General features: G+C 44.8%; 3 protein-coding genes and 2 long non-coding RNA genes across 5 annotated transcripts in view; 3 read left to right on the plus strand and 2 right to left on the minus strand.

The window, feature by feature from the left end:
* Positions 1 to 1,545: 1,545 nt before the first annotated feature.
* On the plus strand, positions 1,546 to 3,796 carry LOC144322581 (zinc finger and SCAN domain-containing protein 4-like). The gene is made up of 3 exons (XM_077912775.1): positions 1,546 to 2,047; positions 2,596 to 2,761; positions 2,851 to 3,796. The coding sequence occupies exons 1-3, from the start codon at positions 1,655 to 1,657 to the stop codon at positions 3,585 to 3,587; spliced, it is 1,296 nt and encodes a 431-aa protein (XP_077768901.1). The 5' UTR covers positions 1,546 to 1,654; the 3' UTR covers positions 3,588 to 3,796.
* Positions 3,797 to 9,010: 5,214 nt separating this feature from the next.
* On the minus strand, positions 9,011 to 14,443 carry LOC144322608 (uncharacterized). The gene is made up of 2 exons (XR_013388265.1): positions 14,004 to 14,443; positions 9,011 to 12,652 (listed from the first exon to the last, which is right to left on the minus strand). It is a non-coding gene; the product is annotated as an uncharacterized LOC144322608 (long non-coding RNA).
* LOC144322577 (zinc finger protein 814-like) lies at positions 14,140 to 20,890 on the plus strand. Its single transcript, XM_077912768.1, has 3 exons — positions 14,140 to 14,413; positions 17,252 to 17,378; positions 18,722 to 20,890. Exons 1-3 carry the CDS (start codon positions 14,381 to 14,383, stop codon positions 20,107 to 20,109), a joined length of 1,548 nt encoding a protein of 515 aa, XP_077768894.1. The 5' UTR covers positions 14,140 to 14,380; the 3' UTR covers positions 20,110 to 20,890.
* Positions 20,891 to 37,457: 16,567 nt separating this feature from the next.
* Positions 37,458 to 68,738, minus strand: LOC144322602 (uncharacterized). The gene is given in 5 exon segments (XM_077912818.1): positions 37,458 to 38,747; positions 38,749 to 40,081; positions 62,744 to 64,147; positions 65,491 to 65,617; positions 68,455 to 68,738. Coding segments are annotated over 5 exon segments (2,970 nt in total). The 5' UTR covers positions 68,488 to 68,738; the 3' UTR covers positions 37,458 to 38,674.
* The window catches only part of LOC144322615 (uncharacterized), a 5,433-nt gene continuing 2,537 nt past the window's right edge, over positions 68,425 to 71,320 (plus strand). The window contains exons 1-2 of the long non-coding RNA XR_013388279.1: positions 68,425 to 68,864; positions 70,216 to 71,320. The exon at positions 70,216 to 71,320 is cut by the window's right edge and continues 2,537 nt beyond it. This is a non-coding gene — a long non-coding RNA (uncharacterized LOC144322615). The remainder of the gene's footprint in view (positions 68,865 to 70,215) is intronic.

Raw genomic sequence — 71,320 nt, forward strand, 5'->3', positions numbered from 1 at the left:
AAAGGGGAACCCTCTTGCACTGTTGGTGGGAATGTGAATTGGTACAGCCATTCTGGAAAACTGTGTGGTGTTCCTCAAAGGGTTAAAAATAGAGTTCCCCTACCACCCAGTAATTGCACTACTGGGGATTTACCCCAAAGATACAGATGCAGTGAAAAGCTGAGACACCTGCATCTCAATGTTTATAGCAGCAATGTCCACAATAGCCAAACTGTGGAAGGAGCCTTGGTGTCCATCAAAAGATGAATGGATAAAGAAGACGTGGTATATGTATACAATGGAATATTAGCCATTAGAAACCACAAATACCCACCATTGGCTTTGACATGGATGGAACCGGAGGTTATTAGGCTGAGTGAAGTAAGTCAATCGGAGAAGGACATTCATTATATGGTTTCAATCATACGGGGAGTATAAAAAATAGTGAAAGGGATTATAGTGGAAAGGAGAGAAAATGAGTGGGAAAAATTAGAGAGGGTGACAAAACATGAAAGACTCCTAACTCTGGGAAACAAACAAAGGATAGTGGAAGGGGAGGTGGGTGGGGGGATGGGATGACTGGGTGATGGGCACTGAGGGTGGCAATTGACGGGATGAGCACTGGGTGTTATACGATATGTTGGAAAATCGAACTTCAATAAAAAGAATATATGTATATATATATAAAGAACATTTGATACTTTATTGGAAACAAAATCAGGACATGTACAAAAAATGATATTTAATATATTTTCTTGCCTTTTTTTAACTGATTAAAAAGTAGTCCAATGTTGCATAGAGTTGGTCATCCATCTCTCAGGGGAAAACACTTAAGGATACGTTTTGCTGTATTTTGTATACTTTATGACATTAAAGAAGTTCTCTTTATTCCTCGTTTACTAAATGTCTTTTGATAATGAGCACTGACTTTCATTAAACATGTTTAATGTACCCAAGGAGATGATCATATTGTTTTTCTAAGCTCTATTCATGTGGTAATTGACTTTGTAATTTTCACCCAATGTTTCATTTAGAAAGTAAACTCCACTTGTTTTGTAATATATTATTCTCTTTATATGTCACTGGATTTGATTTGCAAATATTTTGCTTCCCATTTCTACACCTCTCATTTGTGAGAGATCCTGACCTGTAGTGTACCTTTCTTTTTTTTACATTTTATTTATTTATGTATTATTGAGAGACACATGCAGAGAGAGGCAGAGGCATAGGCAGAGGGAGAAGCAGGCTCCATGCAGGGAGCCAAATGTGGGACTCGACCCTGGGACTCCAGGATCACGCGCTGAGCCGAAGTCAGAGGCTCAACCCCTGAGCCACCCAGGCATCCCTGTAGTGTACCTTTACTTAATGTACTTATAATATTTTTGTTATCAGGGAGCTGCTGAACTCATTAACTAAAAGGGAGTGATCCCACTTTTTTATGCTCTGGGGACAGTTTATGGAAGATTAGCATTCTTTCTTAAATGTCTAGTAGAGTTTATCCACGAACTTACCTGAAACTAGATTTTTGAATTATGCCAGTGCTGTAATTAATTATATATCTCTTCTATTTTTTAGCTTGCAGTCTTCAACCAGCAGTTGAAACAGACCTCCAGAGAAATAAATCAGTAGGAACTGAATATCTAAAGTTGAATCTCTCTGAGAATTCTTGTTAAGAATGGCTTCAGATATCAGAATATCATTTCAGGGAGAACCATCTATGAATGATCCTGGGTCAGAAAACCTAGAGCATAAACTTAGCCAAGGACCAGCCATTCAGGAGGAAGACGAGATCTATGAGTTCCCAAGCACTCAGCTCACTTTATTGCAAAACAGTAACTCAAGTGCAAGGCAGGAACTGCAAAATCTCTATAAGTTATTTCACTCATGGCTGCAACCAGAGAAACACAGCAAGGATGAGATTATTTCTCATCTGGTCTTGGAACAGTTTATGATCAATGGCCACTGCAGTGACAGGTCCATGTTGAAAAAGAAATGGAATGCAAGTGGCAGGAACCTGGAGAAATTCATGGAAGATCTGACTGATGATGGCATGAAGCTACCTGGATTAGTAAGTAGAGGGTTTTAACTCTTGAGGTGAGGGGAAGAGGTGTGTAAGGATTAAATATAGCCCGTTTAAAAAAAATACAACCTGTTAGAGTTGCTTGTAAGTAGATAAAGAATCCATTTATTAGTTCTCACAAAAGAGGCTCTTTACCATGCTAAGTAAGCAAAATTAAAGCATACGTTTTATAGGTAACTATTCAGTAGGACATATAAGAGCTAACATACTAATTGATTTTAGCCAGTGAGATGGTAGGAGGGCTCAGTAAGAAATTGGCAATAGAACAGAAACCTCAAGAATGGGGAGAAACGCCTTAACACAAGCTCATTCTTCCCTCAGAAGTCCTTGGTATTAGTCTTTTTTCATTGAGAATGACACACTAATTAGAAATCACCATGAACTTTAAGGCTGGCAGGCATAAGGGCAGAATAGTGGGTGTGGCAGCATGCAGTAGAAGGATCCTGGGAAAGCCTGATGAGAGCAGAGCTTCCACAAAGGCTTCTGTCACTCAACAGATCCATAAACGACAGTGATCAGGCTTTGTTTCTCTACAGGTCCACGTCCACATGAAGGGCCAGGACGCCCTCTTTTCTGAGAATATGCCCTTAAGAGAAGTCATCGTTCATTTCATGAAACAATTGTCAGCAGGAACCCCAACAGAAGAGAACATGGGGACACCCTCCTGGACTTCCCAAGATACTTCCCTGGAAACAGGACAAGGTGAGTGGGGTAAGCCAAGGTACCAGAGGGATGTTGTGTGTGGACTCCTTCTTGGGTACAACTTCACTGAGTTGTTTTATCCCCCACAGGAGATAAAGCAAATGGCTACAACATTTATCACAATGACGGTACTACTAGTCAAGGCAATGCAGTACCTTCCCTGTTCATTGTCCATGAGGAGGACTGTCCTCACCTTGAAGAGGACAGTGTTTCTTTGAAGGATCTGCTCAGCCCTGGAAGACCGGGTCTAGGTACGTCCAAGTCCCAGGAAGGGTGCCTGCAAGGACGCCCATATCAAGATGTCCTGATGGAGGGGGCACCAGGGTTTCACTCTCGGTCAACCGCAGTCACCCCTGACCCTGTTTCTACCCACCAAAAAACCGAGGGGAATTCCACATGTGGGGGACACCAAGAAAGATTCCGTGACGCCCAAAACTCCTACAGATGTGAAAAATGTCCCAGGATCTTTAGGTATTTCTCTCAGCTAAAAGCCCATCAGAGAAGACACAACAATGAGAGGACATTCATTTGTGCTGAGTGTAACAAAGGCTTCTTCCAAGCGTCAGACCTACACGTGCATCAGAAGATTCACACAGAAGAGAAGCCTTTCAGGTGCAGCACATGTGAAAAATCCTTCAGCCACAAAACCAACCTTCTGGCCCATGAGAGAATCCACACGGGTGAGAAGCCCTATGTATGTGCGCTTTGCCAGAGAAGCTACCGCCAGTCATCCACCTACCACCGCCACCTGAGGACTCACCAGAAAATTGCCGTCAAAGGTACTCCTTCCACATCAGAAGCTTCCTCAGCTGTAGCCTCAGTGTAATGCTATGTGAATATGTATGCAAATACGTATATTTCCATAGCACCTCCCTATTTAGAACATATAATTTCCTGATTATATTTTCCATTTATTTTCTTCACTAAAATGTAAGTTTAAGGAGGAATTTCTGTTCGTTCACTGGAGTGTATCTCAGGTGCCCAGAAAAGTGGCTGACAAAAAATTCAAATAACCAATAAATAACCTGCTGAATAAATGGATGAATGTGTAATGTTGGTGTTTATTCCTTAAAATCCATGAAAGTTCAACTCCAGGACACAAACACCAGCTTCCAGTGGTCAAGTGATGCTTTCCCTCCTGCTCCCCTGCCTCTGTCCACACACTTTATCTTTACTGGGTCACATGCACTTAAAAAGGTGCAGAGCAGGGGCACAAACCCAGAAATAGGCCTTAGTCTATAAAAGGGAACTTCTATATTCAAATGTTATATTTCTTTAATTCACTTGATATATTAATGGCTAAACTCCATCTGATATGATTGGTGATTGAAAGTTTGAGAATGCTATTTTATTGACAAATACCAAAAAAGGTCAAATGCTTTCTGTTCATTTCTTCCAGAGATGGCAGGTATGGGGTGGTGGTGGTGGGGGGGAGGATGAGGAGCTCATTTGCAGAACTAGTTTGAAAGGGCACTTTGGAGGAAATGAAAAGATGCTGTGCACAGCTGAGGCAAGAGCATTTATGTTGGTTACTTGGAATACATTTGTGAGCTGGTTTCCACTAGGAAACTGGGACTCAATCACATTGAGAAACTAGAAGGTACCATGTGAAAATGGCTTCAATCATGGAAGGGGGTATTCTGTGAGGTATATTGTGACATTTCTCTCACTACATTCATAGTGCAGAGGACTATGGGGCTGCAGACAATGCTCCACTGTGTGGAGAAGCCCACTGATCCATCCTCTTTCCTGGGCTGTCTCCAGGTGTTTCCTATTGTGAATATTCTTGCACATACCTCTTGGTACAAGGGAAACCTTTTGTTTGGAAAGACCTCTGTGAGGCAGGTTGTGAAATAACAGAAAATATATATGTGGGTCTCTGTCCCTAGTTCCAGGCACAGAGCCCCTAAAACCCTTGTAACTTCTTAAGTGATGAGAGCACTAGAAGCATCTTTTGTTCTAATATTTGGTCTTTGACCTTGGTTCCTGATACAGAACCCCAAAATCACTTGGAATTTCCTGGGTGATAGGACTGTCTTTTGTTTCAGTGAGGCAACTCCCGGGTAGCTTCAGGATGGGGGCTGGTCTCCAGAAAGACTAATCCATGAGTAGACGTTTAGGACGTTCATCCCTATCCACAGTGGAGAGGAGCTAGAGATTGAGTTAATGATCAATCATACCACAGAGTTTGGAGAACTTGGTGAACACCCACGTGCCAGGAGGGAGGCACACCCCCAACTCCATGGGACAGAAGCTCCTGTGCTGGGGACCCTTCCAGACCTCACCAAGCCTGGCAACATAAATGCACAAATACTCAGAGACTCATGAGACAGGCATGTCATGGGGACACCCAAACAACACAGAATTGTGTAGTCCCCACAGACCAAGTGTGATGAGGGGGATGGGTGTAGAGATAGTCTAGCTTAGAGAAAACAACCTATCCCATCTCTGCATATTTGATGACGCGCTGGTGGGAGTCAGAACAGAAAGTTGGGTGCACACCTTGGTACAGCCCGGAGGCTCACACAGGTTTGAAGACTTACAGGTGGTGGGGGAAAAACCAGCTGGGGCCCAGAATTCATTACAGGTTAATGCTTGCCCCCAGGGCTAAGAAGCCTCAGTCTAGTTGGGAGAGGAAGGTGGGAGGTTTACAGGCTTTACAGGAGGGATGGGAACTTTCTAGCAGGTTGGCAGTCACTGTTTGGACAATTTGCAATTTACCAACAATGGTGAGGGAGAACTGTAAGCGCTAAGGTCTCCTGCAAGAGCTGCGGGCAGGGATATGTGAAGGCCTCAGTGGCTGCTCTCAGTTCTTCAGGGCCACACAGCACCCATAATAGTGACAGTGATAACTGGGTGACAGCTCAGTATGGGGGCACAAGGTGGAGCGGCCACCTAGAAGCCATATTTAGGCTTCCTCCCTCCGCGGGGAGGAATTATTGCCAATGGTGGTGAGGGGACAGGATGGTCTACAGTGACACTTATGACCCGGAGAGTCTCAGGTGGAGATGTCAGGGTAGGGTTACTTGGTGGGTCAGGCTCCATGGACAGTCTGGCAGGTGAGGTGTCTGAGTGTCTTGGCCCGAGTCCTGGGCAATTTCCAAAGGAGAACAGAGGCGAACAGGGTGAGAGGGTCCAGCATGGTGTAGGCTGACCGTCCCCAGCTCAGGGATGTAGCAGCTGTGCTGCCCTGTGGAAGTCCCTTGCCCTCTCTGAGAGCTAGATCCCTCCTTTGAAAAGTGGAATAGTCTCTGCACACTGTATGGTTTGCAGGCTGTTAAAATGAAATGATCCTCAAGAGAGCCCATCAGCATTAGGTCCCCATGAAAAGATGAGTGGAGGCCCTCAGCAAAGGGGAAGGGAGGGTGTGTCTGCAGAGTGCCGCAGAGGGCCTGTGGGCCAGAAGCAACGCCAGTGAGGGGCCTTCTGTGAACCTCTGAGACCCTGGCCTAGCGGGAGTTCTGGAGGACATCTCCTGCCAGCTGTTATCGTTGCTCCTGCAGAGCAAAGCAACAGCCAAAGAGCAATCCCAGACCTGTTCAAACTAGTATGAGATGTGATGGCTGCCAAATTTGACCTTTCACGAACTTTCCCCCTCATTACAATGCTAAACGTCATTGCCAGAGGTGGAGACTTGACACACAAAAGAAACATACGTGTATAAAGAAGCATGTTCTGGGATGCCTGGGTGACTCAGCGGTTGAGCGTCAGCCTTTGGCTCAGGGTGCCATCCTGGGTCCGAGGATCAAGTCCCACATTTGGCTCCCTGCGAGGAGCCCGCTTCTCCCTCTATGTCTCTGCCTCTCTCTCTGTGTATCTCATGAATAAATAAAATCTTAAAAAAAAAAAAAATAAAAGGAAGCACGTTCTGTCAACTGTGCTTGCACTCGCTCCCAATTCCCTGTATTTCCCCACCCCACATGCTTAGCCGTCACTCCTTTCTCACCTCGGGTCCTTTAAAACTCGGGTCCTGCCTATTTTTCCAGGAGCCAATGTGACACATTTTCGTGACTGTGTCTCCCTTCAACTGCAGCTGGTGCCCCAATAAAGCCTTGACTCTGCTTTTAAATTGTGGACACAGTCTCATTTCTACCATCTCTGGGTACAAGGACCCAAATCTGATAACATCATTATGTGCTCTCTGAATCAAATAAACCATTAATTTCCACATTACATTTACTGACTGTCATTACTTCAATTCATTCTATGATTTCATGTTCAACTTAGGCCTACACTTTTCCCTTTCCCTTTCCTTTGCTTCACAGTTCTAGTCTATTATGTATTTCATCCCACTCATAATTTCTTAAATGTCTGATTTCAATTACAAATGGATTTATAAAATGTTAAATTCATCTGTGTGTACATTTAAGGTTTTGCTCTGTTAAATAACAAAATTCAACTGAGTAAGTTTTAAAGATCTAATTGGCTTTACTCAGCAATTCATGAATCTGACAGCGTCCCATCCAGCGTCCCATCCTTAAATAGAAAGGAGCCCCAAGGAGCTATACAAAATGGAAAACTTTTATAGGCAGAAGGGGTGGGACAAGGAAGTTACTAGCAAAGAGTAGATTGTTTCAGGCAAGATCATTTTCCTTTGGGGAGCACAAGTCTGTTGGGCCTCACTGGTGCTGATGAGGTAATTCCAGATTGTCTGCTTTAAGGTTCCACAAGTGTGAGAAGTTGAAATCATGATTAAGTTAGGTATTAAGTCCTAGTTTGATGACATGGGCTTAGGGCATGTGACTCCCTTTGGGGCCTCTTGTTTCTTTTTTTAACAGTTCCGTCTGACACACTTAGCCACTCCTCCCTCCAACCTCCTAACCCAAGGGAATGAACGTTTAAATTCGTGAGAATCTACAAGACACATTTTCTCCCTCATTTACAAACATTCAGTAAAATATCCATTGACTTGCCTTTACCTGACCTGTTTGTTAAATTCATTCATTGGCTCCATTTGTTTCAAAAAGCTTACTAGTCAATACAAGTGCAAGAAACCCACCAGTGCTTTGTTTCAACTGTTTCTAAATTTATTTTATTTTATTTTTTTTAATTTTTTAAAATTTATTTATGATAGTCACACAGAGAGAGAGAGAGAGAGGCAGAGACACAGGCAGAGGGAGAAACAGGCTCCATGCACCGGGAGCCCGACGTGGGATTCGATCCCGGGTCTCCAGGATCGCGCCCTGGGCCAAAGGCAGGCGCCAAACCGTTGCGCCACCCAGGGATCCCTGTTTCTAAATTTAATATCCTGGAAAAACAGTACTTTAAAATGTTACTGAGTTTTAAAAAGAACATTAACACAAAATTAGGTAATTGTATCATATGTCTATTTATGTATTCCACTCTCTGAATGGTTTTCAAAGATCTTTAACTTTTCTGGCCACTTTTAGTACTGCAAATTGTACAGTACAAATGGTGAATTATTGTTTCTTTTTTTAAAGATTTTATTTACTCGTGAGAGAGAGAGAGAGAGAGAGAGAGGGCCCCCACGCGCGTGTGTACAAGCAGGGGGTGGGGCAGAGGGAGAGGGGGAAGCAGGTTCTCCACTGAGCAAGGAGCCCAATGAGGGGCCTTTGGGACCATGACCTAAGCTGAGTGCAGACACTTAACCAACTAAGCCACTAAGCCACCCAGGCAGCCCATTGTTTTTTTGTTTTGTTTTGTTTTGTTTTTAAGAAAAGAATGTTTATGCACAATTTCTTTTATTTATTTATTTATTTTTTTTAAATAAGATTTTATTTATTTATTCATGAGAGACACACAGAGAGAGAAGTAGAGACACAGGCAGAGGGAGAAGCAGGCCCCATGCAGGGAGCCTGATGTGGGACTTGATCCCAGATCCTGGGATCACGCCCTGAGCCAAAGGCAGATGCTCAACCACTGAGCTACCCAGGCGTCCCCACAATTTCTTTTAGAGGAAATTAAGCCATAATAGAATTTCAGCAAATGAACATGTTATATTTGAATTTCAAATATACATGATTTTCAATCTAGTTAATATTTTGATCATTTCTTAGAAATTTTTCATGTGTTTATCATTATTCTTCAAGGATTACTCTTCAAGGATTACCATTCATATATATTGCCTGTTTTTGTTTTAAAGATTTTGTTTATTTATTCATGAGAGAAACAGAGAGAGAGAGGCAGAGACATAGGCAGAGGGAGAAGCAGGTTCCCTGCGGGGAGCCCCACGCAGGACTCGATCTCAGGATCACACCCTGAGCTGAAGGCAGACGCTCAACCGCTGAGCCATCTCTACATTGCCTGTTTTATTTGCTCTTTAACCAATGTGATTAGTTACAGCATTGAAATTAGCACAGTCCATTACATACTGTCACATATAAATTTTTTTACATTTTTATTTTTAGTTTGTTTTTGTTATATTTTGTTACAGTCTACTTTCTTTTTTTTTTTAAAGATTTTATTTATTTATTCATGAGAGACACAGAGCGAGAGAGAGAGAGAGAGAGAGAGAGGCAGAGACACAGGCAGAGGGAGAAGCAGGCTCCATGCAGGGAGCCTGACGTGGGACTCGATCCCAGGTTTCCAGGATAAGGCCCTGGGATGAAGGCAGTGCTAAACCACTGAGCCACCCGGGCTGCCCTATAGTACACCTTTAACTGAATTTTTACTTTTATGGATTTGAGTATGCCAGTAAAACTTAAGGCTTCCTATTAACACTTAATGATGAGCTGTCCAGTTCAAGACTGTAAAAATCTATTCTAATACATTTATATAGGAAAATCGTCTGTCTTCATGTTTGAACCCTTATTTACTACCTCTAAGATGAAAGCTAAAATATTTTTTAAAGATTTATTTATTTTCTTTTGAGAGAGAGCGAGAGAGAGCGAGCATGAGTGAGAGGGGCAGAGGGAGTGGGAGAATCGCAAACCGACTCCGCCCTGAGTTCAGAGCCTGACAAGGGATTTGATCTCATGATCCTGAGCTGAAACCAAGAGTCAAGACACTCAACCAACTGTGCCACCCAGGCGCCCCTAAAAATGTTTTTACTTTAAGTTCTAAGATGGGAGCTGAAAATATCCCCTTAATGCTGTCAGTGAAATTTCCATATATTTTAATAGCCTTATTTAAAAAAATCAATTCCCAACTAACTAGTAACTGACTTTTATCAGATATCAATTTCTAGAAATTACCTGACATCTACTCCTAAACATGGTTTGTTTTGGGGCTCCCTAGTAACCTGTGGTTAATAGAGTTTACAAACGGGAGGACAAGTTTTCTTCATTGCACTTTCCATTCAGCCCTGAAGTTTGTTTCTGCTATTATTGAAAATAGACCTAGTCTATGGTCATATTGCCCTGAAAGTGTCCCATTTCGTCTAACCACGGCCCATCCTGCTTTAGTACCACCTTGGTTAGTATCTGGATGGGAGATCACCTGGTAAAACTGGGTGCGGTAGGCTTTTGGGATAAAAAATGGGGAAAAGAGGGAAGAGGAGTAGGGAAGAATAAAAGAAAAAGAAATTGAAAGACAAAAGAAAAAAAGAGAAAAGCTAAAACAGAGTATATCTAATCTAAATAGAGTTTTGAAATTTATTTCAAGATCTTCTCCCTATTTCTTATGTATTGAAATTCTACCTCATGGTCTAATAGATATCTAAAATGGAATATATTTTTTAAAAAGCCCTGATGGCTCCTCCAAATCTCCTCCACACACAGCCTCAAAATCTCAGCCCATAGCATATCTGTCCTTCTGGATGCTTGGGACAACATTTTTTGAGTCATCCCATCTCGTTGTATTGTGTTTCAACAAGGCTGCTCTTTGAGAGTGAGCAGGGAAGAGGAGTAAGGAGAAAGAAACCAATCTCTATTCTTTTGTAGGACCTGGGTTGGATCCTGCTGACGCTGTGCCACCTGTTCTGGTTGCCACCTCTCATGATCCCCTCTGGCTACAAGCTCCTATGCCAATAGTAGTAGCACTGATAGCGAAGCACAGGTGGGATGAGTGGAGGGTTTCCCAGGCCCTTTTCCGCTAGACCTCCACCCCCACCCATATGTATTTTGTGCCCCAATACAGGGGAAGGTTTTTCCTGGACACTTCATCTTTCTCTCTCCTTGATGTTGAGTCTGGGGACCGTGGAGGGTCACTTCCAAACTAATGTACTAAATCCAGGCCAGAGGTGATATGGGGAGGTTCCTACTTCAGGAATCCAATGAGATACAGTGTGGAAGTATAAAGTGTAATTTCTCAGAATCCCACTGACCCTGTGTCATTTGCATGGAGGGAGCCACAGAGAAGAGCAGAGCTGCAGAGACCAGAGACCTCAAAGTGCATTCTACTTGGGCCCTTCTCCAGGGCTGTGACCTGAAGTAAATCTCCTCACTGCCCTTGCTATATATTTTCTTGAGTATAGAATGGGAATACTAACAATCTCCCTCCTTACTGGAAACTAGGGGAGTTCTTGGGCCCTGAGACCTCAACCACCAGCTAGTGCCAGGCTCTTGACTTCCCCCACTAGAAAGCATTCAAGGATGAGTCACAGTAAAGTATGACAGAAAAAGCTTTATTGCAAGGTGAAAGTACACACTCCAAGGGACACTGAGTATGCGCCCACTCGGGAAGATCTGAGCCATGCCAGGTACATACAGGGCTCTGATTCTTAAGGGTGGTTATTATTTGGGTGTGGACTATTCAAGTGGGGTTCTGGGAATAGGCATGGATTTCTAAGAACTGTACATATCACTATGCATGCTATTCTAGCTACCATGCACAGGCGCAGTCTGATTTCAGGCTAACTGGGCGTTTGTGCACAGCGTGTCACAACAACTGTCTGGAGCAACAACTTGACTTAGTCATAAATGGTTGGATTTGAAATACACCAACAAATCCATAACAATCCATTTTCCTGTTTAAGGCAATTACTTGATTTTGGAAAGTGAGTCCACTAAACTGTTGGGCTACAATAATTGCAGAAATGAGGTGTCTCTTTGGATGTAAATGGCCGAGAGGCCCTGTGTTCTCTTATTGTAATGCCAATCACCATCAAGACTTAAATATTTTATTCATCTGTTGTCCATATGGGTTCCCTCCTTCACTTCATTCCAGACTACTCCCATATCCTCTTCTCTTAGAGCCCTTCCTGGGTTGCCCAGTGTAAAGTTGCCCCAAATTCTAGGGTCTTCCCTCTGCTTTGCTTTTGTTTTTTCAGGATCCCTAGGGCTCTTTGACATTCTCTTCATCATTTATTTAGTTCCTGTGTGAAGATCTGACTCCATCAGTGGAACTACAGGTCCTCTTCATGTAACTCCACATTATCACTCATCACAGAATTATTTTGAACTAAAGGCAATAAGCAGCAGCAAAAACCAGAAAAACACTATGCTCTCCTCCTATTTGCCTAAAAGCTGGAAAGAAATTTACTAGGACTAAATTTAATCACCAAAGACAACTTTAGACCCTTATCAGCCTGGCGACAGCACCATAGGAATTTACAAAACACACCTTACTAACTATCCTTTATCTATCTGTGCTTGCCTTCCCACAATATGCCACCCCTAGAGACTCAGGTACTTTTCCCTTGTCTTGCTACTTCTCTAATATTGTACTGTTCGTTAAAGATGTTCTGTAAGACTGAAAACAAATCCATGTCTTTGAGTTATTCAACCCAGACTCTCTCTCATGTACATATGAGATATACATACTAATAAACTTATGGTTTTCTTTTGTTAATGTCTTTTGTTATAAAAGTCTGAGGAGAGGGGCAGCCCGGGTAGCTCAGCAGCTTAGCGCTGCTTTCAGCCCAGGGCCTGATCCTGGAGATCCGGGATCGAGTCCCACGTCGGGCTCCCTGCATGGAGCCTGCTTCTCCCTCTGCCTGTGTCTCTGCCTCTCTGCCTCTCTCTGTGTCTCTCATGAATAAGTGAATAGAATCTTAAAAAAAAAAAAAAATTCTGAGAACTTGGGACGGGTAGCAGAAAACATTTGCATCCCCTTTATCTCTACATATATGTGATGAATTGCAGACATGACTCCCCTGCATTATGCTTGTGGCCCTTCTAAGAAAACACAAAGTCCCCAGCCCTCTGCCTTGAAATCCCTGCAATTTCCAGTGCCCCTTATGGTACCCAAGACCTCTTCTTTTCCCGCACATGACACTAAGGACATCCTTCTCAACAGGCCGCTGGAGTAATGGGACCTATATTAACCAGAAAACACTGGTCCAAGGACAGGTGAGTTGCTCCAATGTAAGCCCAGCAGAGGGGCAATTCCCTGCCTAGGAATGATGTTAGGGCAGGACCGCCCCCATTCTCCTCCTGGTTTTCTCCATAGTGCCAGGTAAGGATCAAGGTGATTGACTCCAGGACAGGATAGGGATCGCCCCACCCCCAGAATCCCCCTCCTCTCTGCCCTGCTCTAACCAAGGACTCCGAAGGTTGGTGAGGGGATATCAAGTGCAGGACAACCGCAGGAGAGCCATCGGGATCTGAATCTGATTTGATTCTTGGTTAACGACATTGAAGCAAGGAACAGGGAGGGAGGCCTCCTTGATAGGACTCATGGCTGCCTCTGCCAATGGGGAAATCATAGTCTGGGATAGTACTTGATCCTGTCTGAATCTGCCAAGCGTATTCTGGGCAATGTATGCTGAGCAATAATTAGAGAGGTGGAGGAGATAAGTATGATGTAGGGCAAGGAGGAGCTGTGGCTGTGGGAATGCAGTTGCGAGAGGTGTGGCAGCAAGAGTAATGTGCCCACGGAAAGGGTCTGCGCACTCATGACCCAGGACCCCCATACTGGCATAACAGTAAAGGTGAGCCCACGTAATGGAGGTGTCTGGGAAAGGCGACCTGATGAACCCCAGGAGCACTGCCTGGAAAGAGGGGGTGTTGTGGCAGTGAATGGCAGGGCCAGAGCTTAGGTGCCATCTGTCGGCCCACCTGCCTATATTGTTGAGGCGTGACACAGTCACCAATGGGACCATGAGATACTAACTGAAATAAGGTAATGTTTATTAACTTCCACTAAGCGAGGACATCTTGTGACGTAAAGACGCTATGGAATGATGTATTTCTTTGGTTTGTAGCCTTTAGGATCATCAGAAATATTCTCGGCCTCCAAGAGACCGCGAATTTCGCTGGATCTGAAATAAGTATCCAAACATTTGGGTGATCAGTGGCAGAGACCACTGCGCAAGACTATGATAACATTCTCTCAAAGAGGAAGCGAAGAACAACAGAATCGGCCTTTTCAGACGCACTAACCTGCAGGACTCGGGCCTTACCTGCCAGATGTCCCTGACCCCGGCCTTCGTAAAAGCGGAGACTACTTTACCCAAAATGCCCGGAGTCGAGTGGCAGCGTCGCTCTCCAATGAGAACTTAAAGAGAGGCTCTTCCGCGTGTGGCCCCATCGCGAGGGCGGGACTTCCTGCTGTCTCCTCAGGGCGGCCATGACAGCTGCTCTTGTTGAGGGCTCACCTGGTGAGAGTCTCTGGCGTTCTGCGTTCAGATTGATCTGACGCAACAGAAGGGGCCCGAGGAGCCGCTGACCCTGCTGCACGGTTGCGAGTCCGCGGCTCGGAAACGCCGCCCGGGCTGCCCCGCGCCGGGGACAGAACAGGGACCCCCGGGCCGGCTGTCCGCTCCCCACCCCGAGTCCGATGACGGCGGCGGCGTCCAGGGCCCCGACGCAGGTAAACGCTCGTCCCCTGGGCCCTCCTCGCCCTCCCCGCGCTGCCCGCCCTACCCCCGCCCCCCCCCCCCCCCCGCCGCAAATCCTCGAGGCCGGAGCGCCGGGCGTCTGCTCGCGTCCCTGCGGCCCAGGCTCCCGTGTCCCGCAGAGGCAGGCGCGGGTGGGCGGGGGCCCAGTGTGTGAGCGCCGGCACGCGCGCTGGCGGGCTGGAGCGGGCTGCAGGGGAGGGGCACACCTAAGGGGCGGTAGTGAGCGCTGAGGCACACAGCTTGCCTGCCAGCGCAGGCCTGGTCTTCCGGGCCGGGCAAGGGTACAGGGAGCTTTGAGTCCGTGGAACCCGCCGTGGACTCGGTCAAAGGCTGGACTCTCCCCAATTCCCACGGCTGCAGAAGCGCTTATGGAGCCGACACGAACAAGTGGGAGGTGGCCCACGCCTTCACTGGCCCTGACCTGACCCCCACCCGCTTGTCTTCTGCATTGTTGTGTCCCGGGACTCTGAAGTGCCATTCTGACAACCGGTGTGTGCACGGTTATCCCAGGAGCATCAAACACGGTGTGCACATGCTTGAATTAATACTCAGCTGGAACTGTCTAGGAAACCACCGTTCTTTTTTCTTAAGGGTGGGAGCAAAGAGCAGGAAGGCGGACAGGAATCAGGACTGGAATAACTGCCTGGGAAGTTGGGTGTGTCCTCTGGTGGTAATGGGAGGCTTGGATATGAGCAGCCATGTGGTATTACCAAGGTCCTGATAGGCTCCATCCCGCCATAGCATGAAGTATAGACTATGGGCTGAGGGAGGAGGCAGGACGATCAGGGTGGAGGCTCCTGTCATAGGCTAGGTGAGGGTTTTTGGACCAGAGTGCTGGGTTCGATGTCATTGTATTCTGGATATGTGTTTTAAAAAGTGACAACTGTATTTTCTATGTGGACAGAGACAGGGTGAAATGGAGGATTCAGGGGTTATCTCTAGGGGTTTTTTTCTTAGCAGCTGTAGGAATGGAAGCTCCATCAACTGAGATGAGTGATGTTGGTGGGAGATGTTTTGGAGAGCACTGAGTGGATGCATTAAGTGAGCAGTCAAACACACAGGTCTGGAAATCTGGGGAGGGGTTCAGAAGAGAGACATCTAAAACCATCATGGCTCCTGTGTGGCCCCGGGTGAGTGAGCCATGAGACACATTTGTGAAGAGCAGTCTTCTGGTTATGGTGATAAAGCTCTTCTGGTGCCAGGAAGTTGAGGGGGGAAAGGGAACCAGGACTGGATACTTAGCTGATTGTATGACTTCAGCGATGAGAGATGTGAGTGGCCATGAAGGAAGAGTGCGTCCAAGACTGGATACCTGGGCAGGTGGCCAAGGTTTCCAGCAGAAGAGTAGACAGAAGAGGGATCCGGAGCTGAGGAGGAATTAAGACAAGATGATGACACTCAGCACTGCGCTAGTGCTTCTCCACTCTGAACTCCACCAGGGTTTTGTGAGGACTTTAGTAGGGCCTGGGGTATTTCATCCTGGAGGAATAAGGTCATGTGTAATGTGCTGATGTGATCACCTGTGAGAGTCACTAAGCCTGGGGTAGGCCACCCAGCAACCTTGGCTTTGGATGAGGGTCAGGACAGAGGGAGATTGTGATTGCTGAGGGGACAACAAGTGCAGTACAGGTGGAGGAGGACTTTGAGAGGAGGTATCTTGAGATCTACATACGGTTCCTAAAACATAACAGGTTCCCTGTTATGACTTTATGTCTGGTGAAAGGTGGAGGAACTCATGGTGTGAGTATAAGTTCTCCCCGCTCTTCTGCCACTGGCAAGGTCTCCTAAAGAAACAGCCTTTCATCAAAGGTGTGTTTCCTGCTTATCCCACCCACCCACCCACCCACCCACCCTTTTTCTTTTTTGGAAAGATTTTATTTATTTATTCATGAGAGACACTGACAGAGAGGCAGGGACATAGGCAGAGGGAGAAGCAGGCTCCCTGTGGGCAGCCTGATCCCAGTTCCTATGGACTCGATCCCAGGACCCCAGGATCACGACCTAAGCCAAAGGCAGACGCTCAACCACTGAGCCACCCAGGCATCCCCCTGCTTATCCTTTGTATGGGTTTCAGTTCCCTACCAGCCCATGGAGTTATTCAGAAAAGCCAATCACATCCTCTTACAGGAACCAGGAGGTACCTCACCCTCTTGATCCCACAAAGCTCAGATCCTACAGCTCCCGGCTGTTCACTCTTTCTGAGAGTGCCACCCCCATGTGGGCCTGTGTGGGGTGTGGTGTCCTCCTCTCCCAGGCTGTGAATATACATGATTAATAAAGTGCTATCCGTCTCCTCTGTACAGGGTCAGGTGTCGTGTGTTTGGCCATCCCCATAACCCTAAGATGAGACTCCTGCACTCACCAGTGGGTTGAAGAGGAGGTGATTAAAATACAAGTAACATGGGGGGAGGCCAGGGAGATTCCTGTGGTGTGGGACAGTGAGGCAGTGATGACCATAGGCATGTGGCCTTGGGCTCCAGTCTCAAGAGTGTTGTGTACTTGGAGAGGGAGTATGCCTGGTGATGCCAGGGCCCTGGTATTCAGCGGAATAGCCTGGGTGGCCGGGAGGATCCTTCTGTGCCAGGTCTGCAACTTAGTGTCCACCTGCCTCTTGTTGTGTCGGCGGGCCCTGTGATCAGTGGGCCCATGAGGAGACAGTGGTGCCATGGCACCCAGGCACTGGGGCCTGGTTTCTCCTGTCAGATGGGGAGATCGGGGGGGATGGGCATAGGGTAGATGTGGGTGGGAAAAGGGAAATGGGTTCTTGGGAGAGGGGCTTTTTGTGGTTTCATCTGTCCCCATCATGCCAGGGCAGGGTGACCTTTGAAGACGTGGCCGTGTACTTCTCCTGGGAGGAATGGGGTCTCCTTGATGAGGCTCAGAGATGTCTGTACCAGGATGTGATGCTGGAGAACTTGGCACTTATAACCTCCTTGGGTAAGACCCTCAACCCCACCCCTGTGCCCTGAGCTAGTCTCTGCCCTTCCCTTTGTCCCCAGGAGCAGTCTGTCTTTGCACAGGGGCCATGAGCATTGCTTCCTTCCCCCGTTCTATGGGTAGGTGCTGTAGTTGCTAAGGCTGAGGTCAGTGAACTGCCTTCCTTCCTTGAGCAGCCGCCCCAACACTAGCTTTCCTGCTGCCTTTCAGGGAAGGAATCGGGGTCAGGAGTCTTGCAGTGAACCTAATGGATATCAGCTTTCTTGCCCTCTCCCTGACTGGGTGACTTTGTCTAGATGCAGGATATCTGCATGCTCCAGGTCTGCTGCTTTTCTCTAGCTGAGGCTTCCTCGTGCCTGCCTATGTCAGGACTTGCTGTCTCTGACAAAGTTACTACTTCTATGGAGCATGGGCTGTTCTCGTGAGAGAAACCCTGTCCAGACTTCTCTGGGGACTATTTAGTTCTCTTTGCCATGGGCTGTCGTGTGCTGCGTTGTTCTGGGATACTGATGGCTGCTCATCTGTCCTGTCTTTTCCTTAGCACTTGTATCATAAAGTTGCCATGTACTTACTGATTATGGGCGTGGGGTTGGATTGGAGAGCCTGTGGTGGTTCACAGTGGGTACATTGACCCACGTACAACATGATGGCTCAGAGGAAGCCAGGCCTGCAGTGGTACCTGGGGGAGATGCTGTGTGTTCAGGTCATACCAGAAGCCCATTCTGTTTGACTAGTATTTTGATGCCAGAGTCCACATTTCATTTCTATCTTTTCTTTCCCTTTCTTGGCACTTTGCCGACTTGTCAAGTCTGTTACTTGTCACTCTTGCTTCTGGCCTGAGGTGAACCTCACATTTCTGGGATCCACATCTCACTTGTTTTTCCTGCCACTCCACCAACAGTACTTTGCACATTGGCTGCTGTATGTCAAGAGGTATGCCTGTGTTCTTAAGCAGTCCTTGAACACCGCCTGCCAGGTTCCAGTTCTATTTCCTTGGGTCTTGACACACCCTTCTGCATGGAATAGGTGTGTCAGTAGGAGATACGTTTCTTTGGAAAGTTATTTGCAGAGGAATGAATTGCAGACCATCTCTCTCCTCTGTGTCACACCACATGCTTGCATCCTTCACCTCATGAGGCCTCTCCCATTCTGTGCTCTTTGTGCTCATTTTGTGCCTGCCACTGCTAAGCAGCCCCATCCTCAACCTGAACCATCTCCCCAGTCCTGCAAACAATCCCATTCACTGGTTCCTGGGTTTGTTAGACACACATTTGTAGCTCGTATAGGAGCTGCCCCCTCCCACCAAAGGCAGCATGCACTTCACCAGCATTTCTTGCTTTCAGGTTGTAGGCTTGGAGCAGAAGATGAGGAGGTCCCTGAGCAGAGAGTGTCTGTGCAAGGAGTGTCACAGGTCAGGATTTTGAAGGCAGTTGTGTCTCCCCAAGAGGCCCATCCTCGTGAGGTGTGTGGCCAGGACCTGAGAGACATTTTGCTCTCCACTGAGCACCAGGCAACACTTTGTGGACAGAATCACTACCAGATTGGGGCCTGTGAGAAACAGTGGTATTTTGGTGCAAACCTTCAGCACCAGAAGCAGCACACTGGAGAGAAATGCTTCAGAAGCAGCATGGGCAGAGCCTCTTTTGTGAAGGACAATGAATTCTGTGTATCAGGGAAACCTTTTTCCTGTGGGGAGGTTGTGAGGGACAGCTTGGCCACCTCAAGACTGCTCCAGCATCAGGCCACACACGCCAGGGAGAAGTCATGCAGGAGAACCGAGTACGGGGCATCCTCTCGTGGAAGGAAAGCACAACACAACTGGGGAAAAGGCACGCAGGACTTCACTTGCACACATGCACTTGTTCATCCCCAGAGAGACCTCTCTAGAGAAAGATGCTTTATGTGCAGTGAATGTGGTAAATCTTTTAGCAAAAGCTACAGCCTCAGTGACCACTGGAGAGTGCACACTGGGGAAAAGCCTTACGAGTGTGGGGAATGTGGGAAGTCCTTCAGGCAGAGCTCTAGCCTCATTCAGCACCGGAGAGTTCACACTGGAGCAAGGCCTCACGAGTGTGCTGAATGTGGGAAATTATTTAGCAACAAGTCCAACCTCATTAAACATCGGAGAATTCACACTGGGGAACGGCCCTATGAGTGTAGTGAATGTGGGAAATCCTTCAGTGAAAGCTCTGCACTCCTTCAACACCGCAGTGTTCACACTGGAGAAAGGCCTTATGAGTGCAGTGAATGTGGGAAATTCTTTACCTACCACTCCAGTCTCATTAAACACCAGAGGGTTCACTCGGGATCAAGGCCCTATGAGTGCAGCGAATGTGGAAAATCCTTCACTCAAAACTCCAGCCTCATTGAACACCGTAGAGTTCACAGTGGAGAAAGGCCTTATAAGTGCAGCGAATGTGAGAAATCTTTTAGCCAAAGCTCTGCGCTGCTTCAACATCGGAGAGTTCACACGGGAGAAAGGCCTTATGAGTGCAGCGAGTGTGGGAAATTCTTTACTTACAGTTCCAGTCTTCTCAAACACCAGAGAGTACACACTGGATCGAGACCTTATGAGTGCAGTGAATGTGGAAAATCCTTCACTCAAAACTCCAGCCTCATTAAACACAGGAGAATTCACACTGGAGAAAGACCTTACAGGTGCCACGAATGTGGCAAATCCTTTAGTCATAGTTCTAGCCTCATTAAGCACGGAAAAGTGCACACTGGATAAAGGCTTTAGGAGTACAGTGACTTTGGGAAACGTTTGACGTGTCTTCCATTTCAGTGACCATTCAAATTTTCACATTGAAAAAGGCTTTGTGAGTATTTGAACGTAGGCTAATATTTACCTAGAAGTCCAAGCTCTTACAACACCACGTTATCTCCTTAAATGAAAGCCTGTGAATGTGGTGGCAATTGTGGGAAGTGGCCAACCAGAGGCTAGCCTCATTGCACTCCAGAGAACTCGTGGTAGTGAAAGGCCTTCTGAATGCAGTGACTCTGGGAGAGCCTTCACCCGAAGGACTCACCTCAGAGGATATCACAAATTGCAGATGGGAGAACTACCTTAAATGTGCAGGTATTTATAAGTGGAATGTAACAACACTGGAAGAGATCCCTTGTGAGGGTGCCATTTGCCTGTGTTGAAGCTCACGCATTCAAACATCTGTATAAATCCCAGGTGTGCGGCAGCTGCATCGTACTTTTCCAACCTGCCCAGGGCCATCCCCCAGTGTCAGGGCAATTGCTGGATGACTAATGAGTTGCCTGAGCGCTGACTCCTTTCCTATTTTTCCTCCCTGAAGAGAAGGCATGGATCTCACCCAGTTTTGTCCTAGAGGATTACTGGTGATTTGAAAAGGTGGACTACATTATTCGGGGACATTGTGGTCCTTGTGAAACTCTATGATGATGCAATCCCCCAGTCTCCAAGTCACCAACCCAGGAACAGTCTGCCTCCCATCGCTCGTGCTCTGTGACAGTAAAGATCGTATTGTTTAAGCCACCATTAATCTTTGTTTGTTTTTTTTGTGTGTGTGTCTTTACTTTTTTTTTCTTTAAGATTTTATTTATTTATTCATGAGAGACAGAGAGAGAGAGAAAGAGAGAGAGAGAGAGGCAGAGACACAGGCAGAGAGAGCAGCAGGCTCCATGCAGGGAGCCTGACGTGGGACTCAATCCCGGGTCTCCAGGATCACACCCTGGGCTGAAGGCGGTGCTAAACTGCTGAGCCACCCGGGCCGCCCTAAGCCACCATTAATCTTGGGGAGTCTGTTCACTGTGTGTGTGTGTTGAAAGCAACTATTTGCTAGCATGAAGGGGTGAACAGAGTTGTGTACCTCAGAAGGGACTGTATGATGGCAGAAGATAGCTGTTCAAAGCCTTTGGCTGCTCAGAGCCTTTAAGGAAAGACTACAGGGCTCTGTGGTCCTAACTTCTAGTTGGATGCCAGGATGTTTTGTGGGGTTGGCATTTCAACTCAAAGAGGAGGCAGTTGTTGGTTATTTGACAACCTTCAGTGCTTCTGAGCAACGTGATCCTGTTCTCTTGTTCACGGGGGGTATGGATGGCATGGTGCTCAGCGCTGGTGAAGGAAATCTATTCCCCAGGCCCAGCAGCAGAGCCACGGGTCTTGGTATCCTGAATTCTGAAGGGTAACATCACTAGTTTTGAGAGTGTAATGCCAGGGGAATGATCATGGTCCCAGAAACACTGGATTAATAGTGCAGGAGACCAAGAAAGTGGTTGGAATGTGCCTCTTTGAGAAGAGCATGCACAATGTTTAGGCACCAGGACTATGAAGGATGGGCAGGTTCAGAAATTCTCAGGACCTCCAGAAGGATCTATCCTGTGTAGCTGAGGACCTGTCAGAAAAAATACTCTAAAGGTTTTGTGGATTCCTTGGTGCCTCTGGGCTGTCCAAAGGCCATTACTGTGCGTGGCAGCAAAACAAGACAGAGACAGGAGAGATCTCTTAGTGCAGCAATGAGGTCTTTGTGACTCAGCCAGTATCCCTGTTTAATGAACTGGAAACACCTTCACTGCTCACCTATTTTTGCTACCACTGAGGCAAGTTCCTTCTGATGAGGAGACAGACGGTGGAGTCACTATGGTGGCAAACTTGTTCTAAAGCGTATGGAATCCAGACAACTTGAATCATATACTTTTCTTAAGTTATAATAAGGTGTAAATGGCGTTCAGTGTCCATCATTAAATTGTTGCAATTTGACATTTTGACATTCACATAAACCCATGAAGCCATCAATCATGATTAATCAGCCTTTTCATCACACCCACATTTACTTTGTGACCTTTAATAATCTCTCCTGGAGGCAGGCATTGAGTTGCTTTTCATTATACTAGATAAGTTTGTATTTTCTAGAATTTATATGAAGTCTTAAAGCGTTTCGTCGTCCTTTTCCTTGGGTCCCCTCATGTGACATACTCCTTTTAAAGTTCACCTATGATGCTTATATGAGCAGTCCATTCTTTGTATCTTTGAGAAGTATGTTTTATCGACAATGCACTATTTATGTATGCATGTGTTTATGGATATTTTAATTGCTTCCAGTTTGGATGGCTGTAGGTAAAACTGCGGCAGAAGGGGCGCCTGGGTGCCTCGTTGGTTAAGCATTCCGACTTTTGATTTGGGCTCAGGTCACGATCTCAGGGTTGTGAGCTCAAGCCCAGTGAACCCTGTGTTGAGCTCTGCTGTGGGTGTGGAGCCTGCTTAAGATTCTCTCTCTCCCTTTCCCTCTGCCCCACCCTCCCTCCCTGGCGACTGCCCACCTCTGCCCTGCTGGGGCTTTCTGAGTAAATAAATAAAATTGCAACCATCCCCCAAATCCCTAAAAACCCTTCTAAAAAAAAGAAAAGAGAGAAAAAAAAAAAAAAAACTGCTATTGGATTTGGATAGCACTGTTCCTATTGGTATTGTTCCTTTCTCTTGTCCATACTGGAATCTGAGTGTAGGTGAATGAATGTATGACCTCTTAAAGAATACCAAATTGTCATGGAAAATGATTATTCCTTTTGTATTCCCACTTGCAGTGTATGAGAGTTCCAGTTCTCTGGTATCTTTGCTAATATTGGGTAAGGTTAATCTTTTTAAGTTTAAACTCTTTAAGTAAATGTGAAGCATTATCTCACTGTGGTCCTGGTTGCATTTCTCTGATGTTTCATGATGTTGAACAAGGCTAATGTACAAGAAATGTGGGGGGAGCCTGAGCATGAAAGAATCAACAAGCCACGTTTACACTGTAGCAAATTTTTAAAAAAAGATTTTATTTATTTATTCATGAGAGACACAGAGAGAGAGATAACAGAGGGAGAAACAGACTCCTCACATGGAGGAGCCAGATGTGGGACTCAATCTCTGGACCCGGGATTACTCCCTGAGCCGAAGGCAGACACTCAACCACTGAGCCACCCAGGCGTCCCTGTAGCAAATTCTTCTTCTTCTTTTTTTTTTTTTTTTTCCAGTACCAATAAGTTTTTATTCATTGTATTTTCCCAAGGTAAAGAGAGAAGGGAAAAGGGTCAGCATGTGTGTTACAAGACAATATCAAGTGGGAAAGGAAGTACCCGGCACAGCGACATCAACCATCAAATAAACATTCCCCAGAGATGGAGTCACTAAAGCCCAAGAGGGCTCAGTCTCCTGCAGTTCAGAAATGAGGGGAAGGGATCAGGTTAAGAACAGATAGGTACAGCTTTCCTACTACCACCCCCCTCCTCGCCCCAATAAAATCAAGATTTCACAAAGCTTTCGTTTCTAGCAGTAAACATGGAGTTACATTTGTCCATCTCCTATTAAACAATCTTGTGGCCACTTTGACAGAAGTTTCTTGCACCTGCATAAAAGTTCCTGAGTGACTTGGATATACATTCATCTTCCTTTCTTGGTCTCCTGACCCTACTTTCTACATTCAAGGCCCCCCTCGTTGCTTCTGCTTCCCTCTACCCTCAGCCTGGAGAGATTAAAGTAGGTTTGTTCATCCAAATACAAGTATATTAGTATGAATCACATCAAGGAATGGTCTTGACACAGGAGTTTGGGAACAAGGGAGGAAGTGTTCTTCGCTTCTTTAGAATGTGAAATGTGTATGTGTGGGGCCTTTTCTTGGGAGGGGGGGGATAGAAGGGTAGGGTAGGAGTTAAGTTTTTAGGACAGAAGATCTGGCCCAAAAAAGGAAATACGGGAAGGGAATACAAAAGGATAGTCCAAGGCCGCCACACTTTAAGAGGGGTCACCAAGCTACGTTCCAGTTTCTTTTCCTGGTGCAGAACCTTTTGTCAAAGATGCTTTGGCTATTTTTCTCAATACAGAAAAGTTTGTAAACAATAAAACCCCAAAAGGACATGGAGAAGACCAACACATTATATTTACACAAAGCAGGCCACCTAGCAATCACCCAATCAGCTATTCATGAAAACCTACAAAACCCAGACAAATACAATCACTAGAGGGGGCAGCAAGCAGGGGAGACGAGAACCCAGGATCAGACACACATCACCCAATGTGTTCTATTGCATCTGCCCCATTTCAACAATTCCTGCTGTGCAGACCTGGAGCTGCTGCCGACTTATCCCTGAGATTGTTCATGTACCTGAGAACACAGTGCAGGAACGAGGGCCTTAAGATTAAAATACACACAAAAATACAAAAACCAGAATATTTGTATTACGAAAAAAAAAGTTAAAATGCACAGGACACGTCATTTGCACACAGCTAGTGCAGCTGGCATCCTGGAGAAAGTGGGGCCCAAGGTGCGGTTGTCCAAGGGAGCAAATAAATAAAATCCTATCAGCCCAGAATGGGGTGGGATTAGGCTTAGGAGCAGGAGGTCTGTAGCTATTCCCCCAACAATCCCTGTGGCTACTGTCACAACCCATTGCTTGGGACAGTCCTCAGCACCCTATCCCAAGAGTGGGTTATGGGACAAGATGTAGAAAAACCCTGCCTTACCCCTTAGAGATTCCCTCCCCACAGAATATAGTGGTTTGTGGGTTGGGCCCATCAATCTGGTCTCATGCATCATCTCTACACTCTGACATGGGAAAAATTATTATTACATGTCCTTCTTTGAAAGGAAAACAACTTCCCTATCCATGCTACTTTCAAAAGCTGGAGATCTGAGGGTGGAGACTCAGGTAAAGCACACGGGGAGGGATTTTCTCCAGAACCCCCCACAAGCATTTGGATAGAGCACAGTTGTAATTCATTTGCCTCAACCCTTCCCCCCCTACCCTGCCAAGAGGGAAGAGGGGGTGATGCACAGCAGGAATACTTTTTTGTTTTATCACCAGGGAGAACAACTATTTGGAGTGCATAGCCTATTGAACTACCTGTAGCAAATTCTAATAGACAAAAGGCCTAGCAACCTCACCAAGTGAACAATAAAAACTAAAAGTGGTAAGTGGTACATATAGGTTAAAAGACTCACAAGAAGGACACCTGGCTGGCTCAGTCTGTACTGCCTGGGTCTCTTAATCTCAAGGTCATGAGATCAAGACCCATGTTGGGCATAGAGCCTACTTTATTAAAAAGAAAAAAAAAAATTTGAAAGGTTCACCAAATATTTGGCTGAGGCTGAATTTCCCATCCTGATTGAAATCAATCTGCATTAAATAACCAACACAGCTGACAAAACCCAGCACTTAAAATGACTTCATAATTTCAAGTGTTTTGGTGTTATGTAACAAAGGTTTTAGGGTCTTACAGGAGTGTTTGTTTCCATTTTAGAAACATATTTGAAGGTGTTAGGCGTGAACGACATCATGTCTGGGATCGCAAGGAAACCACTAAGTTCATGGGGGTATATGAAAGAAGGAACTTAGAATGATAAATAATGACAGAATGACAACCTCCTAATAGTGTTTTCTATTTGGGAGTGTATCTGAAGATACCATTACAAACTGTAGAATATGTCTTCAGTAATTTCATGTGGTGAGAATGATAAATTACAAAGAGTAGAAGGTAACCTTTAATACCATAAGCATGTAAATGACAGAATGTACGTTTTAAATATGAGCAATTTAAGTCAAGGGTGCCTGTATTAAGCTGTGTAAAAATATTCAAAACTTGCTATTTTCTGATATTTTAAATAGATGTTATTTTATGTGTCTATATTATTCCTTTTTATTTGATCTAATACATCCAACAAAGATTGAGATATCCCTTTATTTTTTTTTTAAAGATTTTATTTATTTATTCATGAGAGACACAGAGAGAGAGGCAGAGACACACACAGAAAGAAAGAGAAGCAGGCTCCATGCAGGGAGCCCAAAGCCGGGCTCAATCCCAGGTCTTCAGAATCACGCCCTGGGCCGAAGGCAGGCACCAAACCACTGAGCCACCCAGTGTCCCCCTTTATGGCTTTAAAGAAAGAATTTTTAGAAAGAATTAGGGATCCCTGGGTGGCGCAGCGGTTTGGCGCCTGCCTTTGGCCCAGGGCGCGATCCTGGAGACCCGGGATCGAGTCCCACATCGGGCTTCCGGTGCATGGAGCCTGCTTCTTCCTCTGCCTGTGTCTCTGCCTCTCTCTCTCTGTGTGACTATCGTTAAAAAAAAAAAAAAAAAAAAAAAAAAAAATTAAAAAAAAAAAAGTAGAATGAATTAACCTTAGAAAGGTGGAACAAGAAAAAGTCTTAGAGATATGTTTATTAATTTAGCGGTTGGACAAAAGGAGAGAAATACAAACTCAAGCAGACTTTTCAGTGACCACAGAGCCCAACTGGGATCTCCATCTCAAGACCGTGAGATTACCTGAGCTGAATATAACAGTCGGATGGTTAAACAACTGTGCCACCCATGTGTCCCAGGATAAGAGCCTAGAAATCCAAAGGCCCATTTTCTCCCTTTGTAGAAAATAAAATAGGGCCCAGAAAGGGGAAGGGACTTGCAGGGCTAGTTAGTAGTAGTTTTGTTTCATGGATATATATCCGGGATGTCAAATAGTTGAAATCATACAGTATGAAATCTCCTTAGATTGGCTATTTTCACTTGGTAATATGCACTTAAGGTTCCCTCATGGCTTTTCATGGCTTAGTTCACTTGTTTTTAGTAGTGAACTGTGTTCATTGTATGATCACTGTTTATCCATTCACCCACTAAGGAGATATTTTGGTTGCTTCCAAGTTTTGGCAATTATGAATAAAACTGCTAGAAACAATTGTGTGCAGATTTTTGCATGGCCCCAAGTTTTCAACTCCTTTGGGTAAATATAAAGGAGCACAACTGCCAAATTATATACTAACCGTATGTTTAGTTTTGTAGGAAACTGCCAGTGCCCTCCAAAGGTGCTGTACTATTCTCACCAGCAAGGAATGAGAGTTGGTGTTGTCCCACATCCTCACCAGCCTGTGCTGTTTTCAGTGTTCCAGTTTGGCCAATCCTTTTTTTTTTTTTTTTAATTTTTATTTATTTATTTATGATAGTCACAGAGAGAGAGAGAGAGAGAGAGAGAGAGGCAGAGACACAGGCAGAGGGAGAAGCAGGCTCCATGCGCCGGGAACCCGACATGGGATTCGATCCCGGGTCTCCAGGATCGCGCCCTGGGCCAAAGGCAGGCGCCAAACCGCTGCGCCACCCAGGGATCCCCAGTTTGGCCATTCTAATCGGTGAGTGGCGGCATCTTGGTGAGGATTTTTGCATCTATGTTCATGAGAGAGAAGGTCTTAAGTTTTCTTGTCATTGAGTTGTTTGGTTTGCCTGTTAGGGTCATCCTAGCCTCTTAGAAGGAGTTGGGACTTATTTCCTCAGTCTCTACCCTCTGAAAGAGAATATAGAGTATTGGTACAATTTCTTTCGTAAATGTTGAGAAGAGCGCACCAGTGAACCCACCTGAGTGTGCCACGTTCTGTTTTGGAGGGTTTTTAGTCAATATCCTTTGTTTTATTTATTCTTTTATTCCTAGAACTCATGATTGACAGTTTTTGTGGTTGTCCCACAGTTGTATAGTCCACTTTCTTTTTCAGGCCTTTCCATTTGTTTTTATTCCAGTTTCCTAGGTTTTTCTGAGAGAACTTCAAGCCAGATTCTTAACTGATAAGCCTACCAAAGCACTCTTCATTTCTCCTAGTTTTTGATCTTTAGCATTTCTGTTATTTAGAATTTCTATCTCAGTTTACAATGCCTGTTTTTGCACACTACTTTATCCAGTACAGCCTTTAGTGTCTTAATCACATTTGTTTTAAATTCCTGGTCTTTTTTTAAAGATCTTATTTATTTATTCATGAGACACACAGATTGAGAGAGAGAGGCAGAGACACAGGCAGAGGGAGAAGCAGGCTCCATGCAGGGAGCCCAACGTGGGACTCGATCCGGGGTCCCCAGGATCACATCCCAGGCTTCAGGCGGTGCAAAACCGCTGCGCCACCGGGGCTGCCTTAAATTCCTGGTCTTATAATTCCACATCTCTGCCTTGTCTGAGCCTAGTTTGAAGGCTTGCTTGGTCTCTGCAAACTTTTTCATTATGCCTTGTGATGTTGTCTTGAGGTCTATGGATGAGGTACTCATTGAAGAACTAGTGTAGACAGGTGTGGTACCAAGTGTGGGGAGAAGGGGATTGTTATACATTCATGATTAGGTGTCAGTTTGTGTGGTTTGGTTTTATGCCCAGAGCAGTACTGATTTATTTTGCATTCTAATTTCCTCTTCAATTTTTTTATTTTTTATTTTTTTTTAGGATTTTATTTATTAATTCATGAGGGACACACAGAGAGAGGCAGAGACAGGCAGAGGGAGAAGCAGGCTCCACGCAGGGAGCCTGACGTGGGACTTGATCCCGGGACTCCAGGGTCAGGCCCTGGGCCAAAGGCAGGTGCTAAACTGCTAAGCCATCCAGGGATCCCCACCTTCAAGTTCTTTAGGAGTGAACTTTTTTTAAAGATGTTTATTTATTTATTCATGAGAGACAGCGAGAGAGAGAGAGAGGCAGAGACATAGGCTGAGGATGAAGTAGGCTCCCTGCAAGGAGGCTGATGCAGGAGTTGATCCCAAATTCTGGGATCATGCCCTGGGCCAAAGGCAGATGCTCAACTGCTGAGCCACCAAGGCATCCTAGGAGTGAATTTTTAAAGTTTGTAATCTTAAGTTTTATTTGTTGTTTAAAGGGTTTTTTTTTGTTGTTGTTGTTGTTTTTATAAATGTATTGACATATCCCACGGGTCTCAGTCTTCCAGTGAGTTTGTGCTTCTGGACTGTGAACTTCACACAAGCCCTGTCACTGTCCCCTCCACCTTGTTTAGGACAGGGCAGAGTGGCCCAGAGTTGTGTATTTCCCTTCCTTCTGTTCACCTAGCCTCTGGAAACCTGAGCAAGTTAGGCTCTGCTTCAATAGTGTGCATACTGATTTGATATGATTTGGATCCATCTGTTGATGACAAAAATGAATGTTTTTAAAAGTAAAGTGTTTTGATATCATCTGTCCTGTTCTCACCAGTAAGAACTCCACTCAGCTGCTGGGGGGTCCTTTGGGGACTTATCAGTAAAAACATATGAAGAAGCAAGTATGGCAAAGGGGTATTTAGGACCAAACCTACGAAGAGCTGGTGAGGACCATTTGAGAGTGTTGGGTCTGGCCAAGCCAAGCCTTGGCACATCTAAATAGCTCTCCAAGTACCTTAGGCCATTAACTTCTGCTGTGGTAAAGGCAACTCTTCTACCAGCAGTGGGGGAAACATCCAGTGGCCCAGACAGAGATCCTGTTCCCCACTGACACTGGCATCATTGTTCCCTAGGAACTTGTTCTGGCAACAGGGGACTTTTACTTTTGTGCTGACAGCTGGACATCAGGTAAGGGTTGGCTGAACTGTCTCTCCAGAATACCAACTCAAAAATTTTGTCTCAACTAAGTTTAAACTTTATTCATCTTCTTACGCCTGCTACAATAGTATGTTTAATGTATCATTGATTTGGATACTATTTTCCTTATTGGCTTATTAAGAGATTATCATGAATGCTATTAGCTTGTGAAATTCCCACTATGAACCTATGTTAAATAAACTGCTGGCAAAGACCAACTCAGTCTGTGAGCGTTAATTAGTCTTACATCAAAACTGGTAGTGTTTTCCGCAGGGAGACTTTGTAGAGAACAGTGCTATAGGGTATTTGAAAATGGTTTCTTTGGGGGAGTTTGGATGGTTCAGTCTGTAGAGCATGTGGCTCCTAATCTCAGGATTCTGGCTTCAAGCCCCAGGTTGGGAGTAGACCTTATTTAGATAAAAAATAAATAAAAAACAGGTAAGATTGGGGATCCCTGGGTGGCGCAGCGGTTCAGCGCCTGCCTTTGGCCCAGGGCGCGATCCTGGAGACCCGGGATCGAATCCCACGTCGGGCTCCCGGTGCATGGAGCCTGCTTCTCCCTCTGCCTGTGTCTCTGCCTCTCTCTCTCTCTCTCTGTGTAACTATCATAAATAAATTTAAAAAACAAAACAAAACAAAACAAAAACAGGTAAGATTAAAAAGAAATGGTTTCTTTTCCTTTCTCCACCTGGAAGCAGGCCTGGATTTTTCTGTCACAGATCACAGAATTTCATGGGATATTCACTGTGAGAACCACTGAGACATTTAAGAGGTAAAACTCTATAAATGTGTGGGAGCTGTCCACAGAAGTGGGTTCCCCTGGAGTTTTTTGTGTCTCAGATTTGTCCCCATGAAGATTTCAGCAATTTGTGACATATAGTTCTGTTTCCCTACCCTGGCACTGGCTCCCACTTGTTTTCACATGTGTGTTTCTGCTTCAGTAAGTTGTGATTCTCTGTATTTGCTGGTGTCAATTTGGGGACAGTGGCTTTCCCTTGTGACCACACTTCTTTTTAGAATCCAAGAATTCTCTTTTCAACTTGTTCAGCTTTTTCTTTGTTGTTAGAATGGAGTGGCCACTTCCAGTTTCTTTCTTTTTTTTTTTTTTTTTTTAGATTTTTATTTATTTAAAAGAGAGAGCAAGCACAAGCAGGGGGAGCAGCAAGCAGAGGGAGAAGCAGGCTCCCAGGGAGCCTGATGTGGGGTTTATTTATTTTTTTTTTAATTTTTTATTTATTTATGATAGTCACACAGAGAGAGAGAGAGAGAGGCAGAGACACAGGCAGAGGGAGAAGCAGGCTCCATGCACCGGGAGCCTGACGTGGGATTCGATCCCGGGTCTCCAGGATCGCGCCCTGGGCCAAAGGCAGGCGCCAAACCGCTGCGCCACCCAGGGATCCCTGATGTGGGGTTTAATCCCAGGACACTGGAATCATGACCTGAGCCAAAGGCAGACACTCAAGTGACTGAGCCAACCAGGAACCCCGTCACTCCAGTTTCTTATATGCCGAACTGACACCAGAAGTACCTACTTATCCTATTCCGACCTTCTCAAAAAATAAAATTACTGGGGTGCCTGTCTGGCTCGGCCAGTGGAGTGTGTGACTCCTCATCTTGAGGCCAGGAGTTTGAGCCCCATGTTGGATGAAGAGATTAAAGATAAAATAATAAATTAAAAAAAGTTATTGACACAATGACACTGCTGTGGGTCTGAATCTTTGAGTTCCCCCCAAATTCATGTTGAAATCCTAACCCACAAAAGTATGGTATTAGGAGGTGAGGCCCTTGGGATGTGCTTAGTCATGAGGGTGGAGCCCTCATGAATGGTATTAGTGTCCTCATCATAAAAGAGGCTGCAGAGAGATCCACAACCCCTTCCATTTGCTGAAGATGCAACAAGAAGTTAGGACCCCAAAGAGGGCCCTCACCTGAGCACATTAGCATCGTGATCTCCAACACGCAGTCTCCAGTAATGTGAGAAAGAAATTTTGGTTATGTATAAGCTACCCAGTCTGTGGTACTTTGGTATATAGCTGCCTGAAGAGACCAAGCCACATTATATCATTTCTTCTGGCTATTTTCAAACATACAAAAAAGGAAAACACCATGTAATGAAGCAAGATGAAGCTTTCCCCAGTTTTCCACTACTATTTATCATTTCATTTCGCCATTTTTGCTTGATCTATTGTCATATATACTAGTAGGTTATTTAGTCAGACATTACACTTAATGTACAAGATACATAAGAATCTACTGAGGATTCATCTTTAAAATGCAAGGGCTACTTCATAACTCCAATAGCCATCAAACAACCTTTTTTTAAAGATTTTACTTATTCTTGAGAGACACAGGCAGAGGGAGCCCGATGTGGGACTCGATCTAAAGACCCTGGGATCACGACCTGAGCCAAAGGGAGATGCTCAATCACTGAGCCACCCAGGTGCCTATGAGGTGGCTAAAATTCTTAAGTGTCTCTTGAGCTTATACTTTTATCTGTGCAGGAGACACATTTCTGAAAAATGGACACTCAACTTGGTTTTGTTAAAACCTGTGGCTTTGTCAAAGACTTTTCAAATCCCACACTGGAGAAGAAAAATTTAGGGATGTCTAGGTGGCCCAGTGGTTGGGCATCTGCCTTTGGCTCAGGTTGTGATACTGGGGTCCTAGAATCAAGTCCCACATCAGGCTGCCCACAGGGAGCCTGCTTTTCCCTCTGCCTAGGTCTCTGCTTCTGTGGGTCTCTCATGAATAAATAAAATAAAAATTAAAAAAGAAAAATTCATTAAATCCTCCATTCTTGTCCTCTGCACACGTACAGGAATCAATCTCTCCATCTTTGATTGAACCAAGAGATGCAAATATATGATCAGAATAAGTCTAATGACCTGATCCCAGAAGAATTTGAAAGTTAATGAAAATTTAAGGCTTAACAAGAAATGAACAAAAAAAAAATCATTTCAAATGCCTGCTTATTGATAATGTAAGATAAAAAGAATGGGGTGTCTTAACATAGCACAAAACGTAATTACTGGGCAGCCCGGGTCGCTCAGCGGCTTAGTGCCACCTTCAGTCCAGGGTGTGATCCTGGGGACCCTGCAGGAAGCCTGCTTCTCTGTGTCTCATGAATAAATAAAATCTTAAAAAAAAAAAAAAAAAAAAAGGTAAGTACGAATTTTCTAATGCTTTATAAAGGATGAGCTCTTTATACTGCCACAGAAAATCAGTCTCAGTTGTTTTACAAGAAAAAATTGTTGAACTGTGATTCTGAATCATCATCTGACTTCTAGATCAGATAAAGCAGCACCCCTTCTCAGGCATTTTTCTCTTTGGAATGCTCTTCCCAATGCTCTACACTTAGTAAATTACTGCACAATAAATACTCATTCTAGACATAAAAGTATATTCTCAAGGAATGTTTCCCTTCACCCTCACACTAGGTCTCCCAGTGGTTTAACATATTCAACTAGTTGATCTTCCAGCATTTACAGTAATTTTAAATTTTGTAGTAGTTTGTATAGATACAGGCTTATAGACTGTGTACTTGATAAATTAGCTTTAAAAAAATCATGCCAAAATAATGAGGCATGCAGGAAAGATTTTTAAAGGGTGAACATATTAAACAGATCACTGAGATTTGATAAGCCAAAAAGAGGATGTGGCAAATACTAATGGGTAAAATGTTTGTTCATAAACTTTAACAAGTAAATAAGAAGAGACTAAGTGGCTTCCTTATTGCCCGTAAAAGCCATGGTGCCCATGAATTTATTGCAGCGGGCTTCAGGTGTTTTTCACTTGTGGCTTTGTGAAGACTGTAGCTCCTATGTGATAGAGACTATGGGAATAGGCTATTTATTATCACACTTTCTGGAGTCTATGACCTATGTTCTTTGAATGTACTGAAATTCTGCATTTTGTGAGGGGATTCCAGTAGCAGCTGGCTTAATATTAGTAAATGTATTCACTAGTGAAGCGGAATTAGCAGGAAATCCAGAAGGCTATATTAGAACACTGGCAATATTTCAATCCATCAAGGTGGACTGCCCACCTTCTCTGATGGTCCTGAAAATAATTATGAAAAGACAACGGCTGGATGATACTTTTTTTTTTTTTTTTGGATACTTAAATGAGCTGGTAAGATTAATGTGTGACGGATGGTCCCTGGTAGGGGACCCTTGACCAGACACTTATTAATCAATCTTCCCAAGCAACTCACAACAATTAACTTTTTATTTCTCCGAACACAAAGTGTACTGTCTTCAGAGGAAAAGAAACTAGTAATTATACTCTGTATTTTTGCTCTGTGTGATGATTAAAAGATCCTCTTCCATTGCTCTGTTTCTCAATGTTAGATCAGATTAAGGCTTTTGCATGATTTCAGTCTTTTATTTTTCTTTTATGTGTATTAAAGTATAACTGGCAAATGTAACTAATATATTTAAAATGATTGATTTGCTATATGTGTACACTGACAAGGGAAGATTTTGATTTGGGGATTTCAGCTTTGCATTAAGAAAGTTTAAAAATTTTAAAAATGCAGAGAAACTGGGATTTGTAAACTTCTGAAATAACTTTGAAACATGAATGTTTTGACAAATGGAAGGTAGAGAAGTCTAAGTATCAATCAGGAGGTATAGTTGATACACGTTTGTACTGTACAGAGACATCTGCATTACTCAAGGGCAACTCAGGATTTTAAATTACAGAAGAAATATTAAACTAAAAATATTAACACAACTAATTTTTTAGTGAACAAAATAAAAGGGGTAAGGTGAATACTTAAAGGATACATGTAATAAAAGCCATATAACTGTTGTTGTGATTGCACTTAATTTGCCATCAGTAGCTAACTCAATAAAATTTAGCATTTATATTTAAAAATATTTTGTGTATACAAGTTATCAGTTATGAGATTCCTTACATTTTCGAAATTCTTAAGAGGTTATGCATTGACATATCCAGGATGGCATGTAAAATAACCCACCAGCGGCACCTGTGTGGCTCAGTGGTTAAGTGTCATCTGCTTTTGGCTCAGGTCATGATCTGGAGGTCCTGGGATTGAGTCCTGCATCAGGCTCCCCTGGCTTCTCCCTCTGCCTATATCTGTGCCTCTCTTTCTGTATCTCTAAGGAATAAAATCTTTAAAAATAACAATAAAATAAAACCCACCAGTATGAATGGGGATACCAGAACCACCATGAAAATGATTAATCATGAAAGATTGTGATACAGCTAATGGGACTTCATTACAGTCCATTACAAAAGCCTGAATATCTCCTTATATCAATGATTTTATACGTTGAAAAAGATGAATTGGAAAGGGCAGGAGGAACTTAGCTTGAGGGATGTACACATGTATGAAAACATCAAAATAGGGGCTGCCTGGGTGGCTCAGGGGTTGAGCATCTGCCTTTGGCTCGGAGTGTGGTCCAAGAGTCCCAGGATCAAGTCCCACATTGGGCTCCTAGTGGGAAGCCTGCTTCTCCCTCTGCCTCTGTGTCTCATGAATAAATAAATTAAAAATCTTAAAAAAAAAAAAAAACATCAAAATATATATTTAAAACATGTAGTTTAATTCAATCATACTTAAATCAAACTCTTCTTATAAAACAAATATTTAGGGATGCCTGGGTGGCTCAGTCAGGTTAAGCATCCAATCCTTGACCTCAGCTCAGGTCTTGATCCCAGGGTCATAGAGCTCAAGCCCTGTGCTGGGCTCCACAATGGGCATGGAGCTTACTTAAATAAAAAACAAAAATAAAGCAGGGGTGCCTGGGTGGCTCAGTCGGTTAAGCATCCATCAGATTCTGGTTTTCTTAGGTTGTGATCTCAGGGTCCTGAGATAGAGCCCATCAGGCTCCACACCTAGCAAAAAGTCTGCTCACCACGCCCACCCTCGCTCCTCCCCTTCCTCTGTGTACTCTCTCAAATCTTTAAAAAATAAAACAAAACAAGAACAAAAATAAAAACAAAACAAACAAAAACACCCACAAATATTTAAAACTTGCCACTTACTGGTCATTTTACTATTTTATTTCCTATGTTCTTAGTTATTTGTGGCTATTATATCAGTACTTTGAGAATAGAATATAGTAAGGTACTACTGGAGTATCTTACCAATTCCATGTTCAGTGACATCACTCTGGCAACTTGACATTTACCACAAGAGAAGTATTTACATGGACTGCCAACGACTAAAACCTGGGCTTGATTTAATGTGTTACTAAGTTAAGAAAGCAGAAGAATTTATTAATGCAGGTTAAATTTATACATCTGGTGCATGTGGGCTTTCAATTGTGAGAATAACAAAAAGTTGAGAAAAATCTTCTAGTATTCAGAAACAATTGTTCCATATAGTAAATACTTTAGTACATAAAAAGAAAGTAGGCAAAAGATTACAAGCACACATTTTACCAAAGATACACACAGAGCAAATAAATGGCAAATGCTGGGGCATCTGGATGGCTCAGGGGTTGAGCGTCTGCCTTTGGCTCATGTCATGATCCTGGGTTCCTGGGATCAAGTCCCACATCAGACTCCCTGTGCGGGAGCCCGCTTCTCCCTCTGCCTATGTTTCTGCCTCTCTCTCTCTGTCCCTCGTGAATAAATAAAATCTTTTAAAACAAATCTCTTAATAAAATCTTTTAATAAAAATCTTTTAATAAAATCTTTTAATAAAAATAAAATAAAATTTTTTAAAAAAATAAAATCTTTTAATAAAAATCTTTTAAAAACAAATAAAAAATGAAAAATACTCAATATCACGAACACTTTGGGAAATGGAATTTAAGTCAAAGTGACTCACCATACACTTATTTCAAAGATGTCATGGAACTTGAATTTTCAAGTGCTACTAGTGGGAAAAAGAATAACCATGATAGATCAGTTTCCCATTTCTTAAAAATGTGAACATTCACCTACATTCTAACAGTTTCAGTTACTACAACAAGAGAAATAAAACATCCACATAAAGAACTGAATATAAATATGCATAGCAGCTTTATTTGTAAATACTGCAAACCTAGAAATAACCTGTATATCCAGAAGCATGGGTAGTCATTATTCATAGATTAGAATGCTACTCAGCAATAAAAATAAGCTCATTGTTGAATCTCAATAAGCACGCAGAATGAAGCAAAACAGTACAGAAAAAAAAAAAAAACCAACAACCATATACTTAATAATGCCTTATAGAAAATACAAAACTAACCTAATGTAAAGAAAGAAAATTGAGGATTGCCTGGAAGGCTGGAGAAGACAGAGTTATATGAGCACAAAGTAAACGTGGGTGACAGATAAATTGATTTTCACAATGTAGTTTCATGACTTTATACATGTCAAAACTTAGCAAATTGTTAACATTAGATAAGTACACTTTGTTGCATGTCAATTACACAAATTATACCTTAAACAGAGCTTTAAAAAGTATTCCAAAATACAAGCCCAGATGTCCCTCTTTCAAAAGCTTAGGAAATTAGGTTGGCAACCCTATATGGACACTACCGTCTCTTTTCTCATGCCCTGGGAGGAGCATTCTTGCCTCAGTGGCAGCAAACACTGGCAACCATGAAGACTGCTGCCACCTAAATCTACAGGGATACTGGTGGGGTCACAACAGGGTCAGCCCTCTTTCTATGCTTTTCCTGCCTCTAGAGAAATGACCTAGAGGTAAACAGCCCAAAGAGGCTATGAGAATCCACAAAAGCTTTAGAATATTTACTTTGTCAATAACCCCAGCTGTGGGAATACAGAGGTATTCCTTTCTATGCTTTTCCTGCCTCTAGAGAAATGACCTAGAGGTAAACAGCCCAAAGAGGCTATGAGAATCCACAAAAGCTTTAGAATATTTACTTTGTCAATAACCCCAGCTGTGGGAATACAGAGGTCCTGAGAATTTCTGTACACATTGGTCTTACGAGTCATAGTACTGAAACCAACTTTCAGGTAAGGCATATTTCATCTAATTTACTGTAGTCTCCTCTATGCCATATTAACCCATGTTTCTATCCCACCTGACCCTTAACCTTACAGCAAATGACACTAGCCTCTGAAATTTTCTACGTCATGACACATGGTTACTTTGCAGGATCTACGAGAATTAGTCCTCTCAGTAGTGGTGGGAATGATGTGATATATATTATGATCAAGAGAATAAAATGTATGTTGTTCACAGAAGCATGGTATGGGTGGGAGGGGCTGTCACAACAAAGGCCTTCTTATCCAGGTGATCTCCAACCTTTCCTCAAATCATGCCACCAGATTGCCAATTAGGAACATGAAGTCCTGTAGTCTTTCTTTCCAAGCATTGGGCACCAATGTAAATTAGACCAATATTGGACAACTACTATTTTCTGCCATCATACCATCTCTACTAAAGCAGAGAAAGTATAAGAAGCCCCATAAAAATCTGTTCATGCCTACATGCTGACAGATCACAATTCTGCTTCCAGATCACCTCACACAGTGAACACAACCACCAAAATTAAAGGGGCAGAAACAAAGACCTTTACTTAATGAACATAAACCAAACCAATGTGCAGCAAGTAGATCCCATGCTGGTGAATTAGAACCTGGAATTTCTTCGTAAGCATAATGTGAAAAGAGTGTCCCTGAAGAAAAGTCCTTCTTAGCAGGTGAGGATGAGTCCTGTGGACCATAACTGGGTTAGGTCTATTCCCTAGAGTCAGAGAGAAAGGAAACGAGGATCTCTCTAAAGGCTCAGGCTATTCATAATTTCCTCAAGCAGATGGGAGAATCTAAGAGATTAGAGTACTCTGGCATGGTGACTGATCTACACTGCACAGATCTGTCAGGTAGTAGAGCTGAATGGCTTTAGTCACAGAAGCTGGCAGTGACATAAATCTGGGAATAGTGCTGGGCAGGTTACACAGTAAAGGGCATCCCCCTAAGTCTTGCATTTTCCCAAAACTTACAAGGAATCTCACAAAGTGTTCATTCAGATAAAAGAAGTTTAAATTCTGGCATATGTCTTTCAAAAAGTCTCCTCTAGTGTTGTCACACTGAGCAGAGAAGTAAAACATTCCTCACATTTAATGGTTTTCTCCAGCATGCACTCTCCTGTGTCTAAGAAGGTTAGACTTTCGACTAAAAGATTTCCCACATTCACTGCATCCATAAGGTCTTTCTCCAGTGTGGACTCTCTGGTGTTGAATGAGGTCAGATTTGTGGGTAAAGGGCTTCCTACATTCATTGCACTCAAAAGGCCTTTCACCAGTGTGACCTCTCTGGTGTTGAAGGAGGCTAGAACTTTGGCTAAAGGTTTTCCCACATTCACTACACCCATAAGGCCTTTCACCAGTGTGAACTCTGTGGTGTTGAATAAGGCTAGCACTTTGGCTAAAGGATTTCCCACATTCCCCACACTCATATGGCTTTTCCCCAGAATGAACTCTCAGGTGTTGAATAAGACCAGAGCGTTGCCTAAAAGATTTCTCACATTCACTGCACTCATAAGGTCTTGTGCCAGTATGAATCCTCTGGTGTTGAATGAGGTCAGATTTTCGGGTAAACGATTTTCCACATTCACTGCACTCATAAGGTCTTTCTCCAGTGTGAACTCTCTGATGTTGAATAAGGATAAATTTTCGGCTAAAGAATTTCCCACAAACACTGCATCCATAAGGCCTTTCTCCAGTATGAACACTCCGGTGTCGAATGAGGTTAGAGAACTGTCTGAAGGACTTCCCACATTCACTGCACTCATAAGGCTTTTCTCCACTGTGAATTCTCTGATGTTGAATGAGTTCAGATTTGCAACTAAAAGATTTCCCACAATCACTACACTTATAAGGCATTTCTCCAGTGTGAACTCTCCCATGTCGAATTAGGTTAAAAATTTGTCTAAAGGATTTCCCACATTCACTGCAATTATATGGCCTTTCTCCAGTGTGAACTCTTTGGTGTCGGAAAAGACTAGAACTTTGTCTAAAGGATTTTCCACATTCACACTCATAAGGCCTTTCTCTAGTGTGAACTCTGCAGTGTTCGATGAGGTTGGATTTGTAGCTAAAAGATGTCCCACATTCACCACGCCCATAATGCATTCCTCTAATGTGTAGTCTCTGATGGTGAATCAGTTTAGATTTGTGGATAAAGACTTTTCCACATTCACTGCATTCATAAGTTCTTTCTCCAGTGTGAATTCTCCAGTGTTTTATGAAACTGAAGTTATGGGTAAGTAATTGTCCACATTCTCTGCATCCATAAGGCTTTGTACCACTGTGAATTCTCCAGTCTTTAAGAAGGCCAGAGATTTGGCTAAAGAATTTCTCACATTCGCCACACTCATATGGCCTTTGTCCACTGTGAATTTGTTGGTGCTGCACAAGTCTGTAGTTGCAGCTGAAGGCTTTCCCACATTTGCCACACTCATAAAGCCCTTCTCCAGAACAGACACTCTGGTGTCGATCAAGTGCATCGCTGTGGCCGGCAGCTTTTTCATATTCACCCCCATTGTACTGACTTTTTCCACTGTGAAAGGCCCGCCCACTCTGGTTGCCACTGTGTGGCTCCTTGCTGTGGGGACTGGTCTGGAGCTGAACATGTCCTGAGGTAGCTGGGAAGTCCTCACCAATCTTCCTACATGTGAAAGACTGCCCTGATACATCGAAGTTGCAGCTTGTCACCCATGAGGCCCGGTGCACATCCCTTTCCCAGGGCTTCTCCCCACTGTCATGCCTCTGTTGCTGGTGAAGGTCTGCATGGAAAGAGAAGCATCTCACACATATGCCACTCCAACTATAGTTTTCTGCCAAGGGTAAATTGTTTGGTGCTCAGCATGGTGTAAAATATCTTTCAAGCTGGCATACACATCTCACAGGGGTGGATCTTCTGCATGGACAGACCTGCTGGAGAAGCCCTGACCTGGGACTCTCCTACAGATAAAGTCTGCTCAGAAGGGGCCTCCCCATCTTCCATCTCATGCCAACAGCCTGAAAGCAGAGACATGCTGAAGAAATGCATACTGGCTTCGGTAGGAAGGGGAAGCTCATTACAAAGGTGTGTCTGACATAACAAGTTGTGTCCATCTGATTGTTCTGAGAACAAGGGAGCTGGGGGCAGGTTGAAGTAGGTGTTGCTTGGTGGTATTGGGCCTCTCAAGAGACCATAATAGAAAAGACCTCAACAGACAAGACACAAGCTAAGGGTGTACCACATAGAAGGCAGGCTCCTGCCTCCTTACTCCTCCTTCAGTAGGCCCTTATCTGCTGGTGACATGGGCATGCTATGTGAAAGGTTGGTTGTGGCCTGTCCCAATAAAATTCAAATGGACCTGTGTAGCTGGTTCAAGGACTACATTTAAGGGTATGTGCACACTTTATGAAACCATATGCAGGTCAATATTGGAGAATATCATAAATGGAGCAGTGCAGAACTGATGGCATGTGAAGGCCACAAAGGTGGAAAGAGCCAGAAGTTAGAGATGAAATGACAAATCAGCAAAGAGTTAAGTTGTAGAAGAAAAAGTAGAAACAATATATGGCTAGTGGTACTTGTACCAGAACACTATTGAACATATGGGAAATTCCTGGTATGATTTGAACACAGGCCTGATATCACTGCCTCCCCCAGCTGCCACTCACCAGGGCCAGACCTCCTCTGAGACATTCTTGCCACATCCATCCCGTAAAACAATGTGCACAGTGTTTTCTGTGCACTCACCACTGTGTAACTCCTCAGAACCTGAATGATGTCAGTCTTAAAGAAAGACGCACAGTAAGTGGACACCACTGGCCCCTTGCAACTTGTCATGCAATAATATTCAGGAAAAAAAATATAAAATACAATAGAAGGAGGGTCTTACAAGAACAGCCTGTGGCTCGTGTGAGTAATGACCAGGCAGGAAGGAGGTGAAACTGGAAGCCATGGATTTGGACACAGCCTGCCAGGGAGAGAGCAAGCAAGGTGGGATCCATCAAGTTAACTTTAAGACTCCTGACTCCCAGAGCCTCCCCTGCACTTTTTGAGGTAACGTGTCACGGATGCTTGGGGAGTCCATTGCTCAGGGTACTATACGCAGCTTAGCACTGATCCTGCAGCATATATAACAAGAAAGTAGTAGAAATTAGCAGAGCTCATGATCCAGCTGTGGGCAAGAAAGAGCAGATTTTGGGGAACAAAGGAAAGGCAGGACATGAGGAGCAATGTGACAATCTTACCCAGCGATGCTACAAGTGCAAAGTTCTCCAGCATCACATCACAGTACAGGAGTCTCTGAGTTTCATCAAGGAGCCCCCATTCTTCCTGCGAGAAGTCAATGGCCACGTCCTCAAAGTTCATACCCTGCCATAATGTGGACAGTTCATTCCATGATCAACATCTCTCCTAGAAGTCCAAGTTAATTATACACCCCCACCCTCCACATCCATCCTCAGCTCAGTCTACTCCACACCTCAGAGGAAATATCAGGCCTGGGTGTCCTTGAAGCCACTCTCTCCTCATATTCCTACTGATACTGTGTCTTCCCCCAACAATCGGCAAATGGGCAGATAGAGGATCCCTGAACTGTGGGCCTGACATGGTAGCCACACTGCCTCTTGTCAGCGTCACAAACACAGGTTAGGGAGAAAAACTAGCTATAAGGAGGGTGTGCATGACTTGACTCATCGCCAAGGTCCCAGGATCATCCCTCCAAGAAACAAAAAATATGACATGATCCTTCATCCTTATGACTTCAATTCCAAGGCCCTGTGGTCACGTGTTTACACTCTCTCTCTCTGCCATGCCTCTCACAACTGCACTCCCACAGCTACAGTCCCCTCCTACACTACATCAGAGTCATCTCCTTGGTCTCTCTACGGGTTACTCATCATACACGGCCCAGAAAATGCCTGGCAGTTTCAAACAAGATCAAATACTAATCCAGACTGATGGTTCCCACCAACAGACATAGCCTTGAGTGCTACTATGAAGGCCTCCCTCCCTGTGCCTTGCTTCAACCTCACTACCAAGAATGAAATCAGATTTCAGGTACCCACGGCTCTCCTCCACCTGTGTGCCTCCAGTCATAGCTGTCTTCTCTCCATGTAACCCTCATTCAACACTCAAGGTACAAAGTAGGGCCTTGTACCCTACCCCCAATTAGTCCCATAAATGACCACTTGTGCTCCTAAGCCAACCCACCAGCCTAACCTGAACACTTAGGCCCAACCGTGGGACACAATGAAATCCTGGTGAATCTGTTGAACAGTTAATAAGCACCAGCCCTCCATCTCAGCATTATCTTGTCTGAATTACTCCTATGCCACCACATCCATCTGATGTCCACTCATCCCCTGGAGCCCCTGGCCACATACCAAAACATACACTTTCCCTTCTGCCCTCTATGATCACTTCTCTTCCTGATCCATGTTGTGATATCCACATCCCATAACCAGGGAGCCAAACAGGAAACCTAGTCCTCAGGCCCACCCTCTTCTTCCTGGGCTACTTTTACCATATCCTGACCAGGATTCCCCATATTAAGTGACCTACAGCTCCTCCCCGGTCCACACACTCTCCACTACCTTTTGGAGAAGTCTACATTATGAACTCCTCCTCCTCAGAGTTCCAGAGACCCACAAACTGTTCTCTGAAACATCTCCTTAATGGACTAAAAAGAAATCTTGTATCTCCAATGAAAATTATGCTGTGAACTTCCCCGTCTTAATTGATGGGAGCTTCCATCCTTCCAACTACTAAAGCCAAACTTCAAGTCATCTCTGACTCCCACCTCTTTTTCTCTCCCTAAAAGTTAGAAAACCCAGGAAGCCACACCTAAAACACTACTGCAGAATCCAGCCACTTCTCCATGGCCACCACTCTGCTGCAGCTACCATCACACTCACCCAGACTTGCAATAGCCTCTTCCCTTCTCTTCCCACCACCAACTTTACACCAATATACTCTTCAGCGTGCTGCAGCCCCAGGGAGCCTGATGAGACCTCAGTCAGATCACCTGCCTTTACTCCTCCAAATCTCTCATAATACCAATCACCAGGGTGTCCAGACCTGACTCCTGCCGCACTTCTCCCAGTTCCCATGAAAAAGAAAAGACACCTGCTGGTCCCTGAACCCTCCAAGCCTTTGCACATTCTGGTACGTATGCCTGGGACCACCTTCCACATCTCATGAGCTAAGTACCTAGCCCAGCTCAGATCTGGTAACCTCAAGAGGACTGTTTTACTTCTAGGCTTCAGCACTTCTCAGCACTCTGGACAGTGAGATGATCTTTACAGGGCTCAAGTTTCCTGTGCCTATTATTATTGTGTCCAAGATTGTCTATCCGAGAAACCACCAAGGAGCTGACACCTATGCAAGTGCACAAGGATTTATTTGCAAGCTGGAGCTTGGGTCCAAGTATACCCGACATAGCGGAACAGGGACTTGGACCCCTAGGTTAAGAGGCGTAGCAGTTTTATAGGAGCCAGTGGCCAATGAAATTGTAATACACACAGAAAGTTGCACGGATATGTCTGTCCACATGCAGGTGGCCAACTGATTTACAACTTACCCTATAGTGACCGTTTGAACTAGCCTATCATTTGGTCAGAATTGGCGCGCAGGTTTGGCGGGCAAAAGGCGGGGTTTACATTCTTTGGCGGCTAGGGATTCCGCATTCCTAAATGAGCTGGTTTCCGTAGGGGTGTGCTCACTGGCTTGACTAGGGTGGGGTAGTGCCTTAAGCAATAAGGTCATGTGGGGGTTACACATGAGATGGCGGTTGTAGCACAAAATGGAATTAGTCCTGCTCTGCTTGTCCAGGGGAAGGGAATTTTTGTTAAATTTCTTGGGTCCCACAATTATCACCGCCCTTCCCGTCTGTTCCTTCTGTGAAAAGCTTCAGGAAACGTGTTAGAACCCGATTTCAAGACACTTTACCTCTTTTGTTCCCAACTCTCCTTGGCCCCCAGCGTCCTCAGAAAGATGGTAAAACTTCTAAGGCACAACTTGGCCTCACACACTCTGTTGCCTGTAAACACAACTGTCTGGGTTTCCCCAGTGCTCCCGGCTCGGTCGATCTCCAAGTCTTCTGCACGAACCTCACACCTCCCTGCGGCCTGCTCCCGCACGCCAGCGCACCGGCGCTCACATACAGGGCCTCCGCCAACGGCGCCTCCCTGTCCCGGACCCCGGGGCCTGGGCCACAGGGACGCGAGCCGACCTCCCGCGCTCGGGCCTTGAGGATCTGGGTGGGGGGAGGGCTGGGAGGGCCCGGCGGACGAGCGTTTATCGCGCCGGGGCCCTGGGTACTGCCGCCGCCATCAGAATCGGGGGGCTGAGTGGGGTTTTGCGGCAAGGAAATCTCGATCCCAGCCTGCTGCGAGTTACCCTGGGCTGCGCGGGCTCCAAGCAGCCTCTTTGTAGTGAGGAGAACGCTTTTAGTGTCTTACCGGCCGCCAACCTGGGGCTCCGAAGTCTCAGAGGGAACGGATTCCAGAGAAGCCAAAATGACCGCCACGAGGAGGACGCCGGAAGTCCCACCCTGACCTGGTGCGTCTGTACGGAAATGCCCGTACTGGGCTTTCATTGGGTCAACTCCGCCACCATTAGGCAAATTGACGTCTGGGTAATGTAGTTTCCTTAGCCGCACAGGTGGTTAGAGTGTCCTAGGCCTTGACCTCTGCGAATCAAGGTTTCGTGGTATCTCGAGTGTCTGAGAAATAAGAGGCCATCTAGCCTTCCGGGAAAGAAGCTGTTTACCTATTTTTTAAAGGGCAGTTCGCGGATATTTGGAGTGTTGTCGGCAACTGATCACTTGTTAGAGACATTTCAGACTCCTTGAAGCTCAGAATTCTCCCAGGCTAAAACTATTTAAATTATTCTCAAACGCTACAAATTTAAATGCACACAGTCTCTTTCAGATTCAAAATGCATCCACTCTTAGCTAGAATGTAATAGACATTTTCTTGCTATTGGAATTCATGTAGACGAGGAGTTAGTCGATTTTGTAACTCTTGTCTTTGCTCATGGCCATGACTTGGAAGAAACAGTGATGTTCAGCCGCTCTGAAGGAGGAGAAGGAATTCTCTCTGCATCTGGTTCCCAAAGAGAACATCTTTCCTGCCTGTATATTCAGTGATTGCGTCCAAATCACAAAGCAATGCTATTTATTCATTTAATATTTCTTCATATCTTAAGATATATCCAAGTCCTTTAGATATCTGACATCTATCTCAAATGTAGGGCAACTTGTTAAATTCTGTTGTTATGTGATAGCAGCTACAGCATTCTCATGCAGACTGTGTGTGCAAAAGAGGCATCTAAACACCACTGTCTTGTCTCCTTGCTGAGGAGGGCTTATCATTGGTTCAAGTGTTTGCTGGGACTGTTGTGCATGAGGAATTGATGATATAGCAGGGAAAAAAGTGAAATGCAAATTGAAGAGGGCTATTAACGATTATGGAGTTATTCAAAGATAGTGGCAGAAATATTCTGGGGAAATATCAGTGGAGGGTGAAAAAACTAAGACCGCCGATAATTTTTATGAGGACACATTTAAGTCTGAGAAGAAATAAGAATTAAGCTGGAGCACCTGGATAACTCAGTTAGTAGAACATGTGGCTCTTGGTTTCAGGTTGTGAGTTTGGGCCCCATGTTAGACCTAGAGTTTACTTAAAAAAAAAAAAAAAAAAAAAAAAGCTAAGCTGAGTCCAATCTTGGCATTGTCTTTTTAAATCAGTTAATCAGTTTTATCCTAGGGGATTTGTAGTCTTTCTCATCATAGTTTTAACATCTAGATTCATAATAACTAGTGTTACATAACTTTTCTAGGCCTAATGACCATTAAAAGTGTTCTTTAATGAAGATTTTGCTCAAATATGTTGCATATTTTATTTTTTGTCTTTTTTCATTGATATCTTTGATACACAGTCCTTCAGTTAAATATTTACAAATTTATTTCAACCATTCTGTGTTGCAATTCTTAATAAGCATTTTTTAGTTATTCAGTGTTTTTAGGGTTGTCTTTTCTTTTACTAGCAATTCTTCAATACTCCAATGTCTTAGTTAATAATCCTTTTATTAAATTTTCCCAATCCAATTTAATGTGGAGGTTCTTCCTCCTGATTGAATCCTCCTAACTAATAACGGATTAGTTCTGGCAGTAGTCCTAGTGGATAAACCCATATGGATGGGATTTGGGGATTCGTTTGGCCAAACCCTTGGGCTTGAATGAAGTGCTGAAGTGCTGAACCCATGCATGACCCATGGTATGCAGTGACATCATAATGAATCCATTACCTAGAGTCAATTATGATGAAATGGCAACTGCAGCACATGCTTTGAGAGCAAGGGGATGCTGAGTATTAAGGCAGCAATGGTGACTATAAGGAGTTTGGTCTGGGAAGGATTTGAATTCACATTATTGATAACAAAGTGAAAATCGTAAGTGCACTGAGGTCCCCATGTGAGAAAGAGAGTTTCTATGATAGTCCTAATAGAAACTGATTTCTGTAGCTGCAGGATTCCAATTGCTGAAAATCAAAACATTAAATTTATAACTTGCTGGATTACAATGACTGTAGAATATAGTCTTACAATGTTTCTCCTGTGAAAGTTAGGGCATTGGTCGATAAAGTGGGATTCTGAATGTTGGAATGGGGACATCTGGTTGGATGCAAAGAAACTGACAATCTGGAATCCAAGTTAACCTGAGTCTCCCCTGATGTGGATAAAGGGGAACCCTCTTACATTGTTGGTGGGAATGCAAGCTGGTGCAGCCACTCTGGAAAACAGTATGGAGTTTGCTCAAAAAGTTGAAAATAGGGACACCTGGGTGACTCGATGGTTAAGTGCCTGCCTTTGGCTCAGAGTGTGATCCTGGGGTTCTGGGATCGAGTCCCACATTGGGCTCCCCACAGGGAGCCTGCTTCTCCCTCTGCCTGTGTCTCTACCTCTCTGTGTCTCTCATGAATAAATACATAAAATCTTTTTAAAAAATTGAAAATAGAGCTACCCTATAACCTAGCAATTGCACTACTAGGGATTTACCCCAAAGATACAAATTTAGTGATCTTAAGGGACCCCTGCACCTCCAATGTTTATAGCAGGAATGTCCACAACAGCCAAACTATGGAAAGAGGAAAGAGCCCAGATGTCCATTGATAGATGAATGAATAAAGAAGATGTGGTGGTATGTATATGGAGTACTACTTAGCCATCAAAAAAAAAAAAAAAAAAGAGGGGATCCCTGGGTGGCTCAGCAGTTTAGTGCCTGCCTTCAGCCCAGGGCATGATCCTGGAGTCCCAGGATTGAGTCCCGCATTGGGCTCCCTGCATGGAGCCTGATTCCCCCTCTGCCTGTGTCTGCCTCTCTCTCTCTCTCTCTCTCTCTCTCTCTCTCTCGGTGTCTCTCATGAATAAATAAAATCTTAAATTTTATTTGCAAATTGCCATTTGCAATGACATGGATGGATCTAGAGGGTATTATGCTAAGGGAAGTAAGTCAATCAGAGAAAGGCAATTATATGATTTCACTCATGTGGAATTTAAGAAACAAAATAGGATCATAGGGGAAGAGAAGGAAAATTAAAACGATGAAATCAGAGAGGGAACCAAACCAAAAGAAATTTTAAAAAACATTTTATTTATTGGGACACCTAGGTAGCTCAGCGATTGGGCACCTGCCTTCAGCTCAGGTCATGATCCCAGGATCCGGGATTGAGTCCTGCATCGGGCTTCCTGTGAGGAGCCTGCTTCTCCCTCTGCCTGTGTCTTTACCCCTCTCTCTCAGTCTATGTCTCTCAAATAAATAAATATTAAAAAAAAAATAAAATAAAACATTTTATTTATTTGAGGGAGAGAATGAGAGAGAGCACAAGAAGGGGGAGCAGGAGGCAGAGGGAGAGAAAGAAGCAGGCTCCCCACAGAGCAGGGAGCCCGATGTGGGGCTCAATCTCAGGACCCTCAGGTCATGACCTGAGCCAAAGGTAGATGCTTAACTAGCTGAGCCACCCAGGCACCCCCATAAGGCTCTTAATCATAGGAAACAAACTGAGGATTGCTGAAGGGGAGGAGGTTGGGGGGATGGGGCAACTGGGTGATGGACATTAAGGAGGGCATGTGATGTAATGAGCACTGGGTTTTATGTAAGACTGATGAATCACTGACCTCTACCTCTGAAACTAATAATACATTATATATTAGTTGAATTAAGGGGTGCCTGGTTAGCTCAGTGGTTGAGCATCTGCCTTTGGCTCAGGTCATAATCCCAGGGTCCTGGGATTGAGTCCCACATTGGGCTCCCCATAGGAAGCCTGCTTCTCCCTCTCCCTATGTCTCTGCCTCTCTCTCTGTTCTCTTATGAATAAATAAGATTTTTAAAAAAAAGAAAGGAGGGAAGGAACAAAGAAACCTGGAGAGCAAGTGTGGGTATGGGTCCCAAGACTGTTTGACCAAGGAGGGTGGACTATATGAATAGAGAGGACCAAATTCATTGACATGGTGCAGTTACTAGAGATTCTGGATTTAGAGTGCTACCTCTTGCAGCTGGAGGTGACTTTTAACAGCCTACTAGTTCAGTTGATGGGCCTTGGATTCAATGGTGGCCTATGGTTAATGAGGCTGAGATGCTGAAGTTAATCTGGTGTGATATACAAGACAGAATTGAAAGGCTTGAGAATAGGAATGTTGGCTGTATTTATCATGTGGAAAGATGTACATCTACATCTGTATTAACCGTGTTCTTTTTATTTTCTGTGTTTTAGAATGTTGACATCTTGAGGGCTCTACACACTTGGAAGAGACTGCCCTCCTATGCTAGCTAATTCCTAGAGATATTAAACAATTTGTCTAAGATCATGCCTTTCATATGCAAACCACCCAATTCAAACTTTAGCCCCAACCACTTCCTCAAACATCACGCCACTGTTTTCCTTGCCCTAAATCAATGCAGGGCCAGGCAACAGTTAGGGACCACTCCTGTGCCCCAAAGCCTGCCAGAATTTTTCAAATTAGCCAACCCTAAGTGATTTACCCTATCCTGCCTTGCCTTTCTCTTGGAAACCGTAGGAAAGTCTGGTGCCCATGTTCTGTCCTCACTCCTTTGTGCCTTCTGACTAACGCTGTTGCTTTCCTATGTGGCCATGTGTGGCATGGCATATTCCTGCTCTTGGGAATTATAATAACTTCTTATAGAGGCAAACCTGTCCATGTCACTATCCCGTCACCTCTGTAAATTAAAACCCTGTGGGTATAATTAAAACAACTGGTGTAGGGAGAGTGGTGACTGACTGTTCCACAGAGGGGCATGCCATTTGATTGGTCTTGACTTACTAATTTGATTCATTTAACAGCTTACCTACAATGCCTTGGAAGGCATGGCTGGCTGGCTAATAACTCACTTGCACTTTGGCTCCCATTTCTTTTTTTCATCTTATCACTCCTAAATTTTATTAATGCTTTTGTTTGTGCATCATTTAGAACAAAATATATGCTTTAAAAAGTCTTTTTTTAAAAGAAAAATCTTGAGATTTTTCAAAAGATTTTGAGAGTGAGAGAGCATGAGCAGGGCGAGGGGCAAAGGGAGAGGGAGAAGCAGACTCCCCACTGAGCAGGGAGCCCCATGTGGAGCTTGATCCATGACTTGAGCCTATAGCAGATGTTTGACTGAGCCACCCAGGTGCCCCTTTAGCTTTTAAAATATTTTTAAAAATTTATGTATTTGAGAGTGTGAGTGGGGGGAGGAGGAGAGGGAAAGGGACAAGTAGGCTCTGCATTGCCTGACATGAGGCTCTATCTCATGACCCTGAGATCCTGACCTAAGCCAAAATCAAGAGTTAGATGCTTAACTGACTGAGCAACCCAGATGTCCCTACTGGCATTATTGATAAATAAATGCAGCTAAATCTAGGGGAGCAAATGTCATCCTTTCAGATACACACCAGAAGCATATACTAACATGCCAGAGTTTGGCAGCCATTTCTTTATGCTGTGCCTGTGTACACTGCCATGGTATTCCAACATAAATTGTAAGAGGCATGTATCTTTCTGGCTATCTTCATTTAGTCTTGGGTGCTGTAATCTTCTGGGAAATATAATTGGAGCCGATGGGTGCTATTTGATATGCTACTCCAGCATGCTAGGAAGGAGTGACTAAGATAATTGGTTATCATACAAGGTAAAGGCTGAGGAGTGAGGCCAGATTTCCCTCAAGACTGTGTTGGAAGTAAGTAGACCTAACAACACTGAAGTTAGTGTGGTCCATCGAGTTTTCTCCTGACTCTTGTAAGCAAGATCATACATTGATCTGTCTTTATAGAGGATGTCCCTGGTTTATTGGACCAGAGGTTTATCAGAGAGCTAAAGGAGCCCAGTGGCAACATTTCTCTTCACAGAAATCACAGTACCCAAAAAGCTTAAATGTTGCTTCCAAGGCAGATCTCTTCGTTGTTGCTTGCCCTGTTGCTGTCATACTTCATGTAATGTATAAAGGATCATTCATCCTTGAAGACTGATGGCTCAATGCTTAATGAAAAAGAGAGGAAGAAACATTTTGTTACTGTTCTAAGATACCTGAGGTTTCTCAATTTATATGAGATTACAAATCTCTGGGCCAATGTGCTGGGACACTCCTATGTGCCACCATGTATCAACATACTAGGAGTCTTTTCCTCAAAAAACCAAGATCCCACCTCCATTGTTCTCCTGTCTCCAGTCCCTCTGAGGTTGATGGAGACATCATAGAAAGGGAGGCCACTGCTCACAATAAAAGCCACTCATGGTGATCAGGAGTTTCACAGGTAAACATTCAAAGAAAGGACAAAGAAGGAAAAAAAAACCAACTGGATACATACCAGAGACCAAAAGAAAGAAAAGAAAAAAGGAAAATTTTACCTTCTTAGAGACATAAGTCTTTCTAAGAAATTTAGGAAAGGGATGCCTGGGTGGCTCAGTCTTTTAAATGTCTGAGTCTTGATTTCAGTTCAGGTCATAATCTCAGGGTTATGAGATTGAGCCCCCCATGAGTTGAGCTCTACACTAGGCATGGAGCCTGTTTAAGAGTATCTCTGTCCCTTGCCCTACCTCATGCATGCTCATGCTCTCTCTCAAAAAAAAAAAAAAATTAAATTTTATTTATTTATTCATTAGAGACACACAGAGAGAGGCAGAGACATAGGCAGAGGGAGAAGCAGGCTGCCTGCGGGGAGCCCGATGCAGGACTCGATCCCAGGACCCCAGGTTCACAAACTGAGCCAAAGGCCGATGCTCAACCACTAAGCCACCCAGGCATCCGAAAAATAAAAGATTTAAGATAAAAGAAGGGTAAGGGGAAGAGAGAACTGACTGCATGTCCCAGGGAAAGTTTGCTGCCTAGAGGCACAGGCCCCTCCCCCTTATCTCTTATCAGCTACAGACAGAAAAGTACTAACCACAGCTACAGGTGGCTAAAAGTCTCAAACCGGGCACCTGGGTGGTTCAGCTGGTGAAGCGTCTGGCTTTGGCTCAGGTCATGATCCTGGGTTCCTGGGGTCAAGCCAGAAGTCAGTTCCCTGCTCAATGGGAGCCTGCTTCTTCTTCTGCTACTCCCCCTGCTTGTGCTCACTCTCTCTCTCAAATAAATAAATAAAATCTTTGGGCAGCCCGGGTGGCTCAGCAGTTTAGCGCCACCTTCAGCCCAGGGCCTGATCCTGGAGACCCAGGATAGAGGACTCAGGATCGAGTCCCACATCGGGCTCCCTGCATGGAGCCTGCTTCTGCCTCTGCCTGTGTCTCTGCTGCGTGCTCCTTCTCTCTTTCATTAATAAATAAATAAAATATTTAAAAAAAAAAGAAGTCTCAAACAGGAAAAAAATCTAGATATAGGAGGAGAAAATGAAAGGTACTTAAATATGTATATACTTTTTTAAAAAAGATTTTATTTATTTATTCATGAGAGACAGAGAGAGGCAGAGACATAGGCAGAGGGAGAAGCAGGCTCCATGCAGGGAACCCGATGTGGGACTTGATCCCAGGATCCCGGGATCACGACCTGAGCCAAAGGCAGACGCTCAACCGCTGAGCCACCAGGCATCCCAAATATGTATATACCTATATGTATATTTATATATAAAATATATATACCTATATATGCTTATATATACAATTTTAACATAGATATAGTTAGTTGTATATATGTATATATAATATATACTAAAAACAAAAGTACATAATTTGAAATGTACAATTTATATACTAGAACTTTATATAATAAATCATGTATATTATATGCATTGCAAATATGTAACATTTATATACTAAAAATATTATATAACAAAATGATGAGGGCACTGCTTAAGTTATCTTAGAACTGGTGTTGTATAGACACAAACGCCAAAGATAACTTAAGCATTTGCAAAAATACACTGACAAAACATCATGGATTTAATACTAGGGCCCAAATTGAAGTTAATTTAATATTAACTGGAGATCTCACTAAATTTAAATATTGTATGCCTTATCTATAATCTTAAAAAAGGTAATATAAAAGAGAATAATAGGTATGTCTCACTTTATATAGCCTTCTCTAAATTCCACCCCCCTGCCAAAATATCCCATATTGGGCACAGATACCTTCACACAATGAGTAATAAAGTCTTCAGCAATTATAAATTGGCTTGATAAGATAGGACCCCATGAAACCACTTCAAGGATTAAATTTTATGATATAAAACAATTTTTCCCATTCTTAATCTTGGAAAACATAATGGGCACATATTGATGGACTACTACAACTTCAATGCTATGATTCCACTAAGGGCCACACTCAATGTCCAACAGTATTAAAATTACTGACTCTATTACAGAAATAACAAGTAAGTATTCTATTCTTAAAGCTCTGGTTGATATTGGTCTGTTCAGTGCCTAATTCAGCAGCCTCTCAAATTGCTATCTGTCTTCACTTCCAAAGGGACAAAATATGCTTTTTCCAGACTACCTATAGAGTACCTTGAAAGCTTCACCATAACACATACTCTTTGCAGACAATGTCTAAACTGCATTTACTTCTTCCAGCAGTATTGATTATATTGATGACAACCTTCTTCAAGGAGTTTTACCTGACACACTATGGACATTCAGGTCCAACGTCTTTGAGTCCTTTTTGGGTTCTGGTGGCAACATACTCATCACCTATAATTAGTCCTTAATTTCATTGATAATGCTACTTACAGATCAGCTCCCCTTAAAGGGGGGGTCCCTTCAACAAAAACCTCTAAAATCTGACTAAATTAAAATCAATATGCACTCCCAGTAGTTCCCTCAGAGAGTCCATCACTATAGAGGCACTGGTAATCCCTTTTCATGCCTCCTTGAGTCTCTGGAACACTCAGAGCGGACAGTTGTCCAAAGGCTTCTGATACAAAAAACTGCCCCTCTGCATCACGTACCATGAACCTTTGTTTTATTTTATTTTAATTTTTTTATTAATTTTTTAAAGATTTTATTTATTCATTAGTGACACAGAGAGAGAGAGAGAGAGAGAAGCAGAGACACAGGCAGAGGGAGAAGCAGGCTCTATGCAGGGAGCCCGATGTGGGCCTCGATCCGGGGTCTCGAGGATCATGCCCCAGGCTGAAGGCAGCGCTAAACCGCTGAGCCACCTGGGCTGCCCTTATTTTTATTTTTTAAAAGATTTTATTTATTTATTCATGAGAGACACAGAACAAGAGACATAGGCAGAGGGAGGAGCAGGCTCCCTGCGGGGAGCCCAATAATGCAGGACTTGATCCTAGGCCCCAGGATCACGACCTGAGTCAAATGCAGATGCTCAACCACTGGCTGCCCAGGCGTCTCTACCACGCACCTTTAAAGGATAAATGACTGGCTACTACTGGGCTCTCCTGGATGTAAAGAGACCCCACATAGAACCCAAACCTGCAACTCTCCCAACCTAGCTACCCATAATGCTTTGGATCATGAAAATAGCACCCCCACAAGCTTGGAAGAGCTACCAAGTTCTCCTTAAGATGGGATGAAACTAAACCTAAGCCTTCAGGTGTCCACCTGCAGAGGGGGAGATGTTCTATGTTCTCAGTCCCATGCCAGATGCCATGTTACTGGAGAAGGCTACCTCTTTCCCAAACACATCAGCTATCTGGGGAGCCCCTTTGGATTAAATGAGCCAAGAGTAATGAGAGTTTGTATGAAAAGCATTGCCAGCCATCATATGCGATGGAGCTCAGTGAAATGTTGCTGCTTTCCACTCCTAAGCTAGGATGTTCCAGACTAAGAATGGGATGGACAAGAAAACAAACTTTTTTTTTTCTCACCCCCCACCCCCAAGAAAACAAACTTGGCCAAACTTCAGGCAGTCATCTAATTGGACCACATACCTTGGTAACAAATGATCCTACCTTACATCTATCATAAACTATTGGGACATTACCGAAAAATTGCCCATATCAGGTTAAAGAACTTTGGGACCTTCTTGCCTCACAGACACTCACAATATAAATAAAAACCACATCACAAGGCCTTTCAAGGACACTCCTTATTCCCTTCGGAATTACTGATATGATGGTTAGTAACTAATGCAAGAGATTTTTTATTTATTTTTTATTTTTTTAAGAGATTTTTTAAAAACCGGGTTGAATGGCCATCTTCCAGGAATATGTCTCCCCCACAAAAAAGTTACAAACTCAATGGATACTTCAGCAGTTTCAGCCAAGTCAGAATAACATAAGGGTAAGGAAAAGAAAGGAGGTCTACAAAGAGGATAAAGAGGGACAGCTTTGAAAAGGAAACATCAAGGATGAAGTTTTAAGCTTTTCATAAAGTACCTAATGCCAGGGTTCCTAAGTGGCCTCTGCAATACTGTTTATACACAGGACAAAAAGGAATTACAATTCTGGTTAGCCAATAGCCCTCTTTCTATTTTGCATGAATAGGCTACCTCGTGCAATGTAGACTCTAAGTTGCCTACCTGAAAGATTATTTAGGTAAGGTATCTTCCTAGGTAGATCCATCAGTTCTTAGAATGTCAGCTTTGTGTTTTCAGCTATGTGAAATACAGATTAGAAATGAGAGGCCTAATTCTCCCTGTTGATTCTCCCCTCTCTTCTGTCACAGCATTTTGCTTAGAGAATTTATGAGCAACCCCCCCATCCCTTTGAAGACTACACCTTTTACCACTAGGACTCCCTTACTCCTCCATTCATGACCCATTGTTTAATTCCAAAAAGTACTGTCATACAAATAAATTTACTTTTCCTCTATAAAAAAATGAATAAAAACACATATGGCTACTCCGGTTACAAACATAAAGTTAGAATAAACTGTGTGTGACAAACATGCTGTCAAGTGACCTTACTTGAGGACAGGTTCTATTTATCTTAAAAATACATATGTAATGGGTTCTCTCTGTTTGTTTGTATAACAGGGTGAGATTTTTTCTGTCTTTGCAATGTCTTTGCTGATTTCTTGTGCACATCACATTCCACCTTAATACTTATTCAATAATGTGATACAAGAAGAAATATATTTGGTCTTGGTCCCATGTGTCCTGTTCCTGGCACATAACTCCTACAACCCTTGTTAACTCCTGGATGATAGGAGTATCTTGTGTATTTCATAAGGAGCCCCCTTTAGAGCACCTGAATTTATGCTAATGAGGTATATTTGGGTGGGGACCCTAATCAGGATGGGGAATGGTCATCAGACACACCAGGATTAGACGGCTGGAACTTGAATCCCCTCCGCTGATCCCCTTGGGAAAGTGCTAGCTGGAAATTAAAGCTCTATAAAAACTCTTGAACAATTGAGGAGCCTCTATATTTGTAAACATGCCTGGAGGGTGGCACATCAAGGCTCCATGAGGATAGAAGCTCCTGCACTGGAGACCCTTTTGCATCTCACCCTATGAACTTCTTCATCTGCCGGTAAACATACGTCCCAGAGTCCTGTGAGCCACGCCAGCAAGACAGTCAAGTAAGAGGAGGGGTCAGGGGAGCCTCTGATTTATAGCAGGTCAGTAAGAAGCAGATTACTCCTAACAGGACATATTCTACCCTTCATAATGGCATTTTCAAATATATTCCCAAAACAGAAAAGACTATTAGAAAGTTGTTATTCTGTCATTATTTATCATTCTATGGTTGTTCTTTCATCTACCCCATGCACTTAGTGGTTTCTTTATGATACCAGACATTGTCATTCACGCCTAACCCCTTCAGAATATGTTTCTAAAGGGCAGCCTGGGTGGCTCAGCGGTTTAGCGCCGCCTTCGGCCAGCGTGTGATCCTGGAGACCCTGGATCCAGTCCTGCGCTGGGCTCCCAGCGTGGAGCCTGCTACTTCCTCTGTCTGTGTCGCTGCCTCCCTCTTTGTGTCTCTCATGAAAAAATAAATAAAATCTTAAAAAAAAATGTGTTTCTAAAATTGAAACACTCCTCCTGTAGGACTCTATAAAAACTTTGTAACAGAACATTTAAATAATTGAAATTATGAAGTCATTTTAAGTGCTGGGTTTTGTCAGCTGTGTTGGTTATTTATTTATTTATTTATTTATTTATAAATTTTTTATTTATTTATTCATGATAGGCACACAGTGAGAGAGAGAGAGGCAGAGACACAGGCAGAGGGAGAAGCAGACTCCATGCACCGGGAGCCTGACGTGGGATTTGATCCCGGATCTCCAGGATCGCGCCCTGGGCCAAAGGCAGGCGCCAAACCGCTGCGCCACCCAGGGATCCCTGTGTTGGTTATTTAATGCAGATTGATTTCAATCAGGATGGGAAATTCAGCCTCAGCCAAATATTTGGTGAACCTTTCAAATTTTTTTTTTCTTTTTAATAAAGTAGGCTCTATGCCCAACATGGGTCTTGATCTCATGACCTTGAGATTAAGAGACCCAGGCAGTACAGACTGAGCCAGCCAGGTGTCCTTCTTGTGAGTCTTTTAACCTATATGTACCACTTACCACTTTTAGTTTTTATTGTTCACTTGGTGAGGTTGCTAGGCCTTTTGTCTATTAGAATTTGCTACAGGTAGTTCAATAGGCTATGCACTCCAAATAGTTGTTCTCCCTGGTGATAAAACAAAAAAGTATTCCTGCTGTGCATCACCCCCTCTTCCCTCTTGGCAGGGTAGGGGGGGAAGGGTTGAGGCAAATGAATTACAACTGTGCTCTATCCAAATGCTTGTGGGGGGTTCTGGAGAAAATCCCTCCCCGTGTGCTTTACCTGAGTCTCCACCCTCAGATCTCCAGCTTTTGAAAGTAGCATGGATAGGGAAGTTGTTTTCCTTTCAAAGAAGGACATGTAATAATAATTTTTCCCATGTCAGAGTGTAGAGATGATGCATGAGACCAGATTGATGGGCCCAACCCACAAACCACTATATTCTGTGGGGAGGGAATCTCTAAGGGGTAAGGCAGGGTTTTTCTACATCTTGTCCCATAACCCACTCTTGGGATAGGGTGCTGAGGACTGTCCCAAGCAATGGGTTGTGACAGTAGCCACAGGGATTGTTGGGGGAATAGCTACAGACCTCCTGCTCCTAAGCCTAATCCCACCCCATTCTGGGCTGATAGGATTTTATTTATTTGCTCCCTTGGACAACCGCACCTTGGGCCCCACTTTCTCCAGGATGCCAGCTGCACTAGCTGTGTGCAAATGACGTGTCCTGTGCATTTTAACTTTTTTTTTCGTAATACAAATATTCTGGTTTTTGTATTTTTGTGTGTATTTTAATCTTAAGGCCCTCGTTCCTGCACTGTGTTCTCAGGTACATGAACAATCTCAGGGATAAGTCGGCAGCAGCTCCAGGTCTGCACAGCAGGAATTGTTGAAATGGGGCAGATGCAATAGAACACATTGGGTGATGTGTGTCTGATCCTGGGTTCTCGTCTCCCCTGCTTGCTGCCCCCTCTAGTGATTGTATTTGTCTGGGTTTTGTAGGTTTTCATGAATAGCTGATTGGGTGATTGCTAGGTGGCCTGCTTTGTGTAAATATAATGTGTTGGTCTTCTCCATGTCCTTTTGGGGTTTTATTGTTTACAAACTTTTCTGTATTGAGAAAAATAGCCAAAGCATCTTTGACAAAAGGTTCTGCACCAGGAAAAGAAACTGGAACGTAGCTTGGTGACCCCTCTTAAAGTGTGGCGGCCTTGGACTATCCTTTTGTATTCCCTTCCCGTATTTCCTTTTTTGGGCCAGATCTTCTGTCCTAAAAACTTAACTCCTACCCTACCCTTCTATCCCCCCCCTCCCAAGAAAAGGCCCCACACATACACATTTCACATTCTAAAGAAGCGAAGAACACTTCCTCCCTTGTTCCCAAACTCCTGTGTCAAGACCATTCCTTGATGTGATTCATACTAATATACTTGTATTTGGATGAACAAACCTACTTTAATCTCTCCAGGCTGAGGGTAGAGGGAAGCAGAAGCAACGAGGGGGGCCTTGAATGTAGAAAGTAGGGTCAGGAGACCAAGAAAGGAAGATGAATGTATATCCAAGTCACTCAGGAACTTTTATGCAGGTGCAAGAAACTTCTGTCAAAGTGGCCACAAGATTGTTTAATAGGAGATGGACAAATGTAACTCCATGTTTACTGCTAGAAACGAAAGCTTTGTGAAATCTTGATTTTATTGGGGCGAGGAGGGGGGTGGTAGTAGGAAAGCTGTACCTATCTGTTCTTAACCTGATCCCTTCCCCTCATTTCTGAACTGCAGGAGACTGAGCCCTCTTGGGCTTTAGTGACTCCATCTCTGGGGAATGTTTATTTGATGGTTGATGTCGCTGTGCCGGGTACTTCCTTTCCCACTTGATATTGTCTTGTAACACACATGCTGACCCTTTTCCCTTCTCTCTTTACCTTGGGAAAATACAATGAATAAAAACTTATTGGTACTGGAAAAAAAAAAAAAAAAAGAAGAAGAAGAATTTGCTACAGGGACGCCTGGGTGGCTCAGTGGTTGAGTGTCTGCCTTCGGCTCAGGGAGTAATCCCGGGTCCAGAGATTGAGTCCCACATCTGGCTCCTCCATGTGAGGAGTCTGTTTCTCCCTCTGTTATCTCTCTCTCTGTGTCTCTCATGAATAAATAAATAAAATCTTTTTTTAAAAATTTGCTACAGTGTAAACGTGGCTTGTTGATTCTTTCATGCTCAGGCTCCCCCCACATTTCTTGTACATTAGCCTTGTTCAACATCATGAAACATCAGAGAAATGCAACCAGGACCACAGTGAGATAATGCTTCACATTTACTTAAAGAGTTTAAACTTAAAAAGATTAACCTTACCCAATATTAGCAAAGATACCAGAGAACTGGAACTCTCATACACTGCAAGTGGGAATACAAAAGGAATAATCATTTTCCATGACAATTTGGTATTCTTTAAGAGGTCATACTTTCATTCACCTACACTCAGATTCCAGTATGGACAAGAGAAAGGAACAATACCAATAGGAACAGTGCTATCCAAATCCAATAGCAGTTTTTTTTTTTTTTTCTCTCTTTTCTTTTTTTTAGAAGGGTTTTTAGGGATTTGGGGGATGGTTGCAATTTTATTTATTTACTCAGAAAGCCCCAGCAGGGCAGAGGTGGGCAGTCGCCAGGGAGGGAGGGTGGGGCAGAGGGAAAGGGAGAGAGAGAATCTTAAGCAGGCTCCACACCCACAGCAGAGCTCAACACAGGGTTCACTGGGCTTGAGCTCACAACCCTGAGATCGTGACCTGAGCCCAAATCAAAAGTCGGAATGCTTAACCAACGAGGCACCCAGGCGCCCCTTCTGCCGCAGTTTTACCTACAGCCATCCAAACTGGAAGCAATTAAAATATCCATAAACACATGCATACATAAATAGTGCATTGTCGATAAAACATACTTCTCAAAGATACAAAGAATGGACTGCTCATATAAGCATCATAGGTGAACTTTAAAAGGAGTATGTCACATGAGGGGACCCAAGGAAAAGGACGACGAAACGCTTTAAGACTTCATATAAATTCTAGAAAATACAAACTTATCTAGTATAATGAAAAGCAACTCAATGCCTGCCTCCAGGAGAGATTATTAAAGGTCACAAAGTAAATGTGGGTGTGATGAAAAGGCTGATTAATCATGATTGATGGCTTCATGGGTTTATGTGAATGTCAAAATGTCAAATTGCAACAATTTAATGATGGACACTGAACGCCATTTACACCTTATTATAACTTAAGAAAAGTATATGATTCAAGTTGTCTGGATTCCATACGCTTTAGAACAAGTTTGCCACCATAGTGACTCCACCGTCTGTCTCCTCATCAGAAGGAACTTGCCTCAGTGGTAGCAAAAATAGGTGAGCAGTGAAGGTGTTTCCAGTTCATTAAACAGGGATACTGGCTGAGTCACAAAGACCTCATTGCTGCACTAAGAGATCTCTCCTGTCTCTGTCTTGTTTTGCTGCCACGCACAGTAATGGCCTTTGGACAGCCCAGAGGCACCAAGGAATCCACAAAACCTTTAGAGTATTTTTTCTGACAGGTCCTCAGCTACACAGGATAGATCCTTCTGGAGGTCCTGAGAATTTCTGAACCTGCCCATCCTTCATAGTCCTGGTGCCTAAACATTGTGCATGCTCTTCTCAAAGAGGCACATTCCAACCACTTTCTTGGTCTCCTGCACTATTAATCCAGTGTTTCTGGGACCATGATCATTCCCCTGGCATTACACTCTCAAAACTAGTGATGTTACCCTTCAGAATTCAGGATACCAAGACCCGTGGCTCTGCTGCTGGGCCTGGGGAATAGATTTCCTTCACCAGCGCTGAGCACCATGCCATCCATACCCCCCGTGAACAAGAGAACAGGATCACGTTGCTCAGAAGCACTGAAGGTTGTCAAATAACCAACAACTGCCTCCTCTTTGAGTTGAAATGCCAACCCCACAAAACATCCTGGCATCCAACTAGAAGTTAGGACCACAGAGCCCTGTAGTCTTTCCTTAAAGGCTCTGAGCAGCCAAAGGCTTTGAACAGCTATCTTCTGCCATCATACAGTCCCTTCTGAGGTACACAACTCTGTTCACCCCTTCATGCTAGCAAATAGTTGCTTTCAACACACACACACAGTGAACAGACTCCCCAAGATTAATGGTGGCTTAGGGCGGCCCGGGTGGCTCAGCAGTTTAGCACCGCCTTCAGCCCAGGGTGTGATCCTGGAGACCCGGGATTGAGTCCCACGTCAGGCTCCCTGCATGGAGCCTGCTGCTCTCTCTGCCTGTGTCTCTGCCTCTCTCTCTCTCTCTTTCTCTCTCTCTCTGTCTCTCATGAATAAATAAATAAAATCTTAAAGAAAAAAAAAGTAAAGACACACACACAAAAAAAACAAACAAAGATTAATGGTGGCTTAAACAATACGATCTTTACTGTCACAGAGCACGAGCGATGGGAGGCAGACTGTTCCTGGGTTGGTGACTTGGAGACTGGGGGATTGCATCATCATAGAGTTTCACAAGGACCACAATGTCCCCGAATAATGTAGTCCACCTTTTCAAATCACCAGTAATCCTCTAGGACAAAACTGGGTGAGATCCATGCCTTCTCTTCAGGGAGGAAAAATAGGAAAGGAGTCAGCGCTCAGGCAACTCATTAGTCATCCAGCAATTGCCCTGACACTGGGGGATGGCCCTGGGCAGGTTGGAAAAGTACGATGCAGCTGCCGCACACCTGGGATTTATACAGATGTTTGAATGCGTGAGCTTCAACACAGGCAAATGGCACCCTCACAAGGGATCTCTTCCAGTGTTGTTACATTCCACTTATAAATACCTGCACATTTAAGGTAGTTCTCCCATCTGCAATTTGTGATATCCTCTGAGGTGAGTCCTTCGGGTGAAGGCTCTCCCAGAGTCACTGCATTCAGAAGGCCTTTCACTACCACGAGTTCTCTGGAGTGCAATGAGGCTAGCCTCTGGTTGGCCACTTCCCACAATTGCCACCACATTCACAGGCTTTCATTTAAGGAGATAACGTGGTGTTGTAAGAGCTTGGACTTCTAGGTAAATATTAGCCTACGTTCAAATACTCACAAAGCCTTTTTCAATGTGAAAATTTGAATGGTCACTGAAATGGAAGACACGTCAAACGTTTCCCAAAGTCACTGTACTCCTAAAGCCTTTATCCAGTGTGCACTTTTCCGTGCTTAATGAGGCTAGAACTATGACTAAAGGATTTGCCACATTCGTGGCACCTGTAAGGTCTTTCTCCAGTGTGAATTCTCCTGTGTTTAATGAGGCTGGAGTTTTGAGTGAAGGATTTTCCACATTCACTGCACTCATAAGGTCTCGATCCAGTGTGTACTCTCTGGTGTTTGAGAAGACTGGAACTGTAAGTAAAGAATTTCCCACACTCGCTGCACTCATAAGGCCTTTCTCCCGTGTGAACTCTCCGATGTTGAAGCAGCGCAGAGCTTTGGCTAAAAGATTTCTCACATTCGCTGCACTTATAAGGCCTTTCTCCACTGTGAACTCTACGGTGTTCAATGAGGCTGGAGTTTTGAGTGAAGGATTTTCCACATTCGCTGCACTCATAGGGCCTTGATCCCGAGTGAACCCTCTGGTGTTTAATGAGACTGGAGTGGTAGGTAAAGAATTTCCCACATTCACTGCACTCATAAGGCCTTTCTCCAGTGTGAACACTGCGGTGTTGAAGGAGTGCAGAGCTTTCACTGAAGGATTTCCCACATTCACTACACTCATAGGGCCGTTCCCCAGTGTGAATTCTCCGATGTTTAATGAGGTTGGACTTGTTGCTAAATAATTTCCCACATTCAGCACACTCGTGAGGCCTTGCTCCAGTGTGAACTCTCCGGTGCTGAATGAGGCTAGAGCTCTGCCTGAAGGACTTCCCACATTCCCCACACTCGTAAGGCTTTTCCCCAGTGTGCACTCTCCAGTGGTCACTGAGGCTGTAGCTTTTGCTAAAAGATTTACCACATTCACTGCACATAAAGCATCTTTCTCTAGAGAGGTCTCTCTGGGGATGAACAAGTGCATGTGTGCAAGTGAAGTCCTGCGTGCCTTTTCCCCAGTTGTGTTGTGCTTTCCTTCCACGAGAGGATGCCCCGTACTCGGTTCTCCTGCATGACTTCTCCCTGGCGTGTGTGGCCTGATGCTGGAGCAGTCTTGAGGTGGCCAAGCTGTCCCTCACAACCTCCCCACAGGAAAAAGGTTTCCCTGATACACAGAATTCATTGTCCTTCACAAAAGAGGCTCTGCCCATGCTGCTTCTGAAGCATTTCTCTCCAGTGTGCTGCTTCTGGTGCTGAAGGTTTGCACCAAAATACCACTGTTTCTCACAGGCCCCAATCTGGTAGTGATTCTGTCCACAAAGTGTTGCCTGGTGCTCAGTGGAGAGCAAAATGTCTCTCAGGTCCTGGCCACACACCTCACGAGGATGGGCCTCTTGGGGAGACACAACTGCCTTCAAAATCCTGACCTGTGACACTCCTTGCACAGACACTCTCTGCTCAGGGACCTCCTCATCTTCTGCTCCAAGCCTACAACCTGAAAGCAAGAAATGCTGGTGAAGTGCATGCTGCCTTTGGTGGGAGGGGGCAGCTCCTATACGAGCTACAAATGTGTGTCTAACAAACCCAGGAACCAGTGAATGGGATTGTTTGCAGGACTGGGGAGATGGTTCAGGTTGAGGATGGGGCTGCTTAGCAGTGGCAGGCACAAAATGAGCACAAAGAGCACAGAATGGGAGAGGCCTCATGAGGTGAAGGATGCAAGCATGTGGTGTGACACAGAGGAGAGAGATGGTCTGCAATTCATTCCTCTGCAAATAACTTTCCAAAGAAACGTATCTCCTACTGACACACCTATTCCATGCAGAAGGGTGTGTCAAGACCCAAGGAAATAGAACTGGAACCTGGCAGGCGGTGTTCAAGGACTGCTTAAGAACACAGGCATACCTCTTGACATACAGCAGCCAATGTGCAAAGTACTGTTGGTGGAGTGGCAGGAAAAACAAGTGAGATGTGGATCCCAGAAATGTGAGGTTCACCTCAGGCCAGAAGCAAGAGTGACAAGTAACAGACTTGACAAGTCGGCAAAGTGCCAAGAAAGGGAAAGAAAAGATAGAAATGAAATGTGGACTCTGGCATCAAAATACTAGTCAAACAGAATGGGCTTCTGGTATGACCTGAACACACAGCATCTCCCCCAGGTACCACTGCAGGCCTGGCTTCCTCTGAGCCATCATGTTGTACGTGGGTCAATGTACCCACTGTGAACCACCACAGGCTCTCCAATCCAACCCCACGCCCATAATCAGTAAGTACATGGCAACTTTATGATACAAGTGCTAAGGAAAAGACAGGACAGATGAGCAGCCATCAGTATCCCAGAACAACGCAGCACACGACAGCCCATGGCAAAGAGAACTAAATAGTCCCCAGAGAAGTCTGGACAGGGTTTCTCTCACGAGAACAGCCCATGCTCCATAGAAGTAGTAACTTTGTCAGAGACAGCAAGTCCTGACATAGGCAGGCACGAGGAAGCCTCAGCTAGAGAAAAGCAGCAGACCTGGAGCATGCAGATATCCTGCATCTAGACAAAGTCACCCAGTCAGGGAGAGGGCAAGAAAGCTGATATCCATTAGGTTCACTGCAAGACTCCTGACCCCGATTCCTTCCCTGAAAGGCAGCAGGAAAGCTAGTGTTGGGGCGGCTGCTCAAGGAAGGAAGGCAGTTCACTGACCTCAGCCTTAGCAACTACAGCACCTACCCATAGAACGGGGGAAGGAAGCAATGCTCATGGCCCCTGTGCAAAGACAGACTGCTCCTGGGGACAAAGGGAAGGGCAGAGACTAGCTCAGGGCACAGGGGTGGGGTTGAGGGTCTTACCCAAGGAGGTTATAAGTGCCAAGTTCTCCAGCATCACATCCTGGTACAGACATCTCTGAGCCTCATCAAGGAGACCCCATTCCTCCCAGGAGAAGTACACGGCCACGTCTTCAAAGGTCACCCTGCCCTGGCATGATGGGGACAGATGAAACCACAAAAAGCCCCTCTCCCAAGAACCCATTTCCCTTTTCCCACCCACATCTACCCTATGCCCATCCCCCCCGATCTCCCCATCTGACAGGAGAAACCAGGCCCCAGTGCCTGGGTGCCATGGCACCACTGTCTCCTCATGGGCCCACTGATCACAGGGCCCGCCGACACAACAAGAGGCAGGTGGACACTAAGTTGCAGACCTGGCACAGAAGGATCCTCCCGGCCACCCAGGCTATTCCGCTGAATACCAGGGCCCTGGCATCACCAGGCATACTCCCTCTCCAAGTACACAACACTCTTGAGACTGGAGCCCAAGGCCACATGCCTATGGTCATCACTGCCTCACTGTCCCACACCACAGGAATCTCCCTGGCCTCCCCCCATGTTACTTGTATTTTAATCACCTCCTCTTCAACCCACTGGTGAGTGCAGGAGTCTCATCTTAGGGTTATGGGGATGGCCAAACACACGACACCTGACCCTGTACAGAGGAGACGGATAGCACTTTATTAATCATGTATATTCACAGCCTGGGAGAGGAGGACACCACACCCCACACAGGCCCACATGGGGGTGGCACTCTCAGAAAGAGTGAACAGCCGGGAGCTGTAGGATCTGAGCTTTGTGGGATCAAGAGGGTGAGGTACCTCCTGGTTCCTGTAAGAGGATGTGATTGGCTTTTCTGAATAACTCCATGGGCTGGTAGGGAACTGAAACCCATACAAAGGATAAGCAGGGGGATGCCTGGGTGGCTCAGTGGTTGAGCGTCTGCCTTTGGCTTAGGTCGTGATCCTGGGGTCCTGGGATCGAGTCCATAGGAACTGGGATCAGGCTGCCCACAGGGAGCCTGCTTCTCCCTCTGCCTATGTCCCTGCCTCTCTGTCAGTGTCTCTCATGAATAAATAAATAAAATCTTTCCAAAAAAGAAAAAGGGTGGGTGGGTGGGTGGGTGGGTGGGATAAGCAGGAAACACACCTTTGATGAAAGGCTGTTTCTTTAGGAGACCTTGCCAGTGGCAGAAGAGCGGGGAGAACTTATACTCACACCATGAGTTCCTCCACCTTTCACCAGACATAAAGTCATAACAGGGAACCTGTTATGTTTTAGGAACCGTATGTAGATCTCAAGATACCTCCTCTCAAAGTCCTCCTCCACCTGTACTGCACTTGTTGTCCCCTCAGCAATCACAATCTCCCTCTGTCCTGACCCTCATCCAAAGCCAAGGTTGCTGGGTGGCCTACCCCAGGCTTAGTGACTCTCACAGGTGATCACATCAGCACATTACACATGACCTTATTCCTCCAGGATGAAATACCCCAGGCCCTACTAAAGTCCTCACAAAACCCTGGTGGAGTTCAGAGTGGAGAAGCACTAGCGCAGTGCTGAGTGTCATCATCTTGTCTTAATTCCTCCTCAGCTCCGGATCCCTCTTCTGTCTACTCTTCTGCTGGAAACCTTGGCCACCTGCCCAGGTATCCAGTCTTGGACGCACTCTTCCTTCATGGCCACTCACATCTCTCATCGCTGAAGTCATACAATCAGCTAAGTATCCAGTCCTGGTTCCCTTTCCCCCCTCAACTTCCTGGCACCAGAAGAGCTTTATCACCATAACCAGAAGACTGCTCTTCACAAATGTGTCTCATGGCTCACTCACCCGGGGCCACACAGGAGCCATGATGGTTTTAGATGTCTCTCTTCTGAACCCCTCCCCAGATTTCCAGACCTGTGTGTTTGACTGCTCACTTAATGCATCCACTCAGTGCTCTCCAAAACATCTCCCACCAACATCACTCATCTCAGTTGATGGAGCTTCCATTCCTACAGCTGCTAAGAAAAAAACCCCTAGAGATAACCCCTGAATCCTCCATTTCACCCTGTCTCTGTCCACATAGAAAATACAGTTGTCACTTTTTAAAACACATATCCAGAATACAATGACATCGAACCCAGCACTCTGGTCCAAAAACCCTCACCTAGCCTATGACAGGAGCCTCCACCCTGATCGTCCTGCCTCCTCCCTCAGCCCATAGTCTATACTTCATGCTATGGCGGGATGGAGCCTATCAGGACCTTGGTAATACCACATGGCTGCTCATATCCAAGCCTCCCATTACCACCAGAGGACACACCCAACTTCCCAGGCAGTTATTCCAGTCCTGATTCCTGTCCGCCTTCCTGCTCTTTGCTCCCACCCTTAAGAAAAAAGAACGGTGGTTTCCTAGACAGTTCCAGCTGAGTATTAATTCAAGCATGTGCACACCGTGTTTGATGCTCCTGGGATAACCGTGCACACACCGGTTGTCAGAATGGCACTTCAGAGTCCCGGGACACAACAATGCAGAAGACAAGCGGGTGGGGGTCAGGTCAGGGCCAGTGAAGGCGTGGGCCACCTCCCACTTGTTCGTGTCGGCTCCATAAGCGCTTCTGCAGCCGTGGGAATTGGGGAGAGTCCAGCCTTTGACCGAGTCCACGGCGGGTTCCACGGACTCAAAGCTCCCTGTACCCTTGCCCGGCCCAGAAGACCAGGCCTGCGCTGGCAGGCAAGCTGTGTGCCTCAGCGCTCACTACCGCCCCTTAGGTGTGCCCCTCCCCTGCAGCCCGCTCCAGCCCGCCAGCGCGCGTGCCGGCGCTCACACACTGGGCCCCCGCCCACCCGCGCCTGCCTCTGCGGGACACGGGAGCCTGGGCCGCAGGGACGCGAGCAGACGCCCGGCGCTCCGGCCTCGAGGATTTGCGGCGGGGGGGGGGGGGGGCGGGGGTAGGGCGGGCAGCGCGGGGAGGGCGAGGAGGGCCCAGGGGACGAGCGTTTACCTGCGTCGGGGCCCTGGACGCCGCCGCCGTCATCGGACTCGGGGTGGGGAGCGGACAGCCGGCCCGGGGGTCCCTGTTCTGTCCCCGGCGCGGGGCAGCCCGGGCGGCGTTTCCGAGCCGCGGACTCGCAACCGTGCAGCAGGGTCAGCGGCTCCTCGGGCCCCTTCTGTTGCGTCAGATCAATCTGAACGCAGAACGCCAGAGACTCTCACCAGGTGAGCCCTCAACAAGAGCAGCTGTCATGGCCGCCCTGAGGAGACAGCAGGAAGTCCCGCCCTCGCGATGGGGCCACACGCGGAAGAGCCTCTCTTTAAGTTCTCATTGGAGAGCGACGCTGCCACTCGACTCCGGGCATTTTGGGTAAAGTAGTCTCCGCTTTTACGAAGGCCGGGGTCAGGGACATCTGGCAGGTAAGGCCCGAGTCCTGCAGGTTAGTGCGTCTGAAAAGGCCGATTCTGTTGTTCTTCGCTTCCTCTTTGAGAGAATGTTATCATAGTCTTGCGCAGTGGTCTCTGCCACTGATCACCCAAATGTTTGGATACTTATTTCAGATCCAGCGAAATTCGCGGTCTCTTGGAGGCCGAGAATATTTCTGATGATCCTAAAGGCTACAAACCAAAGAAATACATCATTCCATAGCGTCTTTACGTCACAAGATGTCCTCGCTTAGTGGAAGTTAATAAACATTACCTTATTTCAGTTAGTATCTCATGGTCCCATTGGTGACTGTGTCACGCCTCAACAATATAGGCAGGTGGGCCGACAGATGGCACCTAAGCTCTGGCCCTGCCATTCACTGCCACAACACCCCCTCTTTCCAGGCAGTGCTCCTGGGGTTCATCAGGTCGCCTTTCCCAGACACCTCCATTACGTGGGCTCACCTTTACTGTTATGCCAGTATGGGGGTCCTGGGTCATGAGTGCGCAGACCCTTTCCGTGGGCACATTACTCTTGCTGCCACACCTCTCGCAACTGCATTCCCACAGCCACAGCTCCTCCTTGCCCTACATCATACTTATCTCCTCCACCTCTCTAATTATTGCTCAGCATACATTGCCCAGAATACGCTTGGCAGATTCAGACAGGATCAAGTACTATCCCAGACTATGATTTCCCCATTGGCAGAGGCAGCCATGAGTCCTATCAAGGAGGCCTCCCTCCCTGTTCCTTGCTTCAATGTCGTTAACCAAGAATCAAATCAGATTCAGATCCCGATGGCTCTCCTGCGGTTGTCCTGCACTTGATATCCCCTCACCAACCTTCGGAGTCCTTGGTTAGAGCAGGGCAGAGAGGAGGGGGATTCTGGGGGTGGGGCGATCCCTATCCTGTCCTGGAGTCAATCACCTTGATCCTTACCTGGCACTATGGAGAAAACCAGGAGGAGAATGGGGGCGGTCCTGCCCTAACATCATTCCTAGGCAGGGAATTGCCCCTCTGCTGGGCTTACATTGGAGCAACTCACCTGTCCTTGGACCAGTGTTTTCTGGTTAATATAGGTCCCATTACTCCAGCGGCCTGTTGAGAAGGATGTCCTTAGTGTCATGTGCGGGAAAAGAAGAGGTCTTGGGTACCATAAGGGGCACTGGAAATTGCAGGGATTTCAAGGCAGAGGGCTGGGGACTTTGTGTTTTCTTAGAAGGGCCACAAGCATAATGCAGGGGAGTCATGTCTGCAATTCATCACATATATGTAGAGATAAAGGGGATGCAAATGTTTTCTGCTACCCGTCCCAAGTTCTCAGAATTTTTTTTTTTTTTTAAGATTCTATTCACTTATTCATGAGAGACACAGAGAGAGGCAGAGAGGCAGAGACACAGGCAGAGGGAGAAGCAGGCTCCATGCAGGGAGCCCGACGTGGGACTCGATCCCGGATCTCCAGGATCAGGCCCTGGGCTGAAAGCAGCGCTAAGCTGCTGAGCTACCCGGGCTGCCCCTCTCCTCAGACTTTTATAACAAAAGACATTAACAAAAGAAAACCATAAGTTTATTAGTATGTATATCTCATATGTACATGAGAGAGAGTCTGGGTTGAATAACTCAAAGACATGGATTTGTTTTCAGTCTTACAGAACATCTTTAACGAACAGTACAATATTAGAGAAGTAGCAAGACAAGGGAAAAGTACCTGAGTCTCTAGGGGTGGCATATTGTGGGAAGGCAAGCACAGATAGATAAAGGATAGTTAGTAAGGTGTGTTTTGTAAATTCCTATGGTGCTGTCGCCAGGCTGATAAGGGTCTAAAGTTGTCTTTGGTGATTAAATTTAGTCCTAGTAAATTTCTTTCCAGCTTTTAGGCAAATAGGAGGAGAGCATAGTGTTTTTCTGGTTTTTGCTGCTGCTTATTGCCTTTAGTTCAAAATAATTCTGTGATGAGTGATAATGTGGAGTTACATGAAGAGGACCTGTAGTTCCACTGATGGAGTCAGATCTTCACACAGGAACTAAATAAATGATGAAGAGAATGTCAAAGAGCCCTAGGGATCCTGAAAAAACAAAAGCAAAGCAGAGGGAAGACCCTAGAATTTGGGGCAACTTTACACTGGGCAACCCAGGAAGGGCTCTAAGAGAAGAGGATATGGGAGTAGTCTGGAATGAAGTGAAGGAGGGAACCCATATGGACAACAGATGAATAAAATATTTAAGTCTTGATGGTGATTGGCATTACAATAAGAGAACACAGGGCCTCTCGGCCATTTACATCCAAAGAGACACCTCATTTCTGCAATTATTGTAGCCCAACAGTTTAGTGGACTCACTTTCCAAAATCAAGTAATTGCCTTAAACAGGAAAATGGATTGTTATGGATTTGTTGGTGTATTTCAAATCCAACCATTTATGACTAAGTCAAGTTGTTGCTCCAGACAGT

The sequence above is a fragment of the Canis aureus genome, chromosome 1 (genome assembly GCF_053574225.1).
Source record: "Canis aureus isolate CA01 chromosome 1, VMU_Caureus_v.1.0, whole genome shotgun sequence".
NCBI classification, from domain to species: domain Eukaryota; kingdom Metazoa; phylum Chordata; class Mammalia; order Carnivora; family Canidae; genus Canis; species Canis aureus.

Coding starts and splice junctions, on each gene's coding strand:
- LOC144322581 (XM_077912775.1), top strand. CDS start 1,655: ATGGCTTCAGATATCAGAATATCATTTCAGGGAGAACCATCTATGAAT. Junction 2,048..2,595: donor GCATGAAGCTACCTGGATTA/GTAAGTAGAGGG, acceptor GTTTCTCTACAG/GTCCACGTCCACATGAAGGG. Junction 2,762..2,850: donor TTCCCTGGAAACAGGACAAG/GTGAGTGGGGTA, acceptor TATCCCCCACAG/GAGATAAAGCAAATGGCTAC.
- LOC144322577 (XM_077912768.1), top strand. CDS start 14,381: ATGACGGCGGCGGCGTCCAGGGCCCCGACGCAG. Junction 14,414..17,251: donor CGTCCAGGGCCCCGACGCAG/GTAAACGCTCGT, acceptor CCATCATGCCAG/GGCAGGGTGACCTTTGAAGA. Junction 17,379..18,721: donor GGCACTTATAACCTCCTTGG/GTAAGACCCTCA, acceptor TCTTGCTTTCAG/GTTGTAGGCTTGGAGCAGAA.